Source organism: Osmerus eperlanus, chromosome 22 (genome assembly GCF_963692335.1).
Source record: "Osmerus eperlanus chromosome 22, fOsmEpe2.1, whole genome shotgun sequence".
NCBI lineage: Eukaryota > Metazoa > Chordata > Actinopteri > Osmeriformes > Osmeridae > Osmerus > Osmerus eperlanus.
The window spans coordinates 3,976,608-4,048,696 of record NC_085039.1 but is presented as its reverse complement, the minus strand read 5'-3'; the positions used below and the strand labels follow the sequence as shown (position 1 = coordinate 4,048,696).

The following is a 72,089-nucleotide window of genomic DNA, read 5'->3' as shown; positions in this document are numbered from 1 at the left end:
TCAGTTGTGAAAAATGAAGCTTTTCCCATCTACACTTGATACAGACTTCAGTTTTGACTGTGAAATGCAGTGTCATTACTTGAACTTGAATCCAAATGTGTTGACGTCATGGAGACCCATGCAGTCACTCAAAACACAGGTTCGATTCCAGGCTCTGGCAAGAGTATTTACCTCTAAACTGGTCAATATATACACATCTGACAAAAGACCAGCTCAACCTTTGCTTGTAAACAGTGATTCTGACTGTAAGAGACCTTTAAATAGCCTGACTTACCGAAATTGGCAAAACTAGCCTGGCTAACGTAGGTCGCTTTCTCAGGGCATATGACGAATGAAACAGGCTCGCCTTGAAAAAGTCTCCCTGCCGCATAGGCTTATTACAAAGACTTTCACGCCAAAAATCACCATTATGAGCCGACAGGTCTGTGGGGAATTGCTTTTTCTCCTAAAGGCTGCTCTCCTCGACCTTTTTGATGAACAATTCGCCGAGATGCAAAATGACTCACTAATTAAAAACACAGAGGAAAAAAGCTAGAGCTACAGTAGCTACTTTTCGAGTTTGGTTTTCCGTCACTTCAGAATCACGATCTATAAGGTCTAAAAGTGCTAAACCTTCACCATAATTCAAGAGTAGTGTACTTTCACAAACCCAATCATTAATTCTAGCTTAAAATGTGTAAAACCAGGACTTACCGAAAGTGGCTGCCTCCAACACGGCTTTCACGGGAGACGACTTTCACGGGACACGGGAAACAACAATGGCCGCCGAAAAATAATTTGTATTCGTAACAGCGAGCTGCGATTGGAAGCGAAATGAAACAGGGGCTAAAAAACGAGGGTGGGGGCTTGGTCAGCACACATTTTCAAGAAAGCATGCGTGTGTCAAGGGGCTCTGGCCCCTTGTGTGTGAGAGAATGTGGAGCACGCGCGCACAGGAGCAAAGGGAGAGAGGATTTGGGGAAACAGCCCTAGAAATTAGCCAAGCATGCATGTTTCAAATATTCACTAAAAATCGAGTTTTCATGTTACAGTCAACTTTTTCTCAGATTTGTGTACTCAACATTCTCAAGAGTCTTCATATGAACTAGTGATTGAATCAGAGTATCAGTTTTTGGCCGGCGGATGTGTAAAGCATTATTTTAGCATTAGCAATAAATTCAATTTGTTTTATATCAATCATTTTTAGAGGTATGAAGTTGCCTTTGCACATGGTAACATGTTGTAGTGTCTTCCACGTGACATACCAAGTTTGGTGTTGATATCTCAAAGATTTGCTGAGATTTGACCAAACGTCCTGTTTGGTTGCTTTGTTGCAGATTTTGATTGGCTCTACCGGACAAACGGTTTTGAAAATCAGAAATCCCTACGATAACTTTTGTGAGGCTCAGTCTGGATATCATCTATGGCAATTTTGAAGAAAATTCGACCAAAAATGTAGGAGGAGTAGGGAAAAAACGCGTTTCCTTAATCTTTATTGTACAGAAAAATCCAATATGGCGGCCGTTATAGCTTCTTGAGGCTTTTTTATTCCTCATGAGAAATAAGGCATATGTAATGAATTTCAGAATTTTGGGACTTATGGCCTGCAAATGGCATCAATTTGAAAATTGACATATTGGGGCGTGGCCTGTAGCGCCACCTATTGTCTCACACGGCCCATGTTTGGTATGGTAGTTACTAATGGTCTGCAGTTTCAACATGCCAAATTTCACAACTTTTTACGGTACTGGTCTAGGGGCTGCCATTGACTCCCATGGGTAAAAAATAATAATACCACCAATAACAATAGGGTTCTCCTACCGGAGGAACCCTAAATATAGCTGCAGGCAGCAATGGCGGGTTCCTCCTCAGCATTGCAAACCATTACAAAATTGACATGACACAGACATGTATTTCATACATGTACACAACATTTCAATACAATTGGATCAATGGCTGATTTGAAGTCATTTTTTGAAATTCTTCACAAATTGTCACTGTAGAGAAATATCCATGCTGCCGACATTATGGGTTCTTGAGACTTCTTTGTTCCCCATTGGCAATAAGGCATGCGTACCAACTTTTAGACATTTTGGACTGACAGGGTTAAAATGCCACCCTTTTGAAAGTGACAACTTTGAAGCGTGTTCTGTCAGGCCACCTGTGCTCTGGTCAGGCCCATCATGCAGAGATCCATTCTTTAAAAGCTTTGATTACAACAATAACTTTATGAAAGTCAGAATACACTTTAGTAAAGGACGTGTGTAGTTCATGTACTACTACTGCTTGCTCTGCCCACACACTTTCCCCATCCATGCTGTTTCCCTCTTTGCCAGTGCGGGTGGTGCGGTGGCCGCATGAGGTTTAGGTGTAGTCCAAAAGTTGCCTCCCACAATCAAAACATATTAACCGCAACATTGTTTTCAAACTTTCTCAAAGATGGCTTGAAAACCACAGATATTGACTCTCTTCTTGAGTAGATCTCTTTCCAGAATCTCAGTCAATCCAGAATCAAGATTAGCCTCATAGGCAATTGGTCTGGTCTAGGGCACAGCCCACGTTCAGCTCCTTGCAAGTATAGCCTGTGATAGTAAAATGGCCGACTCTCTGTTCCCATTAAACTACACAGCATGCACACTCAAGGTGACCAACAAGATTATATTAACTAACAAACAATGGCCGGGTTTCCCAGATTCGTTAAGAAGCTCTTAACGCTAAGAGCTTCTTAAGAGCGTTCTAAGAACGCTCTAGAACGCTCTTAGAACGCTCCTAAGAAGCTCTTAGCGTTAAGAGCTTCTTAACGAATCTGGGAAACCCGGCCAATAACATTACAAACATCTAACTGAACGAACACAACAACTGAAATCCCTTGCGTAGCTGTTGTTTTTTTAACATGCCGCACTGCATGCTGGGTACCCAAGAGCGCTGACGCTGATTATCTAGCTGTGCTCCGACTGCGTGATATGACGAGATGCTAGTGGTGCGCTGAGGTCTCAGAGTCTCCTGCCCGAGTTCAAGTTCTGCCCGATTAGCAAGCTATTTTTACTAATGTTTTGTTAGCAATTGAATGGTAATGCAAGCTAGCTAAAAACAATGTTAGTTAGCTTGGCTAAACTGGTTTTCATAGCAACAGAAATCAACAAATCAGATCAGTCGAACTTTATTCAGAAATGGGGGGATGGCGGGAACATTAAAGGTGTAGGTACAGTAAAAGTGAAATGGAACGCGTCTTTCTGCCTTGAAGCTGCGTGCGCATCAACAAGACCCCATCTATATGTAAAGATAACATCCAAGCTAACAATTTCGCCAAATCTGACTGCAGCATTGTATACCATATGTACCGTGTTATGGTTGTTTGAGTTAAACAACTTGCTAAATGAATTAAATGTCAAATCCAACTATAAATGTATAAAAGAGAGTTCCAATCAAATCTGAATTTGTTTTAAACCTAGAGGTTTAAAAGGTTACCTTTGCCTAAACTGACATGCACCAACTCAGTTTCAACAGCCATTTACACATTTAGTCTCTATTTGTTACTCTATTCTTAAGGCATGTTTAACTTAATGTCTGCACCTCTCTGTCACCAACTGTCTCTGCAGTGGGGGCTTCACAGGGTGTCTACAGGTATAAACAAGTTAAATGTAAGACCTTTTAATACCACTTCCAAATGAAATTAAAGACCAAACTTACGATGGAAATACAAATCAAAAGTGGAAATATACAGTCATCTTTCCAAGTAAACACTGATGTCTGTTCAATATGAACAGTATGGTAAAATGACAATAATCGGTTGAGTTTAAGAACATTGACTAAATGTGTGTAATGCGGAAGGATAACACAAAAATGTAATTGCTGTCCTAAATTATACTTATTATTACACTAGGGTGGAAATGGTGGAGCAGAAACTAACAATTCCATGAATCCCATGGAAACAAAGGCAAATGTGTGAGATGTACTGATGTGGAGCACAAATGCTCCAAGAAGCAGTACTTCTCTTGAGTGGTTTTTATTCAGATGAATAATCATTGGATTCAGGTCAAAAGTCTATCACTTGAACTAGTTTCATCACTTAAGACACAAAGTCAGCAGCTTGGCATACTGGCACATGGAAAGGATTAAACATTTAGACTTTCATCAAAGTAATGCTGGCTTGTCCTTTTTCATCAATGTCCTCAAAAAAGCAGGCTGCAGAGCTACTGTGTCTGTGGGGTGACTGTCTCTGGAGGGCTGGCAGGCAGGGGCAAGCAGGGCCTGCAGGCAGGCAGGCAGGCAGGCCAGCTGGATTAAGCTGTTCTGGGGTCAGGGCTGAAGAGAAGCTGTCCAGCTAGAGAGGGGTAGTCCAGCAAGGGGTCTGTGTGGATCTCACCATCCTCGAGTCTGTTGCATCCTCTGTTGAACTCTGTTGAGCAGGCCTCTGCATGACCCTCCAGACCTGTCAAAGTGAAGAAAGGGTCCATGTCAGTTGTGAAAAATGAAGCTTTTCCCATCTACACTTGATACAGACTTCAGTTTTGACTGTGAAATGCAGTGTCATTACTTGAACTTGAATCCAAATGTGTTGACGTCATGGAGACCCATGCAGTCACTCAAAACACAGGTTCGATTCCAGGCTCTGGCAAGAGTATTTACCTCTAAACTGGTCAATATATACACATCTGACAAAAGACCAGCTCGACCTTTGCTTGTAAACAGTGATTCTGACTGTAAGAGACCTTTAAATAGCCTGACTTACCGAAATTGGCAAAACTAGCCTGGCTAACGTAGGTCGCTTTCTCAGGGCATATGACGAATGAAACAGGCTCGCCTTGAAAAAGTCTCCCTGCCGCATAGGCTTATTACAAAGACTTTCACGCCAAAAATCACCATTATGAGCCGACAGGTCTGTGGGGAATTGCTTTTTCTCCTAAAGGCTGCTCTCCTCGACCTTTTTGATGAACAATTCGCCGAGATGCAAAATGACTCACTAATTAAAAACACAGAGGAAAAAAGCTAGAGCTACAGTAGCTACTTTTCGAGTTTGGTTTTCCGTCACTTCAGAATCACGATCTATAAGGTCTAAAAGTGCTAAACCTTCACCATAATTCAAGAGTAGTGTACTTTCACAAACCCAATCATTAATTCTAGCTTAAAATGTGTAAAACCAGGACTTACCGAAAGTGGCTGCCTCCAACACGGCTTTCACGGGAGACGACTTTCACGGGACACGGGAAACAACAATGGCCGCCGAAAAATAATTTGTATTCGTAACAGCGAGCTGCAATTGGAAGCGAAATGAAACAGGGGCTAAAAAACGAGGGTGGGGGCTTGGTCAGCACACATTTTCAAGAAAGCATGCGTGTGTCAAGGGGCTCTGGCCCCTTGTGTGTGAGAGAATGTGGAGCACGCGCGCACAGGAGCAAAGGGAGAGAGGATTTGGGGAAACAGCCCTAGAAATTAGCCAAGCATGCATGTTTCAAATATTCACTAAAAATCGAGTTTTCATGTTACAGTCAACTTTTTCTCAGATTTGTGTACTCAACATTCTCAAGAGTCTTCATATGAACTAGTGATTGAATCAGAGTATCAGTTTTTGGCCGGCGGATGTGTAAAGCATTATTTTAGCATTAGCAATAAATTCAATTTGCTTTATATCAATCATTTTTAGAGGTATGAAGTTGCCTTTGCACATGGTAACATGTTGTAGTGTCTTCCACGTGACATACCAAGTTTGGTGTTGATATCTCAAAGATTTGCTGAGATTTGACCAAACGTCCTGTTTGGTTGCTTTGTTGCAGATTTTGATTGGCTCTACCGGACAAACGGTTTTGAAAATCAGAAATCCCTACGATAACTTTTGTGAGGCTCAGTCTGGATATCATCTATGGCAATTTTGAAGAAAATTCGACCAAAAATGTAGGAGGAGTAGGGAAAAAACGCGTTTCCTTAATCTTTATTGTACAGAAAAATCCAATATGGCGGCCGTTATAGCTTCTTGAGGCTTTTTTATTCCTCATGAGAAATAAGGCATATGTAATGAATTTCAGAATTTTGGGACTTATGGCCTGCAAATGGCATCAATTTGAAAATTGACATATTGGGGCGTGGCCTGTAGCGCCACCTATTGTCTCACACAGCCCATGTTTGGTATGGTAGTTACTAATGGTCTGCAGTTTCAACATGCCAAATTTCACAACTTTTTACGGTACTGGTCTAGGGGCTGCCATTGACTCCCATGGGTAAAAAATAATAATACCACCAATAACAATAGGGTTCTCCTACCGGAGGAACCCTAAATATAGCTGCAGGCAGCAATGGCGGGTTCCTCCTCAGCATTGCAAACCATTACAAAATTGACATGACACAGACATGTATTTCATACATGTACACAACATTTCAATACAATTGGATCAATGGCTGATTTGAAGTCATTTTTTGAAATTCTTCACAAATTGTCACTGTAGAGAAATATCCATGCTGCCGACATTATGGGTTCTTGAGACTTCTTTGTTCCCCATTGGCAATAAGGCATGCGTACCAACTTTTAGACATTTTGGACTGACAGGGTTAAAATGCCACCCTTTTGAAAGTGACAACTTTGAAGCGTGTTCTGTCAGGCCACCTGTGCTCTGGTCAGGCCCATCATGCAGAGATCCATTCTTTAAAAGCTTTGATTACAACAATAACTTTATGAAAGTCAGAATACACTTTAGTAAAGGACGTGTGTAGTTCATGTACTACTACTGCTTGCTCTGCCCACACACTTTCCCCATCCATGCTGTTTCCCTCTTTGCCAGTGCGGGTGGTGCGGTGGCCGCATGAGGTTTAGGTGTAGTCCAAAAGTTGCCTCCCACAATCAAAACATATTAACCGCAACATTGTTTTCAAACTTTCTCAAAGATGGCTTGAAAACCACAGATATTGACTCTCTTCTTGAGTAGATCTCTTTCCAGAATCTCAGTCAATCCAGAATCAAGATTAGCCTCATAGGCAATTGGTCTGGTCTAGGGCACAGCCCACGTTCAGCTCCTTGCAAGTATAGCCTGTGATAGTAAAATGGCCGACTCTCTGTTCCCATTAAACTACACAGCATGCACACTCAAGGTGACCAACAAGATTATATTAACTAACAAACAATGGCCGGGTTTCCCAGATTCGTTAAGAAGCTCTTAACGCTAAGAGCTTCTTAAGAGCGTTCTAAGAACGCTCTAGAACGCTCTTAGAACGCTCCTAAGAAGCTCTTAGCGTTAAGAGCTTCTTAACGAATCTGGGAAACCCGGCCAATAACATTACAAACATCTAACTGAACGAACACAACAACTGAAATCCCTTGCGTAGCTGTTGTTTTTTTAACATGCCGCACTGCATGCTGGGTACCCAAGAGCGCTGACGCTGATTATCTAGCTGTGCTCCGACTGCGTGATATGACGAGATGCTAGTGGTGCGCTGAGGTCTCAGAGTCTCCTGCCCGAGTTCAAGTTCTGCCCGATTAGCAAGCTATTTTTACTAATGTTTTGTTAGCAATTGAATGGTAATGCAAGCTAGCTAAAAACAATGTTAGTTAGCTTGGCTAAACTGGTTTTCATAGCAACAGAAATCAACAAATCAGATCAGTCGAACTTTATTCAGAAATGGGGGGATGGCGGGAACATTAAAGGTGTAGGTACAGTAAAAGTGAAATGGAACGCGTCTTTCTGCCTTGAAGCTGCGTGCGCATCAACAAGACCCCATCTATATGTAAAGATAACATCCAAGCTAACAATTTCGCCAAATCTGACTGCAGCATTGTATACCATATGTACCGTGTTATGGTTGTTTGAGTTAAACAACTTGCTAAATGAATTAAATGTCAAATCCAACTATAAATGTATAAAAGAGAGTTCCAATCAAATCTGAATTTGTTTTAAACCTAGAGGTTTAAAAGGTTACCTTTGCCTAAACTGACATGCACCAACTCAGTTTCAACAGCCATTTACACATTTAGTCTCTATTTGTTACTCTATTCTTAAGGCATGTTTAACTTAATGTCTGCACCTCTCTGTCACCAACTGTCTCTGCAGTGGGGGCTTCACAGGGTGTCTACAGGTATAAACAAGTTAAATGTAAGACCTTTTAATACCACTTCCAAATGAAATTAAAGACCAAACTTACGATGGAAATACAAATCAAAAGTGGAAATATACAGTCATCTTTCCAAGTAAACACTGATGTCTGTTCAATATGAACAGTATGGTAAAATGACAATAATCGGTTGAGTTTAACCCTTGTGTTATCTTCGGGTCATTCTGACCCATCAGTCATTGTGACCCACTGTCGTATTGCGACAAATTTACCTCATACAAAAACAAAGTGAAGCATTTTCTTTTAACTGTCGGGCTGTCTCAGACCCCCCACATTGCAATGGTTAAAAGAAAATTATTTTTATTTGTTTTTGTATTGGGTGAAATTGGGTAAACACAACGATGGTTCGTTGTGAACCTTTGGGTCATGTGACCCGAAGGCAGCACGAGGGTTAAGAACATTGACTAAATGTGTGTAATGCGGAAGGATAACACAAAAATGTAATTGCTGTCCTAAATTATACTTATTATTACACTAGGGTGGAAATGGTGGAGCAGAAACTAACAATTCCATGAATCCCATGGAAACAAAGGCAAATGTGTGAGATGTACTGATGTGGAGCACAAATGCTCCAAGAAGCAGTACTTCTCTTGAGTGGTTTTTATTCAGATGAATAATCATTGGATTCAGGTCAAAAGTCTATCACTTGAACTAGTTTCATCACTTAAGACACAAAGTCAGCAGCTTGGCATACTGGCACATGGAAAGGATTAAACATTTAGACTTTCATCAAAGTAATGCTGGCTCGTCCTTTTTCATCAATGTCCTCAAAAAAGCAGGCTGCAGAGCTACTGTGTCTGTGGGGTGACTGTCTCTGGAGGGCTGGCAGGCAGGGGCAAGCAGGGCCTGCAGGCAGGCAGGCCAGCTGGATCAAGCTGTTCTGGGGTCAGGGCTGAAGAGAAGCTGTCCAGCTAGAGAGGGGTAGTCCAGCAAGGGGTCTGTGTGGATCTCACCATCCTCGAGTCTGTTGCATCCTCTGTTGAACTCTGTTGAGCAGGCCTCTGCATGACCCTCCAGACCTGTCAAAGTGAAGAAAGGGTCCATGTCAGTTGTGAAAAATGAAGCTTTTCCCATCTACACTTGATACAGACTTCAGTTTTGACTGTGAAATGCAGTGTCATTACTTGAACTTGAATCCAAATGTGTTGACGTCATGGAGACCCATGCAGTCACTCAAAACACAGGTTCGATTCCAGGCTCTGGCAAGAGTATTTACCTCTAAACTGGTCAATATATACACATCTGACAAAAGACCAGCTCGACCTTTGCTTGTAAACAGTGATTCTGACTGTAAGAGACCTTTAAATAGCCTGACTTACCGAAATTGGCAAAACTAGCCTGGCTAACGTAGGTCGCTTTCTCAGGGCATATGACGAATGAAACAGGCTCGCCTTGAAAAAGTCTCCCTGCCGCATAGGCTTATTACAAAGACTTTCACGCCAAAAATCACCATTATGAGCCGACAGGTCTGTGGGGAATTGCTTTTTCTCCTAAAGGCTGCTCTCCTCGACCTTTTTGATGAACAATTCGCCGAGATGCAAAATGACTCACTAATTAAAAACACAGAGGAAAAAAGCTAGAGCTACAGTAGCTACTTTTCGAGTTTGGTTTTCCGTCACTTCAGAATCACGATCTATAAGGTCTAAAAGTGCTAAACCTTCACCATAATTCAAGAGTAGTGTACTTTCACAAACCCAATCATTAATTCTAGCTTAAAATGTGTAAAACCAGGACTTACCGAAAGTGGCTGCCTCCAACACGGCTTTCACGGGAGACGACTTTCACGGGACACGGGAAACAACAATGGCCGCCGAAAAATAATTTGTATTCGTAACAGCGAGCTGCGATTGGAAGCGAAATGAAACAGGGGCTAAAAAACGAGGGTGGGGGCTTGGTCAGCACACATTTTCAAGAAAGCATGCGTGTGTCAAGGGGCTCTGGCCCCTTGTGTGTGAGAGAATGTGGAGCACGCGCGCACAGGAGCAAAGGGAGAGAGGATTTGGGGAAACAGCCCTAGAAATTAGCCAAGCATGCATGTTTCAAATATTCACTAAAAATCGAGTTTTCATGTTACAGTCAACTTTTTCTCAGATTTGTGTACTCAACATTCTCAAGAGTCTTCATATGAACTAGTGATTGAATCAGAGTATCAGTTTTTGGCCGGCGGATGTGTAAAGCATTATTTTAGCATTAGCAATAAATTCAATTTGCTTTATATCAATCATTTTTAGAGGTATGAAGTTGCCTTTGCACATGGTAACATGTTGTAGTGTCTTCCACGTGACATACCAAGTTTGGTGTTGATATCTCAAAGATTTGCTGAGATTTGACCAAACGTCCTGTTTGGTTGCTTTGTTGCAGATTTTGATTGGCTCTACCGGACAAACGGTTTTGAAAATCAGAAATCCCTACGATAACTTTTGTGAGGCTCAGTCTGGATATCATCTATGGCAATTTTGAAGAAAATTCGACCAAAAATGTAGGAGGAGTAGGGAAAAAACGCGTTTCCTTAATCTTTATTGTACAGACAAATCCAATATGGTGGCCGTTATAGCTTCTTGAGGCTTTTTTATTCCTCATGAGAAATAAGGCATATGTAATGAATTTCAGAATTTTGGGACTTATGGCCTGCAAATGGCATCAATTTGAAAATTGACATATTGGGGCGTGGCCTGTAGCGCCACCTATTGTCTCACATGGCCCATGTTTGGTATGGTAGTTACTAATGGTCTGCAGTTTCAACATGCCAAATTTCACAACTTTTTACGGTACTGGTCTAGGGGCTGCCATTGACTCCCATGGGTAAAACATAATAATAATACCACCAATAACAATAGGGTTCTCCTACCGGAGGAACCCTAATAATAATACTAACAATAACAATAGGTGCCTCGCAGCTTCGCTGCTTGGCCCCTAATAATAACAATAACAATAGGTGCCTTGCAGCTTCGCTGCTTGGCCCCTAAATATAGCTGCAGGCAGCAATGGCGGGTTCCTCCTCAGCATTGCAAACCATTACAAAATTGACATGACACAGACATGTATTTCATACATGTACACAACATTTCAAGACAATTGGATCAATGGCTGATTTGAAGTCATTTTTTGAAATTCTTCACAAATTGTCACTGTAGAGAAATATCCATGCTTCCGACATTATGGGTTCTTGAGACTTCTTTGTTCCCCATTGGCAATAAGGCATGCGTACCAACTTTTAGACATTTTGGACTGACAGGGTTAAAATGCCACCCTTTTGAAGGTGACAACTTTGAAGCGTGTTCTGTCAGGCCACCTGTGCTCTGGTCAGGCCCATCATGCAGAGATCCATTCTTTAAAAGCTTTGATTACAACATTAACTTTATGAAAGTGAGGATACACTTCACTAAAGGAAGTGTGTAGGTTATGTACTACTACTGCTTGCTCTGCCCACACACTTTCCCCATCCATGCTGTTTCCCTCTTTCCCAGCGCAGGTCATGCCAAGGCATAAATGCGGCAGCCGTATGAGTATTAGAAGTAGCCCAAAAAACATACCATACACAGTCACACTGTTTTCAAAAATGAAACTGGTTAGAAGACCATGGCTATTAGAACTCTACCTGAATTGAGCTCTCTCTAGAGTCTCAGTCAAACAACTGTCAAGAGTCATGTAGGGAACTGGACCAAGGTATAGCTAATGTCCAGCTGTTAGCAAGTGTACCTTGTGATGGTACAGCAGCTTAACAATACTTTGTCATGGTCAGACTCTCTGATCCCATTAAACTACACAACATGGTGTAGGGTGACCAACAGTATTATCTTAAGTAAAAAACAATAACATTACACACATTTAAGTGAACGAACACAACAACTGAAATCCCTTGCACAGCTGTTGTAACCAAACTATTTTCCACAGCTATTTGCGTTTTTGGTGTGCACTGCATGCTGGGTACCCAAGGGCGCTGACGCTACAATATTTATTATCTAGCTGTCTTCCGGCTGTGTAATATGACGAGATGCTAGCGATGCAAACATGAAAGCTTGTCTCGGGGGGTCATGCATGTGATCTCACTACAAGCTTTTGATTACACGTGAGGACTGTTAGCAAAGTATTTCTATTCGTGTTTTGTTAGTGATTGAATGGTAATGTCAGCTAGCTAAAAACAATGTTAGTTAGCTTGGCTAAAATGGTTTTCATAGCAACAGATATCAACAAATCAGATCCATCTAACTTCATTCAGAAGGGGGGGGGGGGGTGGGAACATATACACTAGAGGTGAAATGGTAGGCATTGTTCTGCCTTGAAGATGCGTGCGCATCCTCATTGTTTGTAACCACCAACCCATCTATATGTAAAGATAACATCCAAGCTAGCAATTTTGCCAAATTTGACTGCAGATTTTTTACACCATATGTACTTCGTTATGGTTTTTGAGTCAAACAACTTGCTAAATGATTAAATGTCTGTTAAATGTCAAATCCAACTTTAAATGTATAAAAGAGAGAATTAAACCTAGAGGTTGAAAAGGCTACGTTTGTCTAAACTGACATGCACAAACTCAGAGCACTGAGTTTCAACATCCATGTACACATTTTGTCTCTATTTTTTACTCTACTCTTTAACGCATGACTATGTTTAACTTAATGTCAGCACCTCTCTGTCATCAATTGTCTCTGGAGTGGGGGATGGGGGCTTCTTATCCAACAAATTACATCCCTGAACTTTTAAAACATATCAATGGCCTACTACAATTGTAAACATCCTTTGGCCTTCCCATGCTGGGAAGAAAACTACAGTTTTTCTTTGATTAAACGTTGACCTTGAATAAACGCTGCACCAAAAATGAACATTGTGTAATAAATGGCACCTTCGATTAAACGCCTCCCCCAAAAAATCAGAAAACGGTTATTTAATTGGTTAAATTAAAACACAGTATTTATTACACAAGTAATTTACAAGTGTAGCATACTATTATCCCATGAAACACTGGCAGGCACAAGTGTCTTTCTTGCTACAGATTTATTTGAAGCTTTTTCTCCAAATCCACCGTTAAAACTAAACTCACGCTGTAATGAGACAATAAAGACCACATTAGCTTAATATGAACATGCAATGACATGCGCAGCATGTAAATAACATTCACCAAAGTCAAATACAGACACAAAACAACATACTTTGTTGGCTGCATGCTGTAGCCTACGCAAGGGAATAGAGGTTTCCTTAGATTGCTAACAACCTCTATAACAACCTTAAACTTATCACTTAGAGTGAATGTGCATAAAGCTCCAGGACCTGACAACATCCCTGGCTGTGTTCTCAAGGCCTGTGCTCCTGAACTGGCAGAGGTGTTCACTGACATCTTTAACCTCTCCCTGTCGCAGTCTGTCGTCCCCAATAGGTTCAAGGGGGCCAACATCATCCCAGTCTCTAAGAAACCATCAGTGAGCTGTCTCAATGATTACCGCCCTGTTGTGATGAAATGCTTTGAGACGTTAGTCAAAGACCACATTACATCCTGCCTGTCACCTGCATTAGACCCACTCCAGTTTGCATATAGGCCGAACAGGTCTACAGATGATGTTGTAGCTTTGGCCTTGAACACTGCTCTCTTTCACTTGGATCAGAACAACATATACGTGTGGATGCTCTTCATCGACTTCAGCTCCGTTTTCAACACCATAGTACCATCCAGGCTCATCATAAAACTACAGGACCGGAACATCAGTCCTTCCATGTGCAGCTGGACAGGACACAGGCAGTACGGCTAGGTAACATCACCCCACCAGTCTAACACTCAGCACTGGTGCCCCACAGAGTTGTGTGTTAAGCCCACTGTTGTACTCTCTGTTCACCTATGGTTGTGCAGCCACAAAAAGGTCCAACACTATCATTATGTTTGCTGATGACACCACCATTATCGGCTGCATCAAGAATGGTGATGAGTCTGCCTACAGAGCAGAGGTGGCAACAATGACATCCTGGTGTCAGCATAACAGCCTGTTGCTTAATGTAGCAAAAACCAAGGAGTTGATAGTGGACTACAGGCGGCTGCAGGGAGAACATGCACCCATTCACATCGCGGGCACAGCTGTGGAGAGTCAAAAGTTTCAGATTTTTTGGTATCAACATCAGTGAGGATCTGAGCTGGACCACCATATTGGTGTGGTTACAAGGACAGCGAAACAGAGGCTCTTTTTTCAGCGGCGACTGTGGAAATTTGGCATGGACTGCACTATACTGACCAATTTTTACCGGTGCACCATTGAGAGCATACTGACTGGTGGCATTACAACATGGTTTGGCAACAGCACTGCCCAGGACAGGAAGACACTACAAAGAGTGGTCAAATCTGCACAGCGTATTACAAGGACTGCATTACCATCCATTCAGGACCTTTACAGCCAGCGGTGCAGGAGAAAGGCCAAGTGGATCATTTCTGACCCTAGTCATCCCTGCCACAGTCTTTTCTCCCTCCTGCCTTCTGGAAGGCGATACAAGAGTATAAGGTCCTGTACCAGCAGATACAGGGATAGTTTTCTCACACATGCCATCAGGATGCTGAACTGTCCTTGAAATATCTTTTTGCACTACAATTTTTCTTATTTTTTCTACCCTTTTTCCCCATTCTTTAGTATTGAATTTTTTTATTCTGCAAGTTGAACGGACATTGAGCACAAAGAATTTCATTACTTATAAATGCTGTTTATGAGTATATGATAATAAACTTGAACTTGAAACTTTTATCAGAGCTTTAAATTGTCTGTGCTTCGCTTGCTGTTAGGTTGTCGACTCTCTCACTCATGAGCGTCCCAAAAGGCCTTCAAAATAAAGTCACGTAATAATTCTGAATACAATTATATAATTCTAAATTAAGACATTGCTTGAAAAAAAATGTATACATTATTATAATGCAATTGCGACAATTGCATTCAGGCCTATAGATAGTTATACATATTGTACACAATATGGCGAGGTAGCTGACTTAACCATTCCTGAATGTGCTTTTCATCAACACCAAGTTTGCGTGCTATAGATCTGTTGCTGGTGGTGAGTGCTTTCTGCACAGGTTTCTGTTTGAAAGCTAAAGTGTAAGAATGTTACGGCATGCTGCGTCAGATTTGTACACAAAGTAGAGACACGCGCGGCATACATTTTACACTGGGCTTTTGTTTGACTTCCTTGTCTATTCTGTGTTTGTCTATGGCTGCACTGCAGCTACAATTCACTGAATCTCTCTTACCAATTAAACGTTGCCCTTGAATGAACGCCACCCTCAAATAAACGTTGCACCACTAACTGCTCTATTAAAAGGGTTCACTATGAAGCAAACCATTCTAACAAAATAATTTGCATTTGCAATCAATAATTTGCAATCATTTACAATGATTTCAACAAGAAGTCTCTCTGACTTGACAACTCTCTAAACAAGCAACTTTCCAAAGCAATCTCTGAAACAGCTGACCAGTGTGGTAATTTTATGTTGACAACTAAACCGCTGATTGGAAGTGCGCGGCTGATTGCCAATCACGAGGTAGGGAGACTGATAGCCAACCGCCAACAAACGCCGACTAGACCATACCTGCATGCAGCGAATAGAAAGAAAGAGGGGAGAAAAGAAAAAACACACAACCACAACTATACAGACTGAATTAGGACATTTTAAACATGGGTCCGTAACAAAGACGTTGTTAAAAATGCTCATTCACATTCATTTTTCTCAATTAATCTTATCACTTAAACACACTGGTTTAGCATTTTTTCCCACAAGGAAGTCTAACCTCAACAGTGGATCCTTGGTCATCTGGAGCAGATATCCCTTTCTTGGCTGCCCTGGATCTCTTGCTGGAACGTGGCATCTTAAAAACACATAGAAAAACCATCAAAAACTATGAAATGTAACATACCACACTACTGCTTAACAATTTCATAGTCTTTCTTATTAGGGGCCAAGCAGCGAAGCTGCGAGGCACCTATTGTTATTGTTAGTATTATTAGGGTTCCTCCGGTAGGAGAACCCTATTGTTATTGGTGGTATTATTATTTTTTACCCATGGGAGTCAATGGCAGCCCCTAGACCAGTACCGTAAAAAGTTGTGAAATTTGGCATGTTGAAACTGCAGACCATTAGTAACTACCATACCAAACATGGGCCATGTGAGACAATAGGTGGCGCTACAGGCCACGCCCCAATATGTCAATTTTCAAATTGATGCCATTTGCAGGCCATAAGTCCCAAAATTCTGAAATTCATTACATATGCCTTATTTCTCATGAGGAATAAAAAAGCCTCAAGAAGCTATAACGGCCACCATATTGGATTTGTCTGTACAATAAAGATTAAGGAAACGCGTTTTTTCCCTACTCCTCCTACATTTTTGGTCGAATTTTCTTCAAAATTGCCATAGATGATATCCAGACTGAGCCTCACAAAAGTTATCGTAGGGATTTCTGATTTTCAAAACCGTTTGTCCGGTAGAGCCAATCAAAATCTGCAACAAAGCAACCAAACAGGACGTTTGGTCAAATCTCAGCAAATCTTTGAGATATCAACACCAAACTTGGTATGTCACGTGGAAGACACTACAACATGTTACCATGTGCAAAGGCAACTTCATACCTCTAAAAATGATTGATATAAAGCAAATTGAATTTATTGCTAATGCTAAAATAATGCTTTACACATCCGCCGGCCAAAAACTGATACTCTGATTCAATCACTAGTTCATATGAAGACTCTTGAGAATGTTGAGTACACAAATCTGAGAAAAAGTTGACTGTAACATGAAAACTCGATTTTTAGTGAATATTTGAAACATGCATGCTTGGCTAATTTCTAGGGCTGTTTCCCCAAATCCTCTCTCCCTTTGCTCCTGTGCGCGCGTGCTCCACATTCTCTCACACACAAGGGGCCAGAGCCCCTTGACACACGCATGCTTTCTTGAAAATGTGTGCTGACCAAGCCCCCACCCTCGTTTTTTAGCCCCTGTTTCATTTCGCTTCCAATCGCAGCTCGCTGTTACGAATACAAATTATTTTTCGGCGGCCATTGTTGTTTCCCGTGTCCCGTGAAAGTCGTCTCCCGTGAAAGCCGTGTTGGAGGCAGCCACTTTCGGTAAGTCCTGGTTTTACACATTTTAAGCTAGAATTAATGATTGGGTTTGTGAAAGTACACTACTCTTGAATTATGGTGAAGGTTTAGCACTTTTAGACCTTATAGATCGTGATTCTGAAGTGACGGAAAACCAAACTCGAAAAGTAGCTACTGTAGCTCTAGCTTTTTTCCTCTGTGTTTTTAATTAGTGAGTCATTTTGCATCTCGGCGAATTGTTCATCAAAAAGGTCGAGGAGAGCAGCCTTTAGGAGAAAAAGCAATTCCCCACAGACCTGTCGGCTCATAATGGTGATTTTTGGCGTGAAAGTCTTTGTAATAAGCCTATGCGGCAGGGAGACTTTTTCAAGGCGAGCCTGTTTCATTCGTCATATGCCCTGAGAAAGCGACCTACGTTAGCCAGGCTAGTTTTGCCAATTTCGGTAAGTCAGGCTATTTAAAGGTCTCTTACAGTCAGAATCACTGTTTACAAGCAAAGGTCGAGCTGGTCTTTTGTCAGATGTGTATATATTGACCAGTTTAGAGGTAAATACTCTTGCCAGAGCCTGGAATCGAACCTGTGTTTTGAGTGACTGCATGGGTCTCCATGACGTCAACACATTTGGATTCAAGTTCAAGTAATGACACTGCATTTCACAGTCAAAACTGAAGTCTGTATCAAGTGTAGATGGGAAAAGCTTCATTTTTCACAACTGACATGGACCCTTTCTTCACTTTGACAGGTCTGGAGGGTCATGCAGAGGCCTGCTCAACAGAGTTCAACAGAGGATGCAACAGACTCGAGGATGGTGAGATCCACACAGACCCCTTGCTGGACTACCCCTCTCTAGCTGGACAGCTTCTCTTCAGCCCTGACCCCAGAACAGCTTGATCCAGCTGGCCTGCCTGCCTGCAGGCCCTGCTTGCCCCTGCCTGCCAGCCCTCCAGAGACAGTCACCCCACAGACACAGTAGCTCTGCAGCCTGCTTTTTTGAGGACATTGATGAAAAAGGACGAGCCAGCATTACTTTGATGAAAGTCTAAATGTTTAATCCTTTCCATGTGCCAGTATGCCAAGCTGCTGACTTTGTGTCTTAAGTGATGAAACTAGTTCAAGTGATAGACTTTTGACCTGAATCCAATGATTATTCATCTGAATAAAAACCACTCAAGAGAAGTACTGCTTCTTGGAGCATTTGTGCTCCACATCAGTACATCTCACACATTTGCCTTTGTTTCCATGGGATTCATGGAATTGTTAGTTTCTGCTCCACCATTTCCACCCTAGTGTAATAATAAGTATAATTTAGGACAGCAATTACATTTTTGTGTTATCCTTCCGCATTACACACATTTAGTCAATGTTCTTAACCCTCGTGCTGCCTTCGGGTCACATGACCCAAAGGTTCACAACGAACCATCGTTGTGTTTACCCAATTTCACCCAATACAAAAACAAATAAAAATAATTTTCTTTTAACCATTGCAATGTGGGGGGTCTGAGACAGCCCGACAGTTAAAAGAAAATGCTTCACTTTGTTTTTGTATGAGGTAAATTTGTCGCAATACGACAGTGGGTCACAATGACTGATGGGTCAGAATGACCCGAAGATAACACAAGGGTTAAACTCAACCGATTATTGTCATTTTACCATACTGTTCATATTGAACAGACATCAGTGTTTACTTGGAAAGATGACTGTATATTTCCACTTTTGATTTGTATTTCCATCGTAAGTTTGGTCTTTAATTTCATTTGGAAGTGGTATTAAAAGGTCTTACATTTAACTTGTTTATACCTGTAGACACCCTGTGAAGCCCCCACTGCAGAGACAGTTGGTGACAGAGAGGTGCAGACATTAAGTTAAACATGCCTTAAGAATAGAGTAACAAATAGAGACTAAATGTGTAAATGGCTGTTGAAACTGAGTTGGTGCATGTCAGTTTAGGCAAAGGTAACCTTTTAAACCTCTAGGTTTAAAACAAATTCAGATTTGATTGGAACTCTCTTTTATACATTTATAGTTGGATTTGACATTTAATTCATTTAGCAAGTTGTTTAACTCAAACAACCATAACACGGTACATATGGTATACAATGCTGCAGTCAGATTTGGCGAAATTGTTAGCTTGGATGTTATCTTTACATATAGATGGGGTCTTGTTGATGCGCACGCAGCTTCAAGGCAGAAAGACGCGTTCCATTTCACTTTTACTGTACCTACACCTTTAATGTTCCCGCCATCCCCCCATTTCTGAATAAAGTTCGACTGATCTGATTTGTTGATTTCTGTTGCTATGAAAACCAGTTTAGCCAAGCTAACTAACATTGTTTTTAGCTAGCTTGCATTACCATTCAATTGCTAACAAAACATTAGTAAAAATAGCTTGCTAATCGGGCAGAACTTGAACTCGGGCAGGAGACTCTGAGACCTCAGCGCACCACTAGCATCTCGTCATATCACGCAGTCGGAGCACAGCTAGATAATCAGCGTCAGCGCTCTTGGGTACCCAGCATGCAGTGCGGCATGTTAAAAAAACAACAGCTACGCAAGGGATTTCAGTTGTTGTGTTCGTTCAGTTAGATGTTTGTAATGTTATTGGCCGGGTTTCCCAGATTCGTTAAGAAGCTCTTAACGCTAAGAGCTTCTTAGGAGCGTTCTAAGAGCGTTCTAGAGCGTTCTTAGAACGCTCTTAAGAAGCTCTTAGCGTTAAGAGCTTCTTAACGAATCTGGGAAACCCGGCCATTGTTTGTTAGTTAATATAATCTTGTTGGTCACCTTGAGTGTGCATGCTGTGTAGTTTAATGGGAACAGAGAGTCGGCCATTTTACTATCACAGGCTATACTTGCAAGGAGCTGAACGTGGGCTGTGCCCTAGACCAGACCAATTGCCTATGAGGCTAATCTTGATTCTGGATTGACTGAGATTCTGGAAAGAGATCTACTCAAGAAGAGAGTCAATATCTGTGGTTTTCAAGCCATCTTTGAGAAAGTTTGAAAACAATGTTGCGGTTAATATGTTTTGATTGTGGGAGGCAACTTTTGGACTACACCTAAACCTCATGCGGCCACCGCACCACCCGCACTGGCAAAGAGGGAAACAGCATGGATGGGGAAAGTGTGTGGGCAGAGCAAGCAGTAGTAGTACATGAACTACACACGTCCTTTACTAAAGTGTATTCTGACTTTCATAAAGTTATTGTTGTAATCAAAGCTTTTAAAGAATGGATCTCTGCATGATGGGCCTGACCAGAGCACAGGTGGCCTGACAGAACACGCTTCAAAGTTGTCACTTTCAAAAGGGTGGCATTTTAACCCTGTCAGTCCAAAATGTCTAAAAGTTGGTACGCATGCCTTATTGCCAATGGGGAACAAAGAAGTCTCAAGAACCCATAATGTCGGCAGCATGGATATTTCTCTACAGTGACAATTTGTGAAGAATTTCAAAAAATGACTTCAAATCAGCCATTGATCCAATTGTATTGAAATGTTGTGTACATGTATGAAATACATGTCTGTGTCATGTCAATTTTGTAATGGTTTGCAATGCTGAGGAGGAACCCGCCATTGCTGCCTGCAGCTATATTTAGGGTTCCTCCGGTAGGAGAACCCTATTGTTATTGGTGGTATTATTATTTTTTACCCATGGGAGTCAATGGCAGCCCCTAGACCAGTACCGTAAAAAGTTGTGAAATTTGGCATGTTGAAACTGCAGACCATTAGTAACTACCATACCAAACATGGGCCGTGTGAGACAATAGGTGGCGCTACAGGCCACGCCCCAATATGTCAATTTTCAAATTGATGCCATTTGCAGGCCATAAGTCCCAAAATTCTGAAATTCATTACATATGCCTTATTTCTCATGAGGAATAAAAAAGCCTCAAGAAGCTATAACGGCCGCCATATTGGATTTTTCTGTACAATAAAGATTAAGGAAACGCGTTTTTTCCCTACTCCTCCTACATTTTTGGTCGAATTTTCTTCAAAATTGCCATAGATGATATCCAGACTGAGCCTCACAAAAGTTATCGTAGGGATTTCTGATTTTCAAAACCGTTTGTCCGGTAGAGCCAATCAAAATCTGCAACAAAGCAACCAAACAGGACGTTTGGTCAAATCTCAGCAAATCTTTGAGATATCAACACCAAACTTGGTATGTCACGTGGAAGACACTACAACATGTTACCATGTGCAAAGGCAACTTCATACCTCTAAAAATGATTGATATAAAACAAATTGAATTTATTGCTAATGCTAAAATAATGCTTTACACATCCGCCGGCCAAAAACTGATACTCTGATTCAATCACTAGTTCATATGAAGACTCTTGAGAATGTTGAGTACACAAATCTGAGAAAAAGTTGACTGTAACATGAAAACTCGATTTTTAGTGAATATTTGAAACATGCATGCTTGGCTAATTTCTAGGGCTGTTTCCCCAAATCCTCTCTCCCTTTGCTCCTGTGCACGCGTGCTCCACATTCTCTCACACACAAGGGGCCAGAGCCCCTTGACACACGCATGCTTTCTTGAAAATGTGTGCTGACCAAGCCCCCACCCTCGTTTTTTAGCCCCTGTTTCATTTCGCTTCCAATCGCAGCTCGCTGTTACGAATACAAATTATTTTTCGGCGGCCATTGTTGTTTCCCGTGTCCCGTGAAAGTCGTCTCCCGTGAAAGCCGTGTTGGAGGCAGCCACTTTCGGTAAGTCCTGGTTTTACACATTTTAAGCTAGAATTAATGATTGGGTTTGTGAAAGTACACTACTCTTGAATTATGGTGAAGGTTTAGCACTTTTAGACCTTATAGATCGTGATTCTGAAGTGACGGAAAACCAAACTCGAAAAGTAGCTACTGTAGCTCTAGCTTTTTTCCTCTGTGTTTTTAATTAGTGAGTCATTTTGCATCTCGGCGAATTGTTCATCAAAAAGGTCGAGGAGAGCAGCCTTTAGGAGAAAAAGCAATTCCCCACAGACCTGTCGGCTCATAATGGTGATTTTTGGCGTGAAAGTCTTTGTAATAAGCCTATGCGGCAGGGAGACTTTTTCAAGGCGAGCCTGTTTCATTCGTCATATGCCCTGAGAAAGCGACCTACGTTAGCCAGGCTAGTTTTGCCAATTTCGGTAAGTCAGGCTATTTAAAGGTCTCTTACAGTCAGAATCACTGTTTACAAGCAAAGGTTGAGCTGGTCTTTTGTCAGATGTGTATATATTGACCAGTTTAGAGGTAAATACTCTTGCCAGAGCCTGGAATCGAACCTGTGTTTTGAGTGACTGCATGGGTCTCCATGACGTCAACACATTTGGATTCAAGTTCAAGTAATGACACTGCATTTCACAGTCAAAACTGAAGTCTGTATCAAGTGTAGATGGGAAAAGCTTCATTTTTCACAACTGACATGGACCCTTTCTTCACTTTGACAGGTCTGGAGGGTCATGCAGAGGCCTGCTCAACAGAGTTCAACAGAGGATGCAACAGACTCGAGGATGGTGAGATCCACACAGACCCCTTGCTGGACTACCCCTCTCTAGCTGGACAGCTTCTCTTCAGCCCTGACCCCAGAACAGCTTGATCCAGCTGGCCTGCCTGCCTGCAGGCCCTGCTTGCCCCTGCCTGCCAGCCCTCCAGAGACAGTCACCCCACAGACACAGTAGCTCTGCAGCCTGCTTTTTTGAGGACATTGATGAAAAAGGACGAGCCAGCATTACTTTGATGAAAGTCTAAATGTTTAATCCTTTCCATGTGCCAGTATGCCAAGCTGCTGACTTTGTGTCTTAAGTGATGAAACTAGTTCAAGTGATAGACTTTTGACCTGAATCCAATGATTATTCATCTGAATAAAAACCACTCAAGAGAAGTACTGCTTCTTGGAGCATTTGTGCTCCACATCAGTACATCTCACACATTTGCCTTTGTTTCCATGGGATTCATGGAATTGTTAGTTTCTGCTCCACCATTTCCACCCTAGTGTAATAATAAGTATAATTTAGGACAGCAATTACATTTTTGTGTTATCCTTCCGCATTACACACATTTAGTCAATGTTCTTAACCCTCGTGCTGCCTTCGGGTCACATGACCCAAAGGTTCACAACGAACCATCGTTGTGTTTACCCAATTTCACCCAATACAAAAACAAATAAAAATAATTTTCTTTTAACCATTGCAATGTGGGGGGTCTGAGACAGCCCGACAGTTAAAAGAAAATGCTTCACTTTGTTTTTGTATGAGGTAAATTTGTCGCAATACGACAGTGGGTCACAATGACTGATGGGTCAGAATGACCCGAAGATAACACAAGGGTTAAACTCAACCGATTATTGTCATTTTACCATACTGTTCATATTGAACAGACATCAGTGTTTACTTGGAAAGATGACTGTATATTTCCACTTTTGATTTGTATTTCCATCGTAAGTTTGGTCTTTAATTTCATTTGGAAGTGGTATTAAAAGGTCTTACATTTAACTTGTTTATACCTGTAGACACCCTGTGAAGCCCCCACTGCAGAGACAGTTGGTGACAGAGAGGTGCAGACATTAAGTTAAACATGCCTTAAGAATAGAGTAACAAATAGAGACTAAATGTGTAAATGGCTGTTGAAACTGAGTTGGTGCATGTCAGTTTAGGCAAAGGTAACCTTTTAAACCTCTAGGTTTAAAACAAATTCAGATTTGATTGGAACTCTCTTTTATACATTTATAGTTGGATTTGACATTTAATTCATTTAGCAAGTTGTTTAACTCAAACAACCATAACACGGTACATATGGTATACAATGCTGCAGTCAGATTTGGCGAAATTGTTAGCTTGGATGTTATCTTTACATATAGATGGGGTCTTGTTGATGCGCACGCAGCTTCAAGGCAGAAAGACGCGTTCCATTTCACTTTTACTGTACCTACACCTTTAATGTTCCCGCCATCCCCCCATTTCTGAATAAAGTTCGACTGATCTGATTTGTTGATTTCTGTTGCTATGAAAACCAGTTTAGCCAAGCTAACTAACATTGTTTTTAGCTAGCTTGCATTACCATTCAATTGCTAACAAAACATTAGTAAAAATAGCTTGCTAATCGGGCAGAACTTGAACTCGGGCAGGAGACTCTGAGACCTCAGCGCACCACTAGCATCTCGTCATATCACGCAGTCGGAGCACAGCTAGATAATCAGCGTCAGCGCTCTTGGGTACCCAGCATGCAGTGCGGCATGTTAAAAAAACAACAGCTACGCAAGGGATTTCAGTTGTTGTGTTCGTTCAGTTAGATGTTTGTAATGTTATTGGCCGGGTTTCCCAGATTCGTTAAGAAGCTCTTAACGCTAAGAGCTTCTTAGGAGCGTTCTAAGAGCGTTCTAGAGCGTTCTTAGAACGCTCTTAAGAAGCTCTTAGCGTTAAGAGCTTCTTAACGAATCTGGGAAACCCGGCCATTGTTTGTTAGTTAATATAATCTTGTTGGTCACCTTGAGTGTGCATGCTGTGTAGTTTAATGGGAACAGAGAGTCGGCCATTTTACTATCACAGGCTATACTTGCAAGGAGCTGAACGTGGGCTGTGCCCTAGACCAGACCAATTGCCTATGAGGCTAATCTTGATTCTGGATTGACTGAGATTCTGGAAAGAGATCTACTCAAGAAGAGAGTCAATATCTGTGGTTTTCAAGCCATCTTTGAGAAAGTTTGAAAACAATGTTGCGGTTAATATGTTTTGATTGTGGGAGGCAACTTTTGGACTACACCTAAACCTCATGCGGCCACCGCACCACCCGCACTGGCAAAGAGGGAAACAGCATGGATGGGGAAAGTGTGTGGGCAGAGCAAGCAGTAGTAGTACATGAACTACACACGTCCTTTACTAAAGTGTATTCTGACTTTCATAAAGTTATTGTTGTAATCAAAGCTTTTAAAGAATGGATCTCTGCATGATGGGCCTGACCAGAGCACAGGTGGCCTGACAGAACACGCTTCAAAGTTGTCACTTTCAAAAGGGTGGCATTTTAACCCTGTCAGTCCAAAATGTCTAAAAGTTGGTACGCATGCCTTATTGCCAATGGGGAACAAAGAAGTCTCAAGAACCCATAATGTCGGCAGCATGGATATTTCTCTACAGTGACAATTTGTGAAGAATTTCAAAAAATGACTTCAAATCAGCCATTGATCCAATTGTATTGAAATGTTGTGTACATGTATGAAATACATGTCTGTGTCATGTCAATTTTGTAATGGTTTGCAATGCTGAGGAGGAACCCGCCATTGCTGCCTGCAGCTATATTTAGGGTTCCTCCGGTAGGAGAACCCTATTGTTATTGGTGGTATTATTATTTTTTACCCATGGGAGTCAATGGCAGCCCCTAGACCAGTACCGTAAAAAGTTGTGAAATTTGGCATGTTGAAACTGCAGACCATTAGTAACTACCATACCAAACATGGGCCGTGTGAGACAATAGGTGGCGCTACAGGCCACGCCCCAATATGTCAATTTTCAAATTGATGCCATTTGCAGGCCATAAGTCCCAAAATTCTGAAATTCATTACATATGCCTTATTTCTCATGAGGAATAAAAAAGCCTCAAGAAGCTATAACGGCCGCCATATTGGATTTTTCTGTACAATAAAGATTAAGGAAACGCGTTTTTTCCCTACTCCTCCTACATTTTTGGTCGAATTTTCTTCAAAATTGCCATAGATGATATCCAGACTGAGCCTCACAAAAGTTATCGTAGGGATTTCTGATTTTCAAAACCGTTTGTCCGGTAGAGCCAATCAAAATCTGCAACAAAGCAACCAAACAGGACGTTTGGTCAAATCTCAGCAAATCTTTGAGATATCAACACCAAACTTGGTATGTCACGTGGAAGACACTACAACATGTTACCATGTGCAAAGGCAACTTCATACCTCTAAAAATGATTGATATAAAACAAATTGAATTTATTGCTAATGCTAAAATAATGCTTTACACATCCGCCGGCCAAAAACTGATACTCTGATTCAATCACTAGTTCATATGAAGACTCTTGAGAATGTTGAGTACACAAATCTGAGAAAAAGTTGACTGTAACATGAAAACTCGATTTTTAGTGAATATTTGAAACATGCATGCTTGGCTAATTTCTAGGGCTGTTTCCCCAAATCCTCTCTCCCTTTGCTCCTGTGCGCGCGTGCTCCACATTCTCTCACACACAAGGGGCCAGAGCCCCTTGACACACGCATGCTTTCTTGAAAATGTGTGCTGACCAAGCCCCCACCCTCGTTTTTTAGCCCCTGTTTCATTTCGCTTCCAATCGCAGCTCGCTGTTACGAATACAAATTATTTTTCGGCGGCCATTGTTGTTTCCCGTGTCCCGTGAAAGTCGTCTCCCGTGAAAGCCGTGTTGGAGGCAGCCACTTTCGGTAAGTCCTGGTTTTACACATTTTAAGCTAGAATTAATGATTGGGTTTGTGAAAGTACACTACTCTTGAATTATGGTGAAGGTTTAGCACTTTTAGACCTTATAGATCGTGATTCTGAAGTGACGGAAAACCAAACTCGAAAAGTAGCTACTGTAGCTCTAGCTTTTTTCCTCTGTGTTTTTAATTAGTGAGTCATTTTGCATCTCGGCGAATTGTTCATCAAAAAGGTCGAGGAGAGCAGCCTTTAGGAGAAAAAGCAATTCCCCACAGACCTGTCGGCTCATAATGGTGATTTTTGGCGTGAAAGTCTTTGTAATAAGCCTATGCGGCAGGGAGACTTTTTCAAGGCGAGCCTGTTTCATTCGTCATATGCCCTGAGAAAGCGACCTACGTTAGCCAGGCTAGTTTTGCCAATTTCGGTAAGTCAGGCTATTTAAAGGTCTCTTACAGTCAGAATCACTGTTTACAAGCAAAGGTCGAGCTGGTCTTTTGTCAGATGTGTATATATTGACCAGTTTAGAGGTAAATACTCTTGCCAGAGCCTGGAATCGAACCTGTGTTTTGAGTGACTGCATGGGTCTCCATGACGTCAACACATTTGGATTCAAGTTCAAGTAATGACACTGCATTTCACAGTCAAAACTGAAGTCTGTATCAAGTGTAGATGGGAAAAGCTTCATTTTTCACAACTGACATGGACCCTTTCTTCACTTTGACAGGTCTGGAGGGTCATGCAGAGGCCTGCTCAACAGAGTTCAACAGAGGATGCAACAGACTCGAGGATGGTGAGATCCACACAGACCCCTTGCTGGACTACCCCTCTCTAGCTGGACAGCTTCTCTTCAGCCCTGACCCCAGAACAGCTTGATCCAGCTGGCCTGCCTGCCTGCAGGCCCTGCTTGCCCCTGCCTGCCAGCCCTCCAGAGACAGTCACCCCACAGACACAGTAGCTCTGCAGCCTGCTTTTTTGAGGACATTGATGAAAAAGGACGAGCCAGCATTACTTTGATGAAAGTCTAAATGTTTAATCCTTTCCATGTGCCAGTATGCCAAGCTGCTGACTTTGTGTCTTAAGTGATGAAACTAGTTCAAGTGATAGACTTTTGACCTGAATCCAATGATTATTCATCTGAATAAAAACCACTCAAGAGAAGTACTGCTTCTTGGAGCATTTGTGCTCCACATCAGTACATCTCACACATTTGCCTTTGTTTCCATGGGATTCATGGAATTGTTAGTTTCTGCTCCACCATTTCCACCCTAGTGTAATAATAAGTATAATTTAGGACAGCAATTACATTTTTGTGTTATCCTTCCGCATTACACACATTTAGTCAATGTTCTTAACCCTCGTGCTGCCTTCGGGTCACATGACCCAAAGGTTCACAACGAACCATCGTTGTGTTTACCCAATTTCACCCAATACAAAAACAAATAAAAATAATTTTCTTTTAACCATTGCAATGTGGGGGGTCTGAGACAGCCCGACAGTTAAAAGAAAATGCTTCACTTTGTTTTTGTATGAGGTAAATTTGTCGCAATACGACAGTGGGTCACAATGACTGATGGGTCAGAATGACCCGAAGATAACACAAGGGTTAAACTCAACCGATTATTGTCATTTTACCATACTGTTCATATTGAACAGACATCAGTGTTTACTTGGAAAGATGACTGTATATTTCCACTTTTGATTTGTATTTCCATCGTAAGTTTGGTCTTTAATTTCATTTGGAAGTGGTATTAAAAGGTCTTACATTTAACTTGTTTATACCTGTAGACACCCTGTGAAGCCCCCACTGCAGAGACAGTTGGTGACAGAGAGGTGCAGACATTAAGTTAAACATGCCTTAAGAATAGAGTAACAAATAGAGACTAAATGTGTAAATGGCTGTTGAAACTGAGTTGGTGCATGTCAGTTTAGGCAAAGGTAACCTTTTAAACCTCTAGGTTTAAAACAAATTCAGATTTGATTGGAACTCTCTTTTATACATTTATAGTTGGATTTGACATTTAATTCATTTAGCAAGTTGTTTAACTCAAACAACCATAACACGGTACATATGGTATACAATGCTGCAGTCAGATTTGGCGAAATTGTTAGCTTGGATGTTATCTTTACATATAGATGGGGTCTTGTTGATGCGCACGCAGCTTCAAGGCAGAAAGACGCGTTCCATTTCACTTTTACTGTACCTACACCTTTAATGTTCCCGCCATCCCCCCATTTCTGAATAAAGTTCGACTGATCTGATTTGTTGATTTCTGTTGCTATGAAAACCAGTTTAGCCAAGCTAACTAACATTGTTTTTAGCTAGCTTGCATTACCATTCAATTGCTAACAAAACATTAGTAAAAATAGCTTGCTAATCGGGCAGAACTTGAACTCGGGCAGGAGACTCTGAGACCTCAGCGCACCACTAGCATCTCGTCATATCACGCAGTCGGAGCACAGCTAGATAATCAGCGTCAGCGCTCTTGGGTACCCAGCATGCAGTGCGGCATGTTAAAAAAACAACAGCTACGCAAGGGATTTCAGTTGTTGTGTTCGTTCAGTTAGATGTTTGTAATGTTATTGGCCGGGTTTCCCAGATTCGTTAAGAAGCTCTTAACGCTAAGAGCTTCTTAGGAGCGTTCTAAGAGCGTTCTAGAGCGTTCTTAGAACGCTCTTAAGAAGCTCTTAGCGTTAAGAGCTTCTTAACGAATCTGGGAAACCCGGCCATTGTTTGTTAGTTAATATAATCTTGTTGGTCACCTTGAGTGTGCATGCTGTGTAGTTTAATGGGAACAGAGAGTCGGCCATTTTACTATCACAGGCTATACTTGCAAGGAGCTGAACGTGGGCTGTGCCCTAGACCAGACCAATTGCCTATGAGGCTAATCTTGATTCTGGATTGACTGAGATTCTGGAAAGAGATCTACTCAAGAAGAGAGTCAATATCTGTGGTTTTCAAGCCATCTTTGAGAAAGTTTGAAAACAATGTTGCGGTTAATATGTTTTGATTGTGGGAGGCAACTTTTGGACTACACCTAAACCTCATGCGGCCACCGCACCACCCGCACTGGCAAAGAGGGAAACAGCATGGATGGGGAAAGTGTGTGGGCAGAGCAAGCAGTAGTAGTACATGAACTACACACGTCCTTTACTAAAGTGTATTCTGACTTTCATAAAGTTATTGTTGTAATCAAAGCTTTTAAAGAATGGATCTCTGCATGATGGGCCTGACCAGAGCACAGGTGGCCTGACAGAACACGCTTCAAAGTTGTCACTTTCAAAAGGGTGGCATTTTAACCCTGTCAGTCCAAAATGTCTAAAAGTTGGTACGCATGCCTTATTGCCAATGGGGAACAAAGAAGTCTCAAGAACCCATAATGTCGGCAGCATGGATATTTCTCTACAGTGACAATTTGTGAAGAATTTCAAAAAATGACTTCAAATCAGCCATTGATCCAATTGTATTGAAATGTTGTGTACATGTATGAAATACATGTCTGTGTCATGTCAATTTTGTAATGGTTTGCAATGCTGAGGAGGAACCCGCCATTGCTGCCTGCAGCTATATTTAGGGTTCCTCCGGTAGGAGAACCCTATTGTTATTGGTGGTATTATTATTTTTTACCCATGGGAGTCAATGGCAGCCCCTAGACCAGTACCGTAAAAAGTTGTGAAATTTGGCATGTTGAAACTGCAGACCATTAGTAACTACCATACCAAACATGGGCCGTGTGAGACAATAGGTGGCGCTACAGGCCACGCCCCAATATGTCAATTTTCAAATTGATGCCATTTGCAGGCCATAAGTCCCAAAATTCTGAAATTCATTACATATGCCTTATTTCTCATGAGGAATAAAAAAGCCTCAAGAAGCTATAACGGCCGCCATATTGGATTTTTCTGTACAATAAAGATTAAGGAAACGCGTTTTTTCCCTACTCCTCCTACATTTTTGGTCGAATTTTCTTCAAAATTGCCATAGATGATATCCAGACTGAGCCTCACAAAAGTTATCGTAGGGATTTCTGATTTTCAAAACCGTTTGTCCGGTAGAGCCAATCAAAATCTGCAACAAAGCAACCAAACAGGACGTTTGGTCAAATCTCAGCAAATCTTTGAGATATCAACACCAAACTTGGTATGTCACGTGGAAGACACTACAACATGTTACCATGTGCAAAGGCAACTTCATACCTCTAAAAATGATTGATATAAAACAAATTGAATTTATTGCTAATGCTAAAATAATGCTTTACACATCCGCCGGCCAAAAACTGATACTCTGATTCAATCACTAGTTCATATGAAGACTCTTGAGAATGTTGAGTACACAAATCTGAGAAAAAGTTGACTGTAACATGAAAACTCGATTTTTAGTGAATATTTGAAACATGCATGCTTGGCTAATTTCTAGGGCTGTTTCCCCAAATCCTCTCTCCCTTTGCTCCTGTGCGCGCGTGCTCCACATTCTCTCACACACAAGGGGCCAGAGCCCCTTGACACACGCATGCTTTCTTGAAAATGTGTGCTGACCAAGCCCCCACCCTCGTTTTTTAGCCCCTGTTTCATTTCGCTTCCAATCGCAGCTCGCTGTTACGAATACAAATTATTTTTCGGCGGCCATTGTTGTTTCCCGTGTCCCGTGAAAGTCGTCTCCCGTGAAAGCCGTGTTGGAGGCAGCCACTTTCGGTAAGTCCTGGTTTTACACATTTTAAGCTAGAATTAATGATTGGGTTTGTGAAAGTACACTACTCTTGAATTATGGTGAAGGTTTAGCACTTTTAGACCTTATAGATCGTGATTCTGAAGTGACGGAAAACCAAACTCGAAAAGTAGCTACTGTAGCTCTAGCTTTTTTCCTCTGTGTTTTTAATTAGTGAGTCATTTTGCATCTCGGCGAATTGTTCATCAAAAAGGTCGAGGAGAGCAGCCTTTAGGAGAAAAAGCAATTCCCCACAGACCTGTCGGCTCATAATGGTGATTTTTGGCGTGAAAGTCTTTGTAATAAGCCTATGCGGCAGGGAGACTTTTTCAAGGCGAGCCTGTTTCATTCGTCATATGCCCTGAGAAAGCGACCTACGTTAGCCAGGCTAGTTTTGCCAATTTCGGTAAGTCAGGCTATTTAAAGGTCTCTTACAGTCAGAATCACTGTTTACAAGCAAAGGTTGAGCTGGTCTTTTGTCAGATGTGTATATATTGACCAGTTTAGAGGTAAATACTCTTGCCAGAGCCTGGAATCGAACCTGTGTTTTGAGTGACTGCATGGGTCTCCATGACGTCAACACATTTGGATTCAAGTTCAAGTAATGACACTGCATTTCACAGTCAAAACTGAAGTCTGTATCAAGTGTAGATGGGAAAAGCTTCATTTTTCACAACTGACATGGACCCTTTCTTCACTTTGACAGGTCTGGAGGGTCATGCAGAGGCCTGCTCAACAGAGTTCAACAGAGGATGCAACAGACTCGAGGATGGTGAGATCCACACAGACCCCTTGCTGGACTACCCCTCTCTAGCTGGACAGCTTCTCTTCAGCCCTGACCCCAGAACAGCTTGATCCAGCTGGCCTGCCTGCCTGCAGGCCCTGCTTGCCCCTGCCTGCCAGCCCTCCAGAGACAGTCACCCCACAGACACAGTAGCTCTGCAGCCTGCTTTTTTGAGGACATTGATGAAAAAGGACGAGCCAGCATTACTTTGATGAAAGTCTAAATGTTTAATCCTTTCCATGTGCCAGTATGCCAAGCTGCTGACTTTGTGTCTTAAGTGATGAAACTAGTTCAAGTGATAGACTTTTGACCTGAATCCAATGATTATTCATCTGAATAAAAACCACTCAAGAGAAGTACTGCTTCTTGGAGCATTTGTGCTCCACATCAGTACATCTCACACATTTGCCTTTGTTTCCATGGGATTCATGGAATTGTTAGTTTCTGCTCCACCATTTCCACCCTAGTGTAATAATAAGTATAATTTAGGACAGCAATTACATTTTTGTGTTATCCTTCCGCATTACACACATTTAGTCAATGTTCTTAACCCTCGTGCTGCCTTCGGGTCACATGACCCAAAGGTTCACAACGAACCATCGTTGTGTTTACCCAATTTCACCCAATACAAAAACAAATAAAAATAATTTTCTTTTAACCATTGCAATGTGGGGGGTCTGAGACAGCCCGACAGTTAAAAGAAAATGCTTCACTTTGTTTTTGTATGAGGTAAATTTGTCGCAATACGACAGTGGGTCACAATGACTGATGGGTCAGAAAGACCCGAAGATAACACAAGGGTTAAACTCAACCGATTATTGTCATTTTACCATACTGTTCATATTGAACAGACATCAGTGTTTACTTGGAAAGATGACTGTATATTTCCACTTTTGATTTGTATTTCCATCGTAAGTTTGGTCTTTAATTTCATTTGGAAGTGGTATTAAAAGGTCTTACATTTAACTTGTTTATACCTGTAGACACCCTGTGAAGCCCCCACTGCAGAGACAGTTGGTGACAGAGAGGTGCAGACATTAAGTTAAACATGCCTTAAGAATAGAGTAACAAATAGAGACTAAATGTGTAAATGGCTGTTGAAACTGAGTTGGTGCATGTCAGTTTAGGCAAAGGTAACCTTTTAAACCTCTAGGTTTAAAACAAATTCAGATTTGATTGGAACTCTCTTTTATACATTTATAGTTGGATTTGACATTTAATTCATTTAGCAAGTTGTTTAACTCAAACAACCATAACACGGTACATATGGTATACAATGCTGCAGTCAGATTTGGCGAAATTGTTAGCTTGGATGTTATCTTTACATATAGATGGGGTCTTGTTGATGCGCACGCAGCTTCAAGGCAGAAAGACGCGTTCCATTTCACTTTTACTGTACCTACACCTTTAATGTTCCCGCCATCCCCCCATTTCTGAATAAAGTTCGACTGATCTGATTTGTTGATTTCTGTTGCTATGAAAACCAGTTTAGCCAAGCTAACTAACATTGTTTTTAGCTAGCTTGCATTACCATTCAATTGCTAACAAAACATTAGTAAAAATAGCTTGCTAATCGGGCAGAACTTGAACTCGGGCAGGAGACTCTGAGACCTCAGCGCACCACTAGCATCTCGTCATATCACGCAGTCGGAGCACAGCTAGATAATCAGCGTCAGCGCTCTTGGGTACCCAGCATGCAGTGCGGCATGTTAAAAAAACAACAGCTACGCAAGGGATTTCAGTTGTTGTGTTCGTTCAGTTAGATGTTTGTAATGTTATTGGCCGGGTTTCCCAGATTCGTTAAGAAGCTCTTAACGCTAAGAGCTTCTTAGGAGCGTTCTAAGAGCGTTCTAGAGCGTTCTTAGAACGCTCTTAAGAAGCTTTTAGCGTTAAGAGCTTCTTAACGAATCTGGGAAACCCGGCCATTGTTTGTTAGTTAATATAATCTTGTTGGTCACCTTGAGTGTGCATGCTGTGTAGTTTAATGGGAACAGAGAGTCGGCCATTTTACTATCACAGGCTATACTTGCAAGGAGCTGAACGTGGGCTGTGCCCTAGACCAGACCAATTGCCTATGAGGCTAATCTTGATTCTGGATTGACTGAGATTCTGGAAAGAGATCTACTCAAGAAGAGAGTCAATATCTGTGGTTTTCAAGCCATCTTTGAGAAAGTTTGAAAACAATGTTGCGGTTAATATGTTTTGATTGTGGGAGGCAACTTTTGGACTACACCTAAACCTCATGCGGCCACCGCACCACCCGCACTGGCAAAGAGGGAAACAGCATGGATGGGGAAAGTGTGTGGGCAGAGCAAGCAGTAGTAGTACATGAACTACACACGTCCTTTACTAAAGTGTATTCTGACTTTCATAAAGTTATTGTTGTAATCAAAGCTTTTAAAGAATGGATCTCTGCATGATGGGCCTGACCAGAGCACAGGTGGCCTGACAGAACACGCTTCAAAGTTGTCACTTTCAAAAGGGTGGCATTTTAACCCTGTCAGTCCAAAATGTCTAAAAGTTGGTACGCATGCCTTATTGCCAATGGGGAACAAAGAAGTCTCAAGAACCCATAATGTCGGCAGCATGGATATTTCTCTACAGTGACAATTTGTGAAGAATTTCAAAAAATGACTTCAAATCAGCCATTGATCCAATTGTATTGAAATGTTGTGTACATGTATGAAATACATGTCTGTGTCATGTCAATTTTGTAATGGTTTGCAATGCTGAGGAGGAACCCGCCATTGCTGCCTGCAGCTATATTTAGGGTTCCTCCGGTAGGAGAACCCTATTGTTATTGGTGGTATTATTATTTTTTACCCATGGGAGTCAATGGCAGCCCCTAGACCAGTACCGTAAAAAGTTGTGAAATTTGGCATGTTGAAACTGCAGACCATTAGTAACTACCATACCAAACATGGGCCGTGTGAGACAATAGGTGGCGCTACAGGCCACGCCCCAATATGTCAATTTTCAAATTGATGCCATTTGCAGGCCATAAGTCCCAAAATTCTGAAATTCATTACATATGCCTTATTTCTCATGAGGAATAAAAAAGCCTCAAGAAGCTATAACGGCCGCCATATTGGATTTTTCTGTACAATAAAGATTAAGGAAACGCGTTTTTTCCCTACTCCTCCTACATTTTTGGTCGAATTTTCTTCAAAATTGCCATAGATGATATCCAGACTGAGCCTCACAAAAGTTATCGTAGGGATTTCTGATTTTCAAAACCGTTTGTCCGGTAGAGCCAATCAAAATCTGCAACAAAGCAACCAAACAGGACGTTTGGTCAAATCTCAGCAAATCTTTGAGATATCAACACCAAACTTGGTATGTCACGTGGAAGACACTACAACATGTTACCATGTGCAAAGGCAACTTCATACCTCTAAAAATGATTGATATAAAACAAATTGAATTTATTGCTAATGCTAAAATAATGCTTTACACATCCGCCGGCCAAAAACTGATACTCTGATTCAATCACTAGTTCATATGAAGACTCTTGAGAATGTTGAGTACACAAATCTGAGAAAAAGTTGACTGTAACATGAAAACTCGATTTTTAGTGAATATTTGAAACATGCATGCTTGGCTAATTTCTAGGGCTGTTTCCCCACATCCTCTCTCCCTTTGCTCCTGTGCGCGCGTGCTCCACATTCTCACACACAAAAGGGGCCAGAGCCCCTTGACACACGCGCGAGCTTGGTACGACGCACAAGAAGAAGGCCATTTTATAGTTGGAGAAGACTTGAAGACAACGACTGACGAGACTCCTGCAGCCCTCAGAGATTTTCATTGTTACATTTGACAGTGAGTAATAAGAGCCTACAACGGCAGTACAAAACATGTATTTTAGCGTTTGTATTCGTATGATAACTTGAAGACTTTTATACTGTTGTAAACAGGATAGCAGCTAATCTATCTAGGCTAGCTGAGCTAAGGATTTCTCTTTGTACAGGCAGTATTACAGGCTAGCAAGCCGTACAATCTTTAACATTATACTTGCTTCTGTGAGACGCGTTTGAAATTTGTATACCGTGCGTAACTATGCGGTTGGGTTGTTCTATTTCTACGGTCTTCACATCGTAAGTTATTCTTTTCCAAACTGTAGCTAGGTAGCCTAGTTTGCTGCACAGATAGAGCTACCTAGCATTAAACAAGTAGCAATGGTACCATGGTTGTTTTGCTTGCTAGCTTTGTTTGGGTTCATGGTTTGATCGTTTAGGAGTTCCATTGAAAGCCTATATAGCTACAATACGTTTGTAATCGGCATGTTGTACTATGCTGCACGATTTCCCATCTCTTGATAACATTTTATATTTGTATCAATTTTATACACTAAATTGCCAAAGTATTCGCTCGGTTGCCTTTACACGCTCATGAACGTGAGTGACATCTCATTCTTAAACCATAGGATATGATGTCGGACCACCCTTTGTAGCTATAATAGTTTCAACTCGTCTAGGAAGGCTTTCCACAAGGTTTAAGAGGTTTATGGAAATGTTTTACCATTCTTCCAGAAGTGCATTTGTGAGGTCCAACATTGATGTGGAACAAGAAGGTTTGGCTCGCAGTCCCTGCTCTAATTCATCCCAAAGGTGTTGTATTGGGTTGAGGTCAGGACTGTGTGCAGGCCACTCAAGTTCGTCCACACCAATCTCGCTCATCCATGTGTTTATGGGCCTTGCTTTGTGCACTGTTGCACAGTCATGTTAGAACAGGAAGGGGCCATCTCCAAACTGTTCCCACAAAGTTTGGAGCATGAAATTGTCAAAATGTTGGTGAATTGCATTTCAGGAAATTAACTTATGGGTAGGAAATATTTAATGGATTGGGCTCGGCGGGGTATTTTGTCATCCATCCATTCCTACTCCATGCTCTTGATTATGTAATTGACCTACAGGTACATCTTCTAGGCTATGTTTATTTGTTTTAATTTTCTAATGTGAGTCAGTGGCTTGGCAGTATTTTAACAGTAAGGTTTGGTTATTTGTGTTAAACTGTGATGATTCTTTTGGTGAAACATGAATTTAAAGTAAAAACCATTTGCAAGATAAATTGTTCTCAATTGGTCTTAATTTGTATTTATAGTCGAGTCCGTTTCTCTATGTTTACATTTTACAGACTTAAATTTGAATGTAGACAGTGTAAATTGAATAAAGGTAAATAATGGATGTCTAAATATTTTTTACAGAGATTACAGTACAGAGATTGGTGTTTTGAGAATCCTAACCATTTCAATATTTTCTTAAAGGTCTGTATACTACAACTGTTGAGTATGAAGTTATGATAATGTAAGACTATGAAATTGTTAAGCAGTAGTGTGGTATGTTACATATCATAGTTTTTGATGGTTTTTCTATGTGTTTTTTAGATGCCATGTTCCAGCAAGAGATCCAGGGACCAAGGATCCACTGTTGAGGTTAGACTTCCTTGTGGGAAAAAATGCTAAACCAGTGTGTTTAAGTGATAAGATTAATTGAGAAAAATGAATGTGAATGAGCATTTTTAACAACGTCTTTGTTACGGACCCATGTTTAAAATGTCCTAATTCAGTCTGTATAGTTGTGGTTGTGTTTTTTCTTTTCTCCCCTCTTTCTTTCTATTCGCTGCATGCAGGTATGGTCTAGTCAGCGTTTGTTGGCGGTTGGCTATCAGTCTCCCTATCTCGTGATTGGCAATCAGCCGCGCACTTCCAATCAGCGGTTTAGTTGTCAACATAAAATTACCACACTGGTCAGCTGTTTCAGAGATTGCTTTGGAAAGTTGCTTGTTTAGAGAGTTGTCAAGTCAGAGAGACTTCTTGTTGAAATCATTGTAAATGTTGTTATTATTTTGTTAGAATGGTTTGCTTCATAGTGAACCCTTTTAATAGAGCAGTTAGTGGTGCAGCGTTTATTCGAGGGTGGCGTTCATTCAAGGGCAACGTTTAATTGGTAAGAGAGATTCAGTGAATTGTAGCTGCAGTGCAGCCATAGACAAACACAGAATAGACAAGGAAGTCAAACAAAAGCCCAGTGTAAAATGTATGCCGCACGTGTCTCTACTTTGTGTACAAATCTGACGCAGCATGCCGTAACATTCTTACAGCTTTCAAACAGAAACCTGTGCAGAAAGCACTCACCACCAGCAACAGATCTATAGCACGCAAACTTGGTGTTGATGAAAAGCACATTCAGGAATGGTTAAGTCAGCTACCTCGCCATATTGTATACAATATGTATAACTATCTATAGGCCTGAATGCAATTGTCGCAATTGCATTATAATAATGTATAATTTTTTTTCAAGCAATGTCTTAATTTAGAATTATATAATTGTATTCAGAATTATTACGTGACTTTATTTTGAAGGCCTTTTGGGACGCTCATGAGTGAGAGAGTCGACAACCTAACAGCAAGCGAAGCACAGACAATTTAAAGCTCTGATAAAAGTTTCAAGTTTATTATCATATACTCATAAACAGCATTTATAAGTAATGAAATTCTTTGTGCTCAATGTCCGTTCAACTTGCAGAATAAAAAAATTCAATACTAAAGAATGGGGAAAAAGGGTAGAAAAAATAAGAAAAATTGTAGTGCAAAAAGATATTTCAAGGACAGTTCAGCATCCTGATGGCATGTGTGAGAAAACTATCCCTGTATCTGCTGGTACAGGACCTTATACTCTTGTATCGCCTTCCAGAAGGCAGGAGGGAGAAAAGACTGTGGCAGGGATGACTAGGGTCAGAAATGATCCACTTGGCCTTTCTCCTGCACCGCTGGCTGTAAAGGTCCTGAATGGATGGTAATGCAGGCTTTGTAATACGCTGTGCAGATTTGACCACTCTTTGTAGTGTCTTCCTGTCCTGGGCAGTGCTGTTGCCAAACCATGTTGTAATGCCACCAGTCAGTATGCTCTCAATGGTGCACCGGTAAAAATTGGTCAGTATAGTGCAGTCCATGCCAAATTTCCACAGTCGCCGCTGAAAAAAGAGCCTCTGTTTCGCTGTCCTTGTAACCACACCAATATGGTGGTCCAGCTCAGATCCTCACTGATGTTGATACCAAAAAATCTGAAACTTTTGACTCTCCACAGCTGTGCCCTCGATGTGAATGGGTGCATGTTCTCCCTGCAGCCGCCTGTAGTCCACTATCAACTCCTTGGTTTTTGCTACATTAAGCAACAGGCTGTTATGCTGACACCAGGATGTCATTGTTGCCACCTCTGCTCTGTAGGCAGACTCATCACCATTCTTGATGCAGCCGATAATGGTGGTGTCATCAGCAAACATAATGATAGTGTTGGAGCTGTTTGTGGCTGCACACCATAGGTGAACAGAGAGTACAACAGTGGGCTTAACACACAACTCTGTGGGGCACAAGTGCTGAGTGTTAGACTGGTGGGGTGATGTTACCTAGCCGTACTGCCTGTGTCCTGTCCAGCTGCACATGGAAGGACTGATGTTCCGGTCCTGTAGTTTTATGATGAGCCTTGATGGTACTATGGTGTTGAAAACGGAGCTGAAGTCGATGAAGAGCATCCGCACGTATATGTTGTTCTGATCCAAGTGAAAGAGAGCAGTGTTCAAGGCCAAAGCTACAACATCATCTGTAGACCTGTTCGGCCTATTTGCAAACTGGAGTGGGTCTAATGCAGGTGACAGGCAGGATGTAATGTGGTCTTTGACTAACGTCTCAAAGCATTTCATCACAACAGGGCAACAGGGCGGTAATCATTGAGACAGTTCACTGATGGTTTCTTAGAGACTGGGATGATGGTGGCCCCCTTGAACCTATTGGGGACGACAGACTGCGACAGGGAGAGGTTAAAGATGTCAGTGAACACCTGCCAGTTCAGGAGCACAGGCCTTGAGAACACAGCCAGGGATGTTGTCAGGTCCTGGAGCTTTATGCACATTCACTCTAAGTGATAAGTTTAAGGTTGTTATAGAGGTTGTTAGCAATCTAAGGAAACCTCTATTCCCTTGTGTAGGCTACAGCATGCAGCCAACAAAGTATGTTGTTTTGTGTCTGTATTTGACTTTGGTGAATGTTATTTACATGCTGCGCATGTCATTGCATGTTCATATTAAGCTAATGTGGTCTTTATTTTCTCATTACAGCGTGAGTTTAGTTTTAACGGTGGATTTGGAGAAAAAGCTTCAAATAAATCTGTAGCAAGAAAGACACTTGCGCCTGCCAGTGTTTCATGGGATAATAGTATGCTACACTTGTAAATTACTTGTGTAATAAATACTGTGTTTTAATTTAACCAATTAAATAACCGTTTTCTGATTTTTTGGGGGAGGCGTTTAATCGAAGGTGCCATTTATTACACAATGTTCATTTTTGGTGCAGCGTTTATTCAAGGTCAACGTTTAATCAAAGAAAAACTGTAGTTTTCTTCCCAGCATGGGAAGGCCAAAGGATGTTTACAATTGTAGTAGGCCATTGATATGTTTTAAAAGTTCAGGGATGTAATTTGTTGGATAAGAAGCCCCCATCCCCCACTCCAGAGACAATTGATGACAGAGAGGTGCTGACATTAAGTTAAACATAGTCATGCGTTAAAGAGTAGAGTAAAAAATAGAGACAAAATGTGTACATGGATGTTGAAACTCAGTGCTCTGAGTTTGTGCATGTCAGTTTAGACAAACGTAGCCTTTTCAACCTCTAGGTTTAATTCTCTCTTTTATACATTTAAAGTTGGATTTGACATTTAACAGACATTTAATCATTTAGCAAGTTGTTTGACTCAAAAACCATAACGAAGTACATATGGTGTAAAAAATCTGCAGTCAAATTTGGCGAAATTGCTAGCTTGGATGTTATCTTTACATATAGATGGGTTGGTGGTTACAAACAATGAGGATGCGCACGCAGCTTCAAGGCAGAACAATGCCTACCATTTCACCTCTAGTTTATATGTTCCCACCCCCCCCCCTTCTGAATAAAGTTAGATTGATCTGATTTGTTGATATCTGTTGCTATGAAAACCATTTTAGCCAAGCTAACTAACATTGTTTTTAGCTAGCTGACATTACCATTCAATCACTAACAAAACACGAATAGAAATACTTTGCTAACAGTCCTCACGTGTAATCAAAAGCTTGTAGTGAGATCACATGCATGACCCCCCGAGACAAGCTTTCATGTTTGCATCGCTAGCATCTCGTCATATTACACAGCCGGAAGACAGCTAGATAATAAATATTGTAGCGTCAGCGCCCTTGGGTACCCAGCATGCAGTGCACACCAAAAACGCAAATAGCTGTGGAAAATAGTTTGGTTACAACAGCTGTGCAAGGGATTTCAGTTGTTGTGTTCGTTCACTTAAATGTGTGTAATGTTATTGTTTTTTACTTAAGATAATACTGTTGGTCACCCTGATTGTGCATGTTGTGTAGTTTAATGGGATCAGAGAGTCTGACCATAACAAAGTATTGTTAAGCTGCTGTACCATCACAAGGTACACTTGCTAACAGCTGGACATTAGCTATACCTTGGTCCAGTTCCCTACATGACTCTTGACAGTTGTTTGACTGAGACTCTAGAGAGAGCTCAATTCAGGTAGAGTTCTAATAGCCATGGTCTTCTAACCAGTTTCAGTTTTGAAAACAGTGTGACTGTGTATGGTATGTTTTTTGGGCTACTTCTAATACTCATACGGCTGCCGCATTTATGCCTTGGCATGACCTGCGCTGGGATAGAGGGAAACCGCATGGATGGGGAAAGTGTGTGGGCAGAGCAAGCAGTAGTAGTACATAACCTACACACTTCCTTTAGTGAAGTGTATCCTCACTTTCATGAAGTTATTGTTGTAATCAAAGCTTTTAAAGAATGGATCTCTGCATGATGGGCCTGACCAGAGCACAGGTGGCCTGACACAACACGCTTCAAAGTTGTCACTTTCAAAAGGGTGGCATTTTAACCCTGTCAGTCCAACATGTCTAAAAGTTGGTACGCATGCCTTATTGCCAATGGGGAACAAATAAGTCTCAAGAACCCATAATGTCGGCAGCATGGATATTTCTCTACAGTGACAATTTGTGAAGAATTTCAAAAAATGACTTCAAATCAGCCATTGATCCAATTGTCTTGAAATGTTGTGTACATGTATGAAATACATGTCTGTGTCATGTCAATTTTGTAATGGTTTGCAATGCTGAGGAGGAACCCGCCATTGCTGCCTGCAGCTATATTTATTATTATTATTATACTTCTTAAGACTGGGTGTCTATGGCAGGCCCTAGAAGCGCTTGGTCGAAAGTTGTGAAATTTGGCACACTCATTGGGGACAGTCCCCTGGTCCAATTCACAAAGTTTCATGTCCCATACTCGGGCACTCTAGCGCCACCAATGGGTCAAAGTTGGAGTTGTGTTTACACACGCAACTTTTAAACCGTATGACCCATTTTCAAAAATGAGGTACCATTGGATTCCCTGGATCAAGCCGAATTCAATGCACACCATGGCGTCAATTTCCGGTTTATAGATTTTCCGCTATTTCCGGTTTTATCAAAAACCTTTGAAAGCCTACTCCTCCTACAATCTTTGTCAAATCTTCTTCAAAATTACCAGATATGCTCTTCAGACCAAGCCGCACAAAAGTTATGGTAGAGCATTTTGATACCCACAACCGTTTGTCCGTGACAGCCAATCAAAAAAAGCAGAAAAGCCGCCAAACAGGAAGTGAAGTCATATCTCAGCAGTTGTTTGAGGCAGTGAAACTAAATTTGGTACGCCGCCTCGGAACCTTATTCTGAGGATGTCCTCCAAAAATTGTGTCATGTGACTAAAAGGGGGCGTGGCCGGAAGCATAAACGCGTTTTGGCTAATAACGGTTGAAGTGTTTACCTTAAAGTAATTTCTTTGTCTGCTGATGTCTTGTGAGATATAAAGCCTGACTATTAATAACTTTTCATAAAATTCGAATGGACGTGGCCGCCATTTTGGATTTCATGGAAAAGTGTAAAAACCTTTTGCACGCCCCAATTTTTGTCCAATGTTTACCAAATTTGGCAAAGATGATCTTTATACCCAGTTTCACAAAAGCAATCAGATGAATTTTCAATTTTCAAAAACGTTTGTTCGGTAGAGACGATCAAAAGCGGTGGCGAAGCCGCCAAACGAGGGGAAAGAGCATATCTCAGCAACCATTTGCGCGATTGTCACCAAACTTGGGTTCCATCGTTCCCATGAGGAGCAGAGGAGGCCTGCAGTGTTATACCATAAAAATAACTTTGAGCTCTCAGTACTCTTGAACGCAAACATATATTTCAACCAAACTTGGTGTGTTGCATGAGTGCAACAGGTTGTTGTGACTTAATTGTTGCACAAGTGCTATGGAGGCCATGTCCTGCTCTGGACTGCTTGGCCCCTCCATTGCTGCTTGCAGCTATATTTGGTGGCCAAGCCGCGAAGCGGCGAAGCCACTTAAGTGTTTCTACCTTTTCTTTTTATTATTGGTGGCCAAGCCGCGAAGCGGCGAAGCCACTTAAGTGTTTCTACCTTTTCTTTTTATTGGGTGTGCTCAAGCCTTCGGCGAGAGCACAACCTTTGTTCTCTCACATATATATTTATTATTATTTATTTTTGCCCCCCTAAATCTTTGTCAATATTTGGCCTACATAGACAACCTAGGTGTCAAAAGTTTCGTCTTGGTAGCGATTGAGTTGCTTGTATTTTTATTTACGTTCCGTTGCATGGTTTAGGCTGAAGTTAAGTTTTTGTGGCGAAAAGTGAAGCTAACGGTGGCTAATTTGCTAGCCACAGTCACTGACGTTACTAACGTCACTACGTCACTAACGTCACGAAAACATGCGTGACTACCTTTGGCAGAACATTCGTTTCGCATCTGTTAACTTGGGGGATAGCTAGGCTAACTATAGCTTTACTGCAAGGCAGCTGCAGAAACGCCACAAGCAAAGAGGCCAGGGTGATAACTATTTACTCATTTTACTTTGTGATATGACACACAATTGTCATGTGTAATGTACAGTATAAGCTGATATTATTAAGGAAGTACATCTACTTTCGGAAACAGTAGTCTACTATTTCACTGAAGTATTAGCATCATGACATTAGCCTGTGTTGCCCGGGCAACACATACTACAGTGGTCTATGATGTAGCGTTATCTGTTTTCAATCGTTAAAATAAACATTCCTCACATATACATTTTCGTTGTAGGATTTATTATGACATTAGTAAACGATATGTTGGTGAAATTACCATTACCTGTGGTTTCAAACCAGTGTTGCTCACTGCAACGCTGTAGCCTACGCGAGACACTACAAAAACATCTACACAGCTGTAGGAAGTCAAACGGCGACAGAACATGTTCGGCACTCTCCTTACTTAAATCAAAAATCTATCTAACTACTAACCTTAACTTCATTGCCACAGCCTAAACTTTGTCAATCTGTTCATGAAAATAATTAATTTCAGCCTAAACCGTACAACGGAACGTTAAATCCAATTCAACCAACGCAATCGCTACCAAGACGAACACAGCAGTAGTCTAGTACTGTACCGTAGTAGTACAATTTACCGGGGCAGCTTCTCCACACAGGGCTATATCGCATTTTGCGTTGTTACTGACTGATCGCTACCAGTGAGCTTTTTATGAATGAGCGATTTCCCACTAAATAAATGTCAAGCTTATTTACGTTTTTGGGGGCATATTTTCAGTTAGCAGATGGTACTGTTTGAATCACGATTCCATCTTCTACTGCCGGGTAATGTCGTAGAATAATCTTCAAAGGGGGTTCTTTATTAATGAATGCAATATGAGTAGGCTAAATGCCTGAAAATATCATGAGAAGGGAAAACTTAAAAGGACGTTTAAGTCTCGGGTCGTTCTGACCCATCAGTCATTGTGACCCACCGTCGTATTGCGACAACTTTACCGCATACAAAAACAAAGTGAAGCATTTTCTTTTAACCGTTGGGCTGTCTCAGACCCCCCACATTGCGAAGGTTAAAAGAAAATTATTTTTATTTGTTTTTGTATTGGGTAAAATTGGGTAAACACAACGATGGTTCGTTATGAACCTTTGGGTCATGTGACCCGAAGGCAGCACGAGGGTTAAGTGATTCCTTTGTCTCATGATATCTTGGGACATCCCGTGTGTGACACATGATCATTTGTGATAACAGCCGAATTGATGCGGCCGCCATTTTGAATGACAGAAAAAACACGTTTTCTCCACTCCTCCAACAAATGTTGTCCAATCTTCACCAAATTCGGCAGATATTATCTTGAGACCAAGCCTCACAAAGCCCATTACAAGTTGTTTTGATTTTCGAAACCGTTTGCCCGTTACAGCCAATCAAAATGTGCAGTTAAGCCTTCAAACAGGAAGTTGGGTCGTATCTCAGCAAATCTTTTATGGATTCACACCAAACTTGGTATAGGGACTCGGAACCCTGTTCTAATGATGTGTAAAATGTTTTCTGGGTCATATGACTGCTTGGCCACCTCATTGCTGCTTGCAGCTATATTTTATTGTTAGGCTACTATGTCAAAACAGTAAACGCGGTAAACAGTACAAGCAGTAGCCTACAGCCGCTGACTGTTAGCACAGCCAGATAGCCAATCTTTTCTTCATACCAGTCTATTTGAAACAATCGAAAACGTTGTCCCTTTTGCTGCAGTAGTCCATCTAGGTCTGGTGTAGACCTACCTCTTGCTCTTAACTAATTTTTTAAATAAAATCGAGCTTGGAGAACTCCGTGACATGTCATTTTGACTTGAATTTTGCGGGGATTATGCTTACAATGTAGCTGGTGTAATGACGTTAGCTGCGCAAATGTCCAGTAATATCTCAATTTTAATTGGTCCATGTTTGATACGTAACGTAGGTGATTACTGGCATAACATATTTACGTGCAAAGGCACAGCAGAGTTGTGCTTTTCAACGTACATGTTGAAGAATACAGGATCGAAGTGCGCAAGTGAGTTTTGCTCGTCGTCCCCAGTGAACGGACAGTAAAAGAACTGCTTATTCTACAATCGTTTTTGTATTTGATTATGCGTAACTGCTACATTTGTCATCGTAACAATTGGAATAACACACATATTGCATATATAAATCACAAGAATAAACAGTAAAAATACAAGTTTATTAAATAAAATGATTTAATAAACATTTTTACGTTTGAATTTTGGCAGGGTAGGCCATGCCTACCTTGCCAGACTGCACGTCACTGCCCACAACTGCTGAACAACGCCGACACACAGTGCTTATCTTATCCACCACTCTCTCGCCTGTACTACTGTAACTGAATGGGAAACCGAAGTTTTCCCAAACTTGCAATCTTAAAGAGGCCGGCGGGTCCTCTCTCACGGGTCGCCACCACTCGCCATACTAGTCTTTAGTGCTGCTAGCTATCTCTGACTCACGGTGGCGCAAATCAGAGTTTCAGAGCTATTGATTAGATGTCCCTAAAGAACACGAGTATCTAACAGTAGTTCCGCATTACATTAATTAATTTGCACGCAAGTCTTATTTATATATACCGTGTATTCTCTGTGTAATTTCATGCACCGAACCGTGACGCCCGTAGCGTACGGTTCAATACGAATACATGTACCGTTCCACCCCTAATCCCAACACCTCTCCAGCATAGATTCAGCCAGTAAGAAGGTCAAGAATTCATGGCTAGTATGTTGGGGTTCATCTACCTAATAACATCCTTCCTCCCTCTCATTGACGAGTTCACGACTCACCCCACCGACACTGCACTTGGACCGATCATCACCTCCCATGGCTTCTCCTACCACTGCTACGCTGACGACACACAGCTGTACCTGTCGTTCCCCCCGACTGATCCGGGGATCTCAGCTAGAATCGAGGCCTGCCTCACAGACATCTCTGCAAAACTGAACTTCTCATCATCCCGGCCAAACCCTCCATCTCCCACGATCTCTCAATCACCCTGAGATCTGCGACGTTGACTCCTTCATCCTCTGCCAGGAACCTCGGGGTTACCATGGATGACAAGCTCTCCCCCACAGCCCACATTGCTGCAGTGTCCCGGTCGTGTAGATTCACCCTCTACAACATCCGGAAGATCAGGAGATACCTGTCTGAGCATTCCACCCAGCTGCTAGTCCAAGCACTCGTCCTCTCCAAGTTGGACTACTGCAACTCGCTGCTCGCCGGTCTCCCAGCATGCGCAACTCGCCCTCTCCAGAGGATTCAGAACGCAGCAGCACGCCTGATCTTCAACCTACCCAGACGCTCCCATGTCACCCAGCTCTTCATCTCCCTCCACTGGCTACCCATCACGGTCCGCATCAGATTCAAGACACTGGTACTGACCTTCCGAGCGGTGAACAGGACTGCACCTGAATACATCAAGTCTCTCGTCCAGCATTACACCGCCACCTACGGTCCTCTTCTGACAACACAGTGTTTCCTCTATGTTGATTTTGCCGTGGCAGCCCGCCACGGCTAAATTTCTGCCGCCACGGTATCAGAAATAGGACTGTACAAAAAAAAACATTTAGGCCGTCTATCAACAGTGATTGTTAGAGTGCATGTCGGAGTAGCACGGACACGCGCTTCACACCGCAGTTGGGATTGCGTGTGTGCGTCCTTGAGAACTGCAAGTCGTATAACTTATGTTGTCAGTTCATTTAAGCCTGTTATTGTATAAGTCTATAGTTCTTGCAAATTTTAATTAAGTTAACTTGTGAGTTTCGTTGTTTTGCATTCTTCCACTGCTAGCTAAATTGCACGTCTGTGGTTCGCGATTGCTGCCCTCGCTGACATTTGTATTTTAGGTGCATTATAATATGCTGAAGTAGTTTTAATTAATAAATAGCGTGTTTATTGTTATTATTTGCTACAGAATGCTTAGCCTATCAAGATCAAATGAAGCAGACAGTGTACATGCTTTCGAGTAGGTACCTTAATCGATCGACTAGTCTAGCCGATCGATTACAATAAGTTGTTACGTCAATTATTACCCTTCACCCATTCTGGGTGTAATCATCCAGAAAATCATTTTGGAACAATTATGGAATGTTCTTGGCTATGATTTCCTTATTCTATGCCAGTCATATTCAAATAGATATCTTAATTACTGCTAATAGTAGAAAAAGAAAAAAAAAACTTACAAAAAAAGTCTTACAGAATTGCCAGATACCAAAATCTGAATCCAAGAAGGTAACATTTGGCCTGAAAAACAACAAAACTGCAGGCAAGACACCATTTACAGGCAGCTCTATTTTTTTTATTATGTCCAATAGACAGGGACATCTGTCCAATATAATTATTTGTTTTCCAAGACTGACTTTTGATTCATAGTCTGTATTTTTGATATTATTTACCTTTGATATTTCATTTATTGACAAACGTGCCATACAAAGTTCAGGAAAAATGAAAGCAGTCGGCTATTGAGTCCAGAAGGGCCATCTCGAGTGCCCTTTGACCCCCAACAGAAGCCCCATTCTCTTCCTCCTTCTCCCCTAGGCCTATCTCCCTCTTCATCCTCTTTCTGCTGCCAAACATTTCATCGTCATCCTCATCCGTTGATACCTCCTCTGGGTATTCATCTTGTGGAAAGGCTCCTAAAAAAGAGAAGGAGATGGAGGATAAGAGCAAACTCAGATGCCATGGGCATTAATCACTATGAATATCGACAAACTAATGAACTAATGATGATCAACAATTAATGAACAACTACCTTCGCTGAGATCCCGCAGCCTAAAATGGAGAAAAGCACACATCCTCAGTCAGAATACATCACAATCCAGTCAGAATACATCACAATCTAAAAGATGGCTCATGTGCGTGTGTAGCATTGTAACATAGTATATATTACTCATAATATGAGGGATCAGGGGATGATGCTCACATTTTGATAACTTTGTAGAGTTTCTGGCGGTTAAAGCTAGGAGTGTTGTTACGACTGGCGAGCTGAAACAGCTCGTCTGCCAAGGCACCATAATCAAACTGAAATAAAAACTGCTGTCAGAACAATGTAACTTGAATTCTGTAGGCGCAATTACTTGTTTGCAATAAAACCATGCCAGTGCCAGTGTGTTAAACAATCACCTGGAGAACCGGTCCAATTCCCTCGTCGTCTGGTAACTCAATGTCCAAGCCATCCTCCAGGTTGAACGATTCGTCTTCATCTTCATATTCAGTTGATGAGGTGCATAAGTGCAAGGACAGAACAAAGGGGAAAAATGCTGGCAGTTCTGAGAAAGACAAGTTCAGGCCTCAAGTCTTTTATAAATTGTTTAATAGTTGTGCAAAGCCTACCATTTGTTGGCTTTCCTGAAGATTTCTTGCTGGGTTTTTTAACACTTCTGGTTTTCACATTCTCTTCCTCAGATGCCTGTCCTGAATCTGAATCTTCTGTCCGTGCATTCTTCATTTCTTTCATTAGATCATCAATAGCAAATGGAGCCTGATCTACAATGACACTAAATATGCTGTTGCAGATGGCTCTAAGTAGGATGCGACTGGAAGGAAGGAAAGATGGGTGAATAAAAGGAGGGTTTTCTAAAGCATTTTTTGTGCAGAGTGGGTTGCAGACTTGTCAAGCTACCTACTCCTTGGTTTTGGCTGCTGACTTGCAGAAAGGTTTGATGAAGGTCAAATTTTGTTCTGCAGTGAGCTGTGAGGACAACAGAAAAAGGTTCAAAACACACAACGGATAACAAAACAAGTCAGCAGTTACAGGGTTGAAATAGCCACAACTCATACCTCAGCTGACCCCACGCCAGCCAGCTCTGTCATGTAGAGGTCCATAATGTGAAACAGAAGTCCACAAGGTGCTCCACTGGTGCTTTGGAGGACCTGTGCTGTGAGAAGTTCCAAAAACCTGGCAAGTACGCTGTGGAAGAACAAGAGGTATTAAATCAGAAAAGTCTGTAGTGACATTGTTAAGTACAGTAAGGCAGTTCTATCCAGATATTTTTATTTACAGGGTTTATAATTACAGGGTTTATGTGAGAAACAACCAAAAAAGGACTATATACAGTGAGGAAAATAAGTATTTGAACACCCTGCTATTTTGCAAGTTCTTCCACTTAGAAATCATGGAGGGGTCTGAAATTGTCATCGTAGGTGCATGTCCACTGTGAGAGACATAATCTAAAAAAAAAATCCATAAATCACAATGTATGATTTTTTAACTATTTATTTGTATGATACAGCTGCAAATAAGTATTTGAACACCTGTCTATCAGCTAGAATTCTGACCCTCAAAGACCTGTTAGTCTGCCTTTAAAATGTCCACCTCCACTACATTTATTATCCTAAATTAGATGCACCTGTTTGAGGTCTTTAGCTGCATAAAGCCACCTGTCCACCCCATACAATCAGTAAGAATCCAACTACTAACATGGCCAAGACCAAAGAGCTGTCCAAAGACACTAGAGACAAAATTGTACACCTCCACAAGGCTGGAAAGGGCTACGGGGAAATTGCCAAGCAGCTTGGTGAGAAAAGGTCCACTGTTGGAGCAATCATTAGAAAATGGAAGAAGCTAAACATGACTGTCAATCTCCCTCGGACTGGGGCTCCATGCAAGATCTCACCTCGTGGGGTTTCAATGATCCTAAGGAAGGTGAGAAATCAGCCCAGAACTACACGGGAGGAGCTGGTCAATGACCTGAAAAGAGCTGGGACCACAGTTTCCAAGGTTACTGTTGGTAATACACTGAGACGTCATGGTTTGAAATCATGCATGGCACGGAAGGTTCCCCTGCTTAAACCAGCACATGTCCAGGCACGTGGGACAGGGCGACTGCACTGTATTAAGCAGAGGATGACCGGGGCCATGTATTGCGAGATTTTGGGGAACAACCTCCTTCCCTCAGTTAGAGCATTAAAGATGGGTCGAGGCTGGGTCTTCCAACATGACAATGACCCGAAGCACACAGCCAGGATAACCAAGGAGTGGCTCCGTAAGAAGCATATCAAGGTTCTGGCGTGGCCTAACCAGTCTCCAGACCTAAACCCAATAGAGAATCTTTGGAGGGAGCTCAAACTCCGTGTTTCTCAGCGACAGACCGGAAACCTGACTGATCTAGAGAAGATCTGTGTGGAGGAGTGGGCCAAAATCCCTCCTGCAGTGTGTGCAAACCTGGTAAAAAAAACTACAGGAAACGTTTGACCTCTGTAATTGCAAACAAAGGCTACTGTACCAAATAATAACATTGACTTTCTCAGGTGTTCAAATACTTATTTGCAGCTGTATCATACAAATAAATAGTTTAAAAAATCATACATTGTGATTTCTGGATTTTTTTTTTAGATTATGTCTCTCACAGTGGACATGCACCTACGATGACAATTTCAGACCCCTCCATGATTTCTAAGTGGGAGAACTTGCAAAATAGCAGGGTGTTCAAATACTTATTTTCCTCACTGTATATACACACACAACAAGCTATTAGTCTGAACAATCAAATTCAATGAAGGGATGCCTTTAACTAAAAAGTTAAGAGGTAAAATGGTTGATTCAGCCATTACCTTGTCTCCCATCCTTTCTTCTTTAGCATCTCAAAAGTCTGCCTGAACACCAAGCGAACCAGCTGACAGATGAATGGGTCTCATAAGAATTTGTAATACACCCAAAAACACAGAACTATTGTCAAGCGTGCCATTATTTTTTTTTTTTATCCAGATAAAGCTCTCTTACCATATTCCACAGACACTGACCTGGTAAAACTTGTCCATGCGCAATCTGTCAATGCCAGTCCACTCCCTCTTGATAGTCTGCAAGAAGGTCTCCAGATACTGAAACTCTATAGAAACAAAACAATTACCATAGTGTGTGGCCAGGAAGATTCGGTCAGGGCTGTGCAAATAAAATGTAAATTATCATAAGGTATATACGATGTTAATATGGCCTACATGACTGCTTATAAAATCTGACGGATGGCAGACTTACGGCTGTCAACACTTTGAAAGTTGTGCAGAAAGCCTGCAATTTGATTTGACAGCTCCTCCTGGGACACAAATATTTTCCATTAAGAATTCAAAAGTTAAGATTTGAAGATGTGAATGCAGTCGCTCGCCGATGTGGAGCCATATAAAAATAACGTAGAAACACTCACCTGAAGAAGTGGTTTGTCCTGCATCCACAGACAGTAAAAAAGGCCCTTCCATAGTTTAAGTAACTCATCCCTGCTGAAACCACCTACATTCAAAGATGGGAAAGTAAGTATGCATTGATGCCAAAGCATTGTATCTGTGCGTGCGATTGTTTACCAACCAGTCAGCAAGGTGTTGCATGTAAGTTTAACCCTTATCTTCGGGTCATTGTGACCCATCAGTCATTGTGACCCACCGTCGTATTGCGACAACTTTACCGCATACAAAAACAAAGTGAAGCATTTTATTTTAACCCCCCCCCCCCCCCCCCCCACACACACACACACACATTGCGACGGTTAAAAGAAAATGCTATTGGGTAAACACAAAGATGGTTCGTTGTGAACCTTTGGGTCATGTGACCCGAAGGCAGCACAAGGGATAAAGTCAACTTGGTTAATCAGATACAATGTATGCAGTATTCAGCTAGACCAAATTTACAAATATTCGTTGTGCATATTCTAAACCACTGTTCTAAACTAAGCTCCTGCGTGGCAAAAGGAAAGCTAGGTCACGCTATCGCTAAAGCTAGAGCATGATGGTGAAGGTTAGGATTTGCCTAATAACCAGCTAACGACGTTAACGAATTGACCGTCTTACCTTTGATTCTCTGGGACCTTACACTTATATATTTTCTGAGCTTCTTTATTGCTTTTGTCCTGATATGTTTCTCGTTAGATGCTAATCTTTGAGCAAACTGGATCTCAGGTTCTTGTTGTATCGGCGCCATGTTCCCAACACTATACGTGGAACGCTTACCTACCACCAAAGATTATAGAAGAATAATATAAGTTATTTGCTACCACTGACGTCCTTTTTGTTAACGACTGTTACTTTGAGATGCGCACAGATGACGATTACCTTTCTTCTTCCTTTGTGAATTTGTACGGCAGTTGGCATTCACTACGTTGCATTACTGCCACCTAGTGGTGGGAAGTTAAGATCATTTTGCTGACTAGCTTCTTTGAATTTCGTTGACTAGCTTCTTTGAATTTCGTTGTGAAATTACCACAAAAATCGAATAATTTGGTTAATTTTTTAGGAATCGTATTTTTTCCCGACTTCCCGAATAACACGCAAATAACTGTACCTGGTGGGTCCGTTTTTTGTACGTCACTAACTCAGTTAGCTGGATTTGATAGGCTCTGTGCAAACTGTTTTGTTGAAAATATTTGCTGGAAAATAATCTGGATGTTGCCCCAAACATACTTATTATTTAACAGCATCCAGTCGAATTGAGAAGGCTGATGGTTAAACAGCGAGGTGAAGTTAGTTTCATATTCGACATTCGTCTCACATTCGGAAGACGCTACCAGAGCCTGTTTAAAGATCCTGTAAAGTAAATTCCATGTTTTGCTTCTAAGTACATATACGTGTGAAATGAGTTCCTGAAAGCATGTGCAAAGCGCTAAAACTTTGTCACACTGAAATCTGGAGTTAAACCGAAGAACAGTTTCTCTTCCGTTTTCAGATCAGGTTTTAATGGGCGGAGCCAAAAAATGCCCTCTCTAGGTCATTTCGCCCTATCTACGTCAGATCACTGAATGGCTCCTCCTGCTGTACTGTTATTGTAGCCTACATCAGCTAGCTAGCTAGCTTCAGGATGTCTCCCACCACCCGCAACTGCATCTTCCCTGGATGCAAGAACTCCAGCTGCGCTGCAACGCCATTCAAGTTCCCTATTGATAATGAAAGGAAAAATAGGTGGATAGATTTTGTGAAGAGCCACGCTCATGGAAAGCTTCGGATAAACTCCAACAGCCGCCTCTGCACTGACCATTTCACGGCGGACAGTTTTAACATGGACCAGAGACAGACGGGGTTCACCAACACACGGCTTCTCTTGCAGCGCGGAGCCGTACCGAGCATCGCCCCTCCGGCTGTTCATCCTCCGGTCGCACCTGGACCATCCACCGCCGCCGGCAGTTCATCACTCAGTTCTGTGTGCTTGTTATAATTATACTAGATAACTTTTCCAGAGGTATCTCTGCTATGAGTTAGTGCAAACCGCTAAATTGATATTAGGCTACTCTGTGTAGAATGATGGTATTTTGGTGAAATGGTAGCTAATGTGTTAGAAGTAGCCTAGTTGGAGAGCTCTCTGGTGTCCATGTTTACTGTTACAGCTCAGGGGAACATTTCATTTATATGCATCTGGATGTTTCACTCATAGAACAAATAAATTCTAATTCTATACGGTTTTGTTCGACTTGACATAGCGTCCATTATCTGGGTCGGAGGTAGGCACTAGGCAGCGAGGGGCGGAGCTTCAGCTCCTTCATGCGACACGCCCCCCCAGTCTCAAGCAGAGAAGACTGCTGATTTTTTCACGATTTCAAAGCCTAATTTAACATACTTGTCAGTGTTATTTTTTCATTCGAATTTGGATGGGTAGTTAATAACACATTATTCTGTGGTTTGGCGAACTTAAAACTCGTTTCCATGTCCACTTTACAGGATCTTTAAGGAGAGCCTGGCCACTCCCTATTAAGCCCCATTGTACCGAATTTTGTTGCAGTTCCACCAGAGTTCCCCTGGGAGTGATCGCGGTCGAGTGCAGAATGAATGGGAGTCTATCATAGAGTTAATATAACTAGAGGAAGCAACTTTTGTCTTCCAAGATGGCGTCCCCATTCATTTCTATGAAAAGGCAAGCGAGAGCGCGAAACTGGACCCCGCCATCTTTCCACTTCCGACTCTTCCGGTCTAGCTTTAAACAGTGGCTCTTTTTTTCCCTAGCTCCGAGACCTCGTGCACGCTTGCAACTAGCTGTACACGTCATACTTTGCGACAGCCAGTGGCGAGCATAGATTTATATGGTTGCGAGCGTGTGAGCTAAGGCATTGCAGTGGCAGAATGGGGTACAAGTCCGATAAGAATCAGAGACATGATGCAAACTTTACGTAAATGTATGCTGTCATTGTATAGTATTCCTTTCACTTGGTTGTTAGAAATAGGCTATAGGGCTAAATATAGGGCTATTCTAGATGGAACTCATCACATATGTTGCTTTTTTTCTTGTGATTTGAGTATGATTTCCAACGTATTGTATCGGATTAAAAAAACCTAGCTCCGTCGTTGTTCTTGCCAGGCAAAGAAAGCTCAATAGTTATTTTGGTAACCGAAATCTTCCATAATGCAGACTTACCATAGCTTACTGTCAACTGTATTTTCAAATGAAATGCCACGAAATTCACACTGCCTTCAATTTACATATCAGTGTAGAAATGTGGCCTGTGTTTTATATGTTCTACAAAACCAAACGCCTATTAATGGATATAACGTGATCTAACAAGACTTGGAAATAATGTAATAAATAAAAGCTTGAGAAGTGTGTCTAAAATATACTTTATTTAACATTTGCCTTTGAAAGGGGCATATTAACAGAACTAGGCCTATATACAAGACGTTTCCATCAGATATAAGTGGGGGTGAAACAGTCACTGAGGACCTTCATTGTCCCACAAAAGCAGTCTGGCTTGATGACACGATTTAACCCTCGTGCTGCCTTCGGGTCACATGACCCAAAGGTTCACAACGAACCATCGTTGTGTTTACCCAATTTCACCCAATACAAAAACAAATAAAAATAATTTTCTTTTAACCATTGCAATGTGGGGGGTCTGAGACAGCCCGACAGTTAAAAGAAAATGCTTCACTTTGTTTTTGTATGAGGTAAATTTGTCGCAATACGACAGTGGGTCACAATGACTGATGGGTCAGAATGACCCGAAGATAACACAAGGGTTAAAAAAAGAATAATGGGTGTGTTTAACAAAAGCTTCTGAAGGCAAGACTAATCATATTTATATCATTTCTTATTGTGGTTATCAGTTAAAGTATTAATCTTCGTCTTTGCTCCAGATAGACATGTCAACAATCTATGCTCACGCTTAACATAATATAATATTTGCCATCATGTCATGAACGTAAAAACGTTCTTGACAGAAAAATCAAATCTGTTTTAAAATAACGGGAATAAACTATATTAACAACATTTCATGTATGTGTAACAACCATTTGCTAAACTTAACATTTAACATTTAGTCATTTAGCAGACGCTCTTATCCAGAGCGACTTACAGTAAGTACAGGGACATTCCCCCGAGGCAAGTAGGTTGAAGTGCCTTGCCCAAGGACACAACGTCAGTTGGCACGGCCGGGAATCGAACTGGCAACCTTCGGATTACTAGCCCGATTCCCTCACCGCTCAGCCACCTGACTCCCTGTGGCCTATAGCAGTTTGTTTCTCTGCTTTGGGTAACCTTTATATTAGTTGTTGAGGAGTCCATGTCATAACGTTTCAGGTCTCCCAGGAGGATACCACTCCACAGTGGGAAAATGCCCATATAGTTTGAAAATAGCACATCCAACAATTCTGGTTTGAAGTATTTGTTTTGAATTGTTATGTCTGTGTCTGTCATCTCCATCGCCGTTTTGGCCTTCTCCAACAACGCCTTGAACGCCTTTGTGAAAGGGGATCTAGCGAAGATGGTAGTGGCACTTTTAGGATGTTTGCTCTGTTGGAAAAGAGGCTTCAGGCTTGTGTCACAGTCCACGTCAATCTTGGCAGCTTTCCCAATGAGTGATCTTAACACATTAATGCTCTTGTCAACTATTTCACAAGAGTCCTTTGTTGAGAACACAACACACGTGCTCAAAGATGAGAAAGGCATCACATATTGATGTACAGTTTAACAGCTGTGGACCGGCTGAAACTCAGCCCCCGAGCCCGGAGGAGGCGCTGCAGGCCGGCGACGGTCCAATCAGAGGGCAGCGCCGGGAGGCCCGGGGCGAGGGACCGCGGGGCGGGCGGAGCCAGGCGCCGCGGAGCAGGAGACGAGGAGCGGCGCGAAGAGCCGGCGGAGGAGGAGAAGCGGGGCCCCCCGTGGTCGCAAGAGGCGAGGCCAGGAAGGCTGAGGAGAGGGCGAGGAGGAGAAACCGGGGCCGGCGCAGGCAGCGGCCGAGACCGGGAGGGACGCCTGGAGCGATCCCGGCAGGAAGGCCGGGGGGGCGGAGACCGCGGGAGGCGGTCGGGCCGACGCCCGGGACCAGCAGGAGAAGCCGCGGGAACCGGGGAAGCCGAGGAGGTCGGAGCAGCGCCGCACGAAGAGCGGCCGGAGGCCTCGGGGACGCGGCCAGAACGCCGAGGGCGGGACCGGCGCTCCAGCCGGGAGGGAAACTCCTCGTCGGACGGGTGGAGATCCAGGACGTCCATGAGGGCAGGAGGCGAACAGCCGGAGCCGGGAGAACGGGCGAGCCGGACCGCAGCGGAGCGGGAGCAGCAGAGGCGGCGGCAACGAAGCAGGAGGCAGAGTCGTCAGGCAGAACAGCAGCGGGGTGCACGAAAAGTCGAATGACAAAAACATGCTAGCACAAGGATCAGAGCAACGGAAGACACTTTATACAAGCCTCGTAATTGATACGGGGAGTTTGGTCGCATTCTTCCGTGCTTTCGCTAGGCTGATGCGTATGAAGTTGATTGGAGTTGGTGCGCATTCTTCCGTGCTTTTGAGATTTGCTTGATTGGAGTAGAGGAGGAGTCTTGGTGCGCTATCTTCCTCCCGAACTTTAGTTAGTTAATCTAACTCCCTTTAGCAGATAGCAAAACATATGAAGGGTGTTAACTTTTACAATGCACATTTTTTTTTCAATCAATAATTTGCAGTGGCCTGATCGGGCCGGTGAGTTGCTAGTTTAACTGTCCCGACGTTACTTTTTACTGGCCCCGGGCCATCGTTATTGTCGAGCCCTGTGGTGGTTCTTGCTTAATATTGCTTGTAAGTGGGACATTTGTCTTGAAATACTTTAATAGCAATGCAATAGTGTATATATTTGATTACTATGAAGGGATGAGTTAGTTTTGTAAAGAATGTTGAATGTAGAATGTGAATGTAGATTTTGGCCACGTGAATTAGCCCAGTCGCTCTGTCATTCGTGGGTGTCACTAATTTAAGTGTACATTTGTAAAATGTAACCCGGTTTTGGTTTATGGAGTGAATAATGTGAGGTGATGTAGTTAATGTAAAAGTGTATGTGTTTGGCTAGGAAATGAAATTGTATACAGGCTGTATTAAAGTGAATTGTGTCATTTTTCATTGTGTCATCAGCACACGTGTTGAGGATCGAGATGTGTGCGTGTTAAGAGCATGTAAGTGTTGGTATTATTTCTTTGAACATACTGGTGTATATTTTGGTTTTATGTATTTGATGTTAGTGGTGTACTAATGATGTTTTTGTATTTGTCTACTTTCAGTATCACCACTACCGTTTTGTACTGCTGAAAACTTACTATTCATTTTATTTTCTGATACGGCTATTTGGGTTAGGTTATCATATAAATCTATCAGATAAAGAACCTTTGCTCTTTAGTTAGTTGGTCTTGTGTGTTTTTATTCCCCGCTAACATATATGTCAATGTTCTCTTTATTGAAGGCCAGAAGGACACTTTGAATTAAGGCCCAACTGTAGTCTGTCTCAACTTGATGGACTCTGCTGGTAGTTACCATGGAGAGTTTGGAAATGGTTTTCATCAACCAGAAGGACACATTTGGTATTGCGTGGTCATTGGTGATCATTTCAATCACGGGCAGAGGGGGTCTGTTTCTGCCTCCTCCAGGAAGAGCAAGGCAGTAGTAAAACACTCTTTTCTCTTGATTTGGTATTTTACTTACCACACCACCAGTGGCATCCAAGAAAAGGGTGATTGGCTTTCTTGTTTTCAAGTGATATGCTGTGATTTCAAGACCCATTTCGGTGAATAGATGGACAGCAAAAGGATCAATCTGAATATGCTGAATGTATTCATGATCCTTTGTGCCATGATCAACTCAAAAAGTACATTGTCATGAAGTTGTGTGCTACGATTAACTTCGGAGTTGATCTTTTTAAGTACATCTTTTGACAGGCTTCTGGATAGATTGCCTGCAAGCAATTCATCCACAGGTGTCTTATTTAGTGTTGAATAATAAAAATTGCTTATTCCTTCATGAAGGGATTTGGCAATTTTACCCCTCTTTCTATAGGTGGCATGGCGTGACCTTACTTCTCCCTTTCCATGTTTCACGTCTCCAACACGTGTTACATATATATATATATATATATATTTTTTTTTTCTCACATCTTTTTGATGGTCTTTTTTGGATAGTAAATATGTATGTAGCTTCACAAGATTTGAAAGAGCAACTTGCTTTTACTTTAAGAAAGGGGCTCTGCTTCTTCCGGCTGTGCTTTGGCTTCAGATGCTGATACCTAAAAATGAGAGTGCAGCAGGGATTAATTCTCCTGAACCTTTTTTAAAACAACTCAGTCCAGGTTTTTTGAAGCTTGTTAGAACCATTCAGAGGCTTTATCGTTTCCCATTCCTTTTTTTCCAATTTGAAATGTGAATGTCTGTGGTCCTGGTTTAGTTTTCCTGTGCTTTAGTGGACTATTCTTAACCTTGTTGCTTGTAATCTTCTGCTCACATCTGGACATTCTATATAATTTTCTGTCATATCTTCAGTGGGCACACAATCTCCTTCCACTCCCTGCTCTGTCACATCTGGACATTCTATATCATTTTCTGTCATATCTTCAGTGGGCACACAGTCTCCTTCCACTGCCTGCTCTGTCTTATCTTGACATTTTATATCATTTTCTGCCATATCTTCAGTGGGCACACAGTCTCCTTCCACTCCGTGCTCTGTCACATCTGGACATTCTATATAATTTTCTGTCATATCTTCAGTGGGCACACAGTCTCCTTCCACTCCCTGCTCTGTCACATCTTGAAATTTTATATCATTTTCTGTCATATATTCAGTGGGCAAACAGTCTATTTACTCTATGAGTAAAGCTAATGATTTGCCTCTAAGCCATGGTGTGTTCATTTCATGCGGCACGGAACATGATATGGTGTCAGAAGTAGCGAACCGCTGAACATTTTCGCCTGGCGTGAGGGTGAATTGCCTGTGTGGATAGCCTGTGTGGATAGCCTGTGTGGATAGCCTGCGTGGATAGCCTGCGTGGATAGCCTGCGTGGATAGCCTGCGTGGATAGCCTGCGTGGATAGCCTGCGTGGATAGCCTGCGTGGATAGCCTGCGTGGATAGCCTGCGTGGATAGCCTGCGTGGACAGCTAGTCTACAACCATCGTTGCTAGCACACTCTAATGCTGCAGTGAGTACGAGGACAGACTGTTTCACTTTGTAACGATGCAATCATTCACTCCGCCGTCACCGTTGCTCCTGACGGGAAACCTTGCAGAAAATTGTTGAAAATGGGAGCAAAGATTGCGCCTCTATCTCTTGGCTAGTGGACTTAATGAGAAAGCAGAAGGTCGGAAAATAGCCGTCCTGCTACACTGCATTGGTGAGGATGCGTTGGAGATATACAACACGCTGGAAATTAACTATGTAGATAACGACAACAAAACAATGGACGAGGTGATACAAGCTTTTGAAAATGACTGTGCACCACGTAGGAACACTGTTTTTGAAAGGCACCAATTCTGGGCACATCAGTTTCATGAACAAACTGGCATTGACAAGTTTGTCATGGAATTGAGACAGAGAGCACGCACATGTGATTTCAAAGACACTGAGGATTTCATGCTCAGGGACAAAATTGTGTTCAGTGTTTCGAATGCACGTCTCAGGGAGAAACTGTTAATTGTCTCAGACTTATCTCTAACCAAAGCCATCGACATATGCCGCGCCAAGGAAGTTACACAGGCTCAGGCCAAAGTCATGGCGGCTAGTGGTAGCACAGAGCAAGAGGTGCTTGCAATAGAGAAACGTGGGTGGCAACGCCAGACATCGAGATCGCGTGCGAGCCCGACCAGTGAACCAGAAAATCTGTATGTTTCACTCATTGAATAAATAAATTCTAATTCTATATGGTTTTGTTTGGCTTGACATAGCGTCTATTATCTGGGTCGGAGGTAGGCACTAGGCAGCGAGGGGCGGAGCTTCAGCTCCTTCAGGCGACACGCCCCCCCAGTCTCAAGCAGAGAAGACTGCTGATTTTTTCACGATTTCAAAGCCTAATTTAACATACTTGTCTGTGTTATTTTTTCATTCGAATTTAGATGGGTAGTTAACAACTAGTGGTGGGCCGTTATCGTTGTTATGTTTCACCTTGATATTTTTGCGCGGATGTATACCTAGCCGAATTGCACTGTAGGGGGCGAGAACGAGTCTTCGAACCTGTGTGTATGCCTTGTGTATGAAATTATCACATCAAACGTGACGTGCTAAAATGGATGCAGCTATGAAGCCGCCTGGTTTGCTTCAGGGAAAATGTATTTTTAAGAAGCTTCCCAATGGAAACCTCGACAAGACTAAGGTTGTTTGCACCTTGTGCTATGCGGAATTAGTTTACTGTAGGAGTTCTTCCAGTCTCAAATACCACCTAAACGCAAAGCATCCCTTAGCTAATGCGGAAGATGCCGGGCCAAGCACTGATGTAGCGCAGGGGAAGAGTCGTCGTCAAACTACGATGTTTGAGTGCAACCGAGGGAAGCCCGTCAGCACAGATCTAACTAATCTAATAAACAGTTAATAAACACAAGTAGGCCTACATCTTATTGAACATAATTTATTTTCATCACCAATTATCATAGTAGAACAGCTTTCTCAAACAGTTTGTGATGCATTTTGGAAACAGGAGATGAGCTCCTGGTCTAATGCGCCACCTGGCTTGAGAAACACGTTCTCAAAGACTTACTTTTAGTCATTATTTGGGTAGCACACATATTCTGAATGCCTTCGGCGGAATTCAAATGAGCCATTTTAATCTAGATTAATGCCAAGATTACAGTGAGATTAATCTAGATTAAATATATATATATATGCCCACCACTATTAATAACAATTATTCTGTGGTGTGGCGAAACTTAAAACTCGTTTTCAGGTCCACTTTACAGGATCTTTAAGTAAAGGTACAGAAGTTTAACTATTCCTAAGAACTAAACAATCTAAGAATAAAACAATTTAGATATAAAATAAAATATATATATAAATAAGAATACGAATGAGCAGCATGAGTGGTCAACATAGTGCAATAGTGCAATCAGATACTGGGTTAAATAATGAATGAATGTCAGTGGGAGTCCTTGGCCTTGTTGAAGAGGCCAGTAGCAGATGGAAAGAAACTGTTCTTATGGCGTGAGGTTTTGGTCCTGATGGACCGCAGCCTTCTGCCGGAGGGGAGTAGCTGGAACAGGGAGTGGCCAGGGTGGGAGGGGTCGGCCACAATCTTCCTCGCTCGCCTCAGGGTCCTCGAGGTGTGCAGGTCCTCGAGGGTAGGCAGATTGCAGCCGATCACCTTCTCAGCAGTGCGGATGATACACTGCAGTCTGCTCTTGTCCTTGGCAGTGGCAGCAGCATACCAGATGGTGATGGAAGAGGTGAGGATGGACTCAATGATGGCTGTGTAGAAGTGCACCATCATTGTCTTTGGCAGGTTGAATTTCTTCAGCTGCCGTAGGAAGTACATCCTCTGTTGTGCTTTCTTGGTGAGGGAGCTGATGTTCAGTTCCCACTTGAGGTCCTGGGAGAGGATGGTGCCCAGGAAGCGGAAGGACTCCACAGTGTTGACTGGGGAGTCGCACAGGGTGATGGGGGTGAGTGGGGCTGTATTCTTCCTGAAGTCCACAACCATCTCCACTGTCTTAAGAGCATTGAGCTCTTAAGTATTGTTTATGTTCGTATTGTTTATGGTTATAGGTTGATAGTGTGTTTAGTTTGTTTCTTATTTGTACTATATATTAAAATGTTTAATTAATAAATTGCATTCATTACTGTATCTTTCTTACAATGTCTTTTAAATAACTCAATATGGGCTTGTTCACGTTACAGACTGTTACAGCCTCCTCTCTCTGTCTGTTTCAGTTGCATGGTGGTAGGCAGGGAAATTAGCCCTGATCACTGATATTATCACACCTGTGACCGGTGTCCTATTTAAACTGGAATTTCACATTACTGGAAAATTCTCTCTGCGGGCACATTTTGACAATTGTTTTGTGCCATACATCTATCTTTATTTTGCACTTTACAACACACTACACATCCACTGACTACACATCAACTCTTTACACCACTTGTATTGTTCTAACTACACAATCCTACTGTTACTTGGTGAGTATCTTTAGTTAATTTATTTAATTATTTTGTATTTTATTGTATAGTTTATCTTAATCTAATTCCACTTAGTATTGCTAGTTATGTACCCTTACTATAGTTAGTCCTCATGTTAAAATTTTAGATTCATATATGTTTAATGTTTGCACCTTCCTGCCAAAGCAAATTCCTTGTCTGTGCAAACTTTCATGGCAAATAAAACCCATTCTGATTCTGATTAATAGATAGGCTATGTTGTTTTCCTAAACCTATGACTCCCTCTTTTTCACTTCAGCCTGGTTGTGACACAGACTAATAATATAACTAGAGAGGGTACAATTTCTGGGGAAATTGTAGGGTGTGCTTGTTTACGTCGGTTGCAGGTGGGTCCGTCCTCTTAAGTTTTTCTCTTGTAGTGACATTTGTCAAGCATTTAGCCTACTCATATTGCGTAATTCATGAACAACTCCCTTTGAAACAAACTACTGTAACAACGTTGTCACCGGCAGTATTTCAGATGGAATCGCGATTCAAACAGTACCATCTGCTAACTGAAAATATGCACCCAAAAACGTAAATAAGCTTAACATCTATTTAGGGAGAATTGGCTAATTCAAAAGAGGTTTGCTACGAGCAAGCTAGTTGCGGTGGCTAGCCAGTGAAGTTTGGCTTAAGTCTTGATTTGCTTAAATGTACATGTATGATGCTGCTAGTACACCACGGCACGATACTCGCTGTGCAACAGCACATCTATGCATGTTGTATCCATGCGTCGTTGCTAACGTGTGCTGACGTTGTGACATAGGCTAGCACTGATACCCTTGTTGACACAAGGCACTTTTTGCCACAAAAACTTAAGTTCAGCCTAAATCGTGCAACGGAACATAAATCCCAATAGAAGCAAGCAATCGTGACCAAGACGAACATTTTGAAACCGTCGTTGTCTATGTAGTCCAAATATTGACTGATCCTTAGGGGTGGGAAAATAATAATAATAAGATATATGTGAGAGAGCAACGGTTGTGCCCTTGCCGAAGGCAAAGCACACCCAATAATAACAGAATAATATAGTTACAATCAACACTCAGTTTGCTCTTGTTGGCCGTAACTGAAAATATACAGTATAGTCCATGAAATCAAACAAACTGTAACCAAAACGTCTTTCACACTGATGATGCAGGGATCTGTCAAATATTCATATTTTATGTGTTGATTGATGTATACAAAAAACAGCTACTCTGTCTATCAGCATGGTGATGCATTCTCTTTACACCTTGGACTGTGGAAAATATGGGTTTAATATGCTGGTCCCATGACCAGTACAGCTGCCACTGGGGGGGATAGGGACTGTCTGAAATATTAATCTTTACCAAGCATTGCACTGTCAGTCAGTGAAGAAGTTAAGAAAGCTTTATTGCCTGCGGCCGGCCCACAAGGAGACAGAACATCACACGCCATGGTGCTACAAAGTTTGTCCGCTAGCATGTTGTGCTAGCAACCTATTTAAAAAGAAACGCTCTTGACAGTCATTGGCTGAAACAAAGGCATGCAAATGTACCATGGCTATTCTTTCATTGGCTCCCTTGCATAGACCTGGAGCGCGTGTGTGCGTGCGTGTTTGCGTCATCAACCCTAGTTGAATCTCTGGTTCTGGTGTCGTAAAAGCTCAACCACATAGGTGTCAAGCAAATGGTCACCAGACTTTGCATCTCCATCTAGCCCTTGTCAAACAGTATCTCTTTAAAATAAGCAAACAAACAAACCCCCCCTTCTTAGTCCTCAGCCCCAAGATAAGGGTCTTGTATGTGTACCCATAGTTCAGATTTGGGGGTAGGCCTCTCTTTGCACACAAGGAATGCTGAACACAGTATCATTTTATACTGAATAAAAGGTTACTTCTTCAATTTTTCCGACAGGGAGACACTCCATCATGTGATGGGGTGTGTCGAGGGGTTACATCAGAGTAATCAAATCTGTCTTCACCCAGTAGACACATACCTCTCTCTCTCTCGAAGTCGATATCGACTGGATTCAAAATATTCCTTAAATATAAAGTATTTATTAAATAACACTTTTACCTTGACTTGACAGCTCAGACTGTCAATGGAACCTTTGTGGTGGATGTGATCCTGTCCTCTTGTTTGAAATGATTAGTCATCTTCTATAAAATTAGCAAGGATTTCATGCTATTTTCAGAGATTTTCTATCATTTTTTATTAACTTTATTGAAAAAGTAAAGGGTGTGGAAGTAGGTCAGACATTATTAGAATAATATGGTGTATATTTGAGATTTTTTGACACAAGTCTAAAAAAGTTATTGAGATTAGTGAAGATTTCATGTTATTTTCAGAGATTAGCGATTTTCTATCATTCTTTTAAAAAGATTATTGAAAATGTAAAGGGTGTGGAAGTAGGTCAGACATTATTAGAATAATCTGGTGTATAATTGAGATTTTTAATCTGGTGTATAATTGAGATAGGCCAGACATTGTTGGAGGTTTGAGGTTTTATATTCATAAAAATATTATAAAAGTCACAATTATTCAAAATTGTATGGGTAGTTTTCACCCGGTCCCTAACGCGACGCTGCAAAGTAGCGTTTTCCGAATGTGAGACGAATGTCGAATATGAAACTAACTTCACCTAGGTTGGTTAAACAAACTTTTATTCTTTCCGCCCGTGCCATTCAACCAACATAAGAGCTAGACAAGAACAAATAAATATTTCTAGCTAGATCTTACATTAGCAAAACCGTATTACCATACATTCATACATACACATTCAAATACCTCAAGATACATTCATTTATATCACAAACCTTGTTCCCCTGTCGACTGTAGCTAAACATTTAAGGAATTTATGATCTTTTTACTGTAATTTACAGACTCCCGGAAGGCTCCCTGACGCCCGCAAATGCTACACAATCTCCTGGAAATCGGGGAATTTTTATTTAGAGCCTGCGAGAGACTGTCCAATGGTCATTTCTGTTAGAGAGAGGTGCATATCGCGCGTCCTGATTGCATCACAATTTTACATAAAGTACATTTTAACTTTTGTACATTTTACTGTTCACAACCTTCTCATAGCAGAACTAACTTATGAACTGGGAGTTCTACTATAGACATTTTATGCAAACGTTCACCCTTTTTAAGATTTCTGTCTGCAAAGGCGATTTTGACCTTTCTCACAAGTCCATCTTTATCTGTTACAATGACTATTACAATGACTCTTCCAAGTCTCCATTGGGATCGTGGTTGAGTTTCATCTTTGTCCATTACTATGTCATCTATTTGCATGTTTCTTTTAGGCATGTGCCATTATTGTCGAACCATAATGTTTTGAAGATACTCTTTCTTCCATCTGCTCCAAAACTGTTCTGCTAAATATTGTACCATCGTTTTTGTGCGTACAGGTCCTCTTTAAGAAATTGTCCTGGAGGAGGCAAAGCCGTTGTGGTTTTCATAGTGACAAGGTGATTAGGGGTTAATGGTTCTAAACTGTTTGGATTGTTAAGATTATCTGTTGTCAATGGGCGGCTGTTTACTATTGCAGCTGCTTCATCCAGGAAAGTTTTAAGTGATGAATCGGTAAGCCGTCCTTTTGAGAGATCAAGTGTGACGTTGAGAACGTTTCTCACAGTCCGTATTTGCCGTTCCCATACTCCAACTGCGTGACTGAGGTGTGTTAAGTACAAAATCACAGTGTTTTTCATTAAGAAAGATTGTGAGTTTGTCAGTGTCTATTTCACTTAGTGCTGCACTCAGTTCCTTTTTAGCACCTACAAAGTTAGTACCTTGATCACATTTTATTTGTCTAACAGAGCCTCTCAGAGCAATAAAGCATCTTAGTCCATTAATGAAAATGTCCGTAGTTAGGTCTTCTAACATTTACAGCTCATTTATGCTCACATTTATGTGAAAAGGAGACCATACCTTTTCTTGCTTGTTTGGTCAGGAATGGGCCAAAAACATCCATAGCGCAGTATGTGAATGGTGGAGAATGTTTAACTCTTTCTGTGGGGAGATCGCTCATTTTACTTCTACTGGTCTCCGTAGTCTCCGACAGAACACACACTGGCGAATATAGCATGATACTGTTTGACTTAGTTTGGGGATCCAATAGCCACTGGACCATATTTCATTCATGGTGAAGCCTTTTCCCTGATGATTGACCTTTTCATGAGTCTTGTAATATGTTTTCTTGGAATAACTGTTGGACGTTTGAGTGAGTTTGGGAGCGATGAGTGTTGCAGCCTTCCTCCCAACTTGAGCATATTGTCCTTATCCAAGCAGCGATCCAAGTTGTGCATTTTGTTGTTTTTTGATAATGCCTTTCCTTTGCTTAATGACGTTATTTCGTTTGGATATTTTTGTCTTTGTAGATCTTTGATTATTGTGATTTCTGAATTTTGTCTTTCAGTTACAGTGCTGAGTGTGACTTGTCTTTGAGCAAATACCGTTTGAGACGTGCTACAGCACTGACGAGACCAGGATGAGAACTTGGCGAGACGGTCACTGAGACTTTTATGTTCTGTACTTTGCGTGTTTAGTGTCTGCACTTTTCTCACCTCTGGGTCTCCTATTGGAAGTTCAATAGTCTCTTTTGTAGGAAGATTCATCTCCTTTCCCACAAGAACTGGGGGCCTGTAAGCCAGTTGGATGACAACAGTTCATTCACTGTTGTACTTCTTGATGCCATGTCAGCAGGGTTTTTACTGGTAGGTACATAAAACCATTGTTGTGGCGTGGTATTGTTGCGGATCTTTTGCACTCTATTAGCAACAAACGTGTGGAAGCGTCTTGCTTCGTTACTGATATACCCCAGAGTGACCTTTGAGTCTGTCCAAAAGAATTCCTCTACATTGTCATAGAGTAGCTCTTCTTTTAGCATGTTGCTTACTGTGAATGAGCGAAGCAAGTTCAGGCATGGCACTCGGGCAGCGCGCGTCATATCACTCATTGCAGTATCCTACAGTCATAGGCTTAGCTCGATAGTCGCACACATGCACGCACACGCATCCTCGCTAACCTTAGTGTTCTGCGCTGCTGCCATACTGTTCCGGTCCCGTGTCCTGTCGTGCTGTGTCTCCGTTGTGCTGGTCTTGTCTTCGCGTTGTCATGCCCTCTTCGGATCCGGACGTTGCGTGCGGTGTTGGGGATCTGGTGGATTATCTCGATCCGCCCCATGATGGATCTCAGTTTGAGGATCTCTGTGCCGATGGAGTCGGTGAGGACTCTGGGAACCAGATCAGGCGCAGTTCACGCTTGGCCGGGAAATTGGCCAACATTAAGGGCTGGCCTGTGTACAAGATCCTGAACGCCCTGTACAACAAGGGCATAACGCCGCCAATGGGGTGCAACCACGAGGAACTGTTCATGTTCTTCCTGGAAAGCAGCGAGGCCGCTCCATCCGCACCCCTGCGTGCTCCCCCGGGGAAGGCGTTGGCGAAAAGGGAAGAGGGGCTCCTCTTCCCGTCCTGCTGCCGTGTTGCCCGCGAAGAGGGCTCGCCTACAGGAGCCAACTCCAACCACGAGCACTCCCGGTGATCCCGTACTGCCAGCCCTCTCGGACATCAAGCTGTCCCTCGGGGACATGGCCTCCCGCATTGCCATCTTGGAGGCCGGGGCGGCAACGGCTCCCGTTCCAGCTTTCACCGGGGTCTTTGGTGCTCCTATGGCCAACCGAGACGTGGTTCCGCGGAGTAGCCTGGCCTCAGCAGTGCCGGCCGCTGCCTCCGGTGTGCCGTTCCTGTCCCCCGCGGCTGGCTTGTCAGCGTATCTCAGGAGCCAAATCCTAGCAGATATGGATATCAACCTTGTTCAGATTTTGCTAGGTGCTACAGACCTCTTAGACAGGCGTCTGGTCTATTGCGGGGATGTGTCGGTGTTCTTGAAGGGCCGCGACATTTACATTTATTCATTTAGCAGATGCTTTTATCCAAAGCGACTTCCAAGAGAGAGCTTTACAAAGTGCATAGGTCACTGATCATAACAACAAGATAGCCACAAAACATTGCGAGTAGCCAAAACATGAAGCACACATTGTGAACAACCAAAGTAAGTGCCAAAGGGAAGAACCATAAGAGCATGTAGTTAAACAAGTTACAATTAAACAGCATGAACCGCTATAAGTGCAAGTGTACCTGTGGAAAAAACAAGCAACAATAATAAAAACAATATATCACAGCGAGTACAAAAAATTTAAATCAGTTACCACTAACCACAAGAGCAACAAGTCTCTGAGCAAGAGTCATTGTGATCCTTGAGGAAACTAACATTGGGTCAAGCGAACCATTCCTAAGTACCGTTGTACTCCCGGAACAAGTGCGTCTTGAGCCTTTTCTTGAAGGTGGAGAGACAGTCAGTGTCTCTGATGGAGGTGGGGAGTTGATTCCACCACTGGGGGGCCAGACAGGAGAAGAGCTTGTGTTGGGACCGGGCGGTCTTGAGCGGTGGGACCACCAGGCGGTTGTCTGAAGAAGACCGTAGGTGACGAGTGGGGGTGTAAGGCTGCAGGAGAGACTTGATGTAGACGGGTGCAGTCCCGTTCACTGCTCGGAAGGTCAATACCAGGGTCTTGAATCTGATACGGGCCATGATAGGTAGCCAGTGGAGAGAGATGAGGAGCGGGGTAACATGGGAGCGTCTGGGTAGATTGTAGACCAGGCGGGCCGCTGCGTTCTGAATCCTCTGAAGAGGGCGGGTTGCACGTGCTGGGAGACCAGCGAGTTGCAATAGTCCAACTTGGAGAGGACAAGTGCTTGGACTAGCAGCTGGGTGGAGTGCTCAGACAGGTATCTCCTGATCTTCCGGATGTTGTAGAGGGTGAATCTACACGACCGGGAGACCGCAGCAATGTGGGCCGTGAGGGAGAGCTTGTCGTCCATGGTAACCCCAAGGTTCCTGGCAGAGGATGAAGGGGTCACCGTCGCAGATCCCAGGGTGATTGAGAGATCGTGGGAGATGGAGGGTTTAGCCGGGATGATGAGAAGTTCTGTTTTGGCGAGGTTCAGCTGGAGGTGGTGCTCGGTCATCCAGGCGGAGATGTCTGTGAGGCAGGCCTCATTCCTAGCTGAGATCCCCGGATCGGTCGGGGGGAACGACAGGTACAGCTGCGTGTCGTCAGCGTAGCAGTGGTAGGAGAAGCCATGGGAGGTGATGATTGGTCCAAGTGAGGTGGTGTACAGAGAGAAGAGGAGGGGTCCAAGGACGGAGCCCTGTGGGACACCAGTGGAGAGCTGGCGAGGGCCTGACAGTTTGCCTCCCCAGGAAACCTGGTAGGATCTTCCCGACAGGTAGGATGAGATCCACTGGAGTGTAGTTCCAGTGATGCCCATCTCAGAAAGTCTGGCGAGCAGGATCTGGTGGTTAACCATATCAAACGCTGCAGAAAGGTCCAGCAGAATGATGACGGATGACCTGGAAGCCGCTCTGGCAGACTGGAGGGCAGTGGTGACTGAAAGGAGGGCAGTCTCTGTGGAGTGGCCAGTCTTGAAGCCCGATTGGTTGGGGTCAAGCAGGTTGTTCTGAGAGAGAAAGTTAGACAGTTGGTTAGATACAGCACGTTCAATTGTTTTTGAAAGGAAGGGTAACAACCCCAGGATTTCAAAGAACTTGACTCTGGCCGAATTCTCTGTGGCATTCGGTGTGTACCGAGACACATTGTGCAAGGTGTACCCCGAGCGTCGTGTTGAGCTGGATAACTACCTGGCTTTAATATCGGATCTGGCCCTGCGCTACGGCGGCAGTTTGTTTTACAAATACCATAAGTGTCTGTTCGCCAAGGCTGCCCTGTACCTCCAGAAATGCAATCTGTAGCTGTACTGGTCGGTGAGGGATCTCGACCTGGTGAGCCGGGTGTTCACTTGGCACATGCGGATCCCTGGGTCACTCGGTGAATCTCTGTCTTAGAACCGCATACATGGCAGATGTTAAACCTAAGGCGCACCAGGAGGCAGTATCAAAAGGTGGTCGGAGGAAAGTAGGGCCCAAACAAACATCCGCAGTCAGCCCAACACTGTGTATTCATTTCAATGAGAACGTGTGTTATTATGCTAACTGCAAATATCTGCATGCTTGCAGTTACTGCGGGGACGCCCGGCCCCGAAGGCCAAGTGAATAAAGCGTCAACCCCCGTGAACATTGAAAGACTCAGTATTGCTTTGGAGAAACATCCCGATCGCTGTTTTGTGTTGTACTTGTTGAATGGTCTAACTCATGGGTTCAATGCCGGTCTGTCTGTGCTACAGTCTGTTAGTTATGTGTGTAATAACCAGACCCAAACGGAATCTGCGGGTTTTTTTCCCTTTTTCTGCGGTAATTCAGACCGAAAATCTGCGGAATTCTGCGTAATAAGTATAGCTTTAAAGAGATTCAACTTTTTTGATATTTTTATTGCAACATTCCTCATGGGGAAATAAACATTTAATAAATATGTAATAAACATTAAATATACTGTATATTTTTTTATAAATACATAAATATAGATTTAACAATGAAGTGCAAGGACATAAATATAAATATAACATTTATAAATAAAACAAGGAATATATCTACTGTATCTAACAAACATCAAACGACAAACCAATTCACATTTGCTAAATGTTTTTACATTTGAGATTTTTAAAATGATTTAAACAAAATGTGTGGTGTATGTTGAAGTGTGTGTGTGTGTGTGTGTGTGTATGCGCGCGTGTTTAGGGCTGAATGCTGTTGAACTTTGCAATTAGCAACATTTTTACATTTTTCTCAGTGAGGCTCCTTCTATGCTGATTAACCCTCGTGCTGCCTTCGGGTCACATGACCCAAAGGTTCATAACGAACCATCGTTGTGTTTACCCAATTTTACCCAATACAAAAACAAA

General features: G+C 42.2%; 1 protein-coding gene across 2 annotated transcripts; it reads right to left on the bottom strand.

Moving 5' to 3' along the window:
• Window positions 1-48,124: 48,124 nt before the first annotated feature.
• Window positions 48,125-53,015, bottom strand: LOC134008785 (ribosomal RNA processing protein 1 homolog A-like). Of its 2 annotated transcripts, XM_062448313.1 has the most exons (12): window positions 52,727-53,015; window positions 52,090-52,172; window positions 51,924-51,981; window positions 51,692-51,777; window positions 51,503-51,564; window positions 49,730-49,859; window positions 49,576-49,640; window positions 49,283-49,485; window positions 49,073-49,152; window positions 48,873-48,970; window positions 48,702-48,721; window positions 48,125-48,585 (listed from the first exon to the last, which is right to left on the bottom strand). In XM_062448313.1, exons 1-12 carry the CDS (start codon window positions 52,854-52,856, stop codon window positions 48,386-48,388), a joined length of 1,215 nt encoding a protein of 404 aa, XP_062304297.1. In that variant the 5' UTR covers window positions 52,857-53,015; the 3' UTR covers window positions 48,125-48,385. The 2 variants fall into 2 exon arrangements, with proteins under 2 accessions (XP_062304297.1, XP_062304298.1); XM_062448314.1 differs by lacking the exon at window positions 51,924-51,981 and having other exon boundaries at window positions 52,727-52,866.
• Window positions 53,016-72,089: the final 19,074 nt, after the last annotated feature.

Excerpts from the sequence above, each read along its gene's own strand:
- LOC134008785 (XM_062448313.1), bottom strand. The coding sequence starts at position 52,856 with ATGGCGCCGATACAACAAGAACCTGAGATCCAGTTTGCTCAAAGATTA. Across the intron at positions 51,778-51,923 it reads CTTTCAAAGTGTTGACAGCC|AGTTTCAGTATCTGGAGACC; the intron begins GTAAGTCTGCCA and ends TTGTTTCTATAG. Across the intron at positions 49,486-49,575 it reads TCAGCAGCCAAAACCAAGGA|TCGCATCCTACTTAGAGCCA; the intron begins GTAGGTAGCTTG and ends CCTTCCTTCCAG.